Raw genomic sequence first — 72,089 nt, 5'->3', positions numbered from 1 at the left:
TCACCAATGCGTTCATTAAAGACATTGATATAAACTGCTATTAAACTTTAAAGGTGTCATTCTCCAAACTGTCTTTTGGGACACTTGTATTTTGGGCAATGTTAAATATGCTTTCTGTGATCAAAGAGTTTTACAGTCCAATTAGTTTGGAAAAACTTGCACTTTTATCACCCTTTTGGTGATTCTAAATGGACTTACATATTGAAGGTACAAAGAAGCTCTACAGTAAGGAGATCTGTGTAACTCAGGGTTTCTTAAAACTTTGACCATGGGATTTTTTTTTTCTTCACATAATATTGAATTACATTTGTGCCATACTAATGTTTTTGGAAAAACAGTTGGGAACCATGGATTTAATAGGAGGGATTCTGATGTTGCCCAGGCTCTAGTTTTGTTTTCCTCTTGATTCTGGTAATCTTTGTTTGTTTAAATTTAGCACATAGCCTTAACATGTATAATACTGACCGCTGAGGCTTACAATGTGAATGTGAATAAAAGTTCTCTACATGGAAGCTCAAGTCCTGCACGCTCATTTTTCCCCTTATTTAGCATCTTTTCTTCACAAACTCCTTCACAGAAGTGGTAGCAGTGTTTTGTTCATTTTTTTTTTAAAGTAGAAAAGAAACTTGAGAATATTTTGGCCCAACATAATTTTTGTTTTAGTGTCTCTGGCTCTAATTACTGTGTTACTGTGGGCAAAGAAAACTACACAGAAGTAGACAGTTATGTTAAGTTATGTTAAGTTATGTTAAGTTTTTTTAACGTGAGTTGAGCAATAACTAGTATTAAATATATATTATGAGAGTGTTACAATAAGTGATGTCACAATATTAAAACTGTAAATATTTGTATGAAGTCTATTAGCATATAATGTCCTGTAACAAAACTTGAACATTTGGAATTGCAAAGTAAACTTAACATTTATTGAGAACAAAAATAGTTGTGTTTTTATACAATGTGATCACACTTGCTACCAAGGTTTTGCTGGTTGTTTTCATGTGTGGTATTGATTACTGAGTTTAGATGAGGAATGGTTCCCTTCAACTAAATAACTTTGGAGATATATATATATGTCCTGTAACAAAACTTGAACATTTGGAATTGCAAAGTAAACTTAACATTTATTGAGAACAAAAATAGTTGTGTTTTTATACAATGTGATCACACTTGCTACCAAGGTTTTGCTGGTTGTTTTCATGTGTGGTATTGATTACTGAGTTTAGATGAGGAATGGTTCCCTTCAACTAAATAACTTTGGAGATATATATATATATAAAAACTTTTTTGTTCTTTTTTTTGTACCGGGGATCGAACTCGGGTCCTTGCACTTGCGAGGCAGGCTGCAGAGCGACTGAGCTAAATTCCCGGCCCCCATAAACTTTTTTTTTTTAAATTACTCTTTCAACATTATTTTTTTTCAGAAAAAATGATGTCCTCAAATACATCTGCCTGGGCTCACATTGGTTCATTTGGGAGGAGTGTGAACTCTGAAGATGCCTATTGATATTAAGAGAATGTGTGTGATTTGGACAGAGGAGAAGAGAGGTACCGAATTTACTTAGTCGGTAGGGCCAGAGACTCTTGTGTTACTTGTGAACATGGAAACATTTATTGAGCACAGCGAACACAAGAGAGAGGAGAAACTAAAGATAATGAGGTACATAAAAGGACTAAAAGGACTCTCAGGGAAGTGGAGAGAAAAGCCAAAGTAAAATCAGCAAGCTTGAGGGCTGAGGGGGAGACAAGAATGAGGTAAGAGAGATAAGGGGAATAATGATTCACAGACTGGAAGATAAGGGTTTGCAGAAACAGAGAGGTTGTCATTGTGGAGAAGAGGTCTCTGGGTGCAGCTAGTGACTTTCCTCTTGAGATCAGTAGAAGTCTGGCACTAAGGTGTGTCTGTTTATTGTGCACAGAACGATGTAACCTTCCGCCTTTTGCCTTGGCATTTGCCACGTGCTCCACGTGAGTTGTCACAAGAAATTCCTATTGCATATCTTAAGTACTATTATTTTTATCTATGACTCATCTTAAGGCTCGGGAAAAACAATATGGAAACCAAGAAAGAGTCTTTTCAGCACCTGAGCAGAGCCTATCTGGGTGCCCAAGCAGTACTTTTATGCACGGCTGGATGTTCTTACAGAAGCTGCTCTTCAACTTCTCTACCTTCTACCATATCATTGCCTTTGTCAAATTCTGTACACTTATAATCTTTTCAACATCTCTATGTGGATAAATCTGTCTTTTAAAGTGTTTACTGCAACAATTTACCGAATATCCATCAATATGGATATGAAAGCAATAGAGGAAAATTCTCATTTTTCTTTAACATCTGAACTTTGTAGCAAGACAGTGTTGAATTTTTTTAAGAAAAAGCATTAGCCCTTCCCCCACACACAACTCATGCTTTCCCAGCAGTGAGGAAAATGAGTTATGCACACAACTGTTCAAAGTTATCTCATCACATCAGAATCAGATGGGGGTGGGGAAAGAATTATTTTGCTATGAATAACTGTTGCTGCAAATTGAGAGAAAAGTGAAAAAATGTTGAGCTACTTGTAGAGATAATGTAATAACTATGCTTAATCTGTCTAAATCTAGTTGAATATATTGCAATTCTTAAGTATTATTTTTCTCAAATTATATCCCCAAATTATTTCTTAAATCTAGTATGTAAAAATGACTGTCATTTCATCATTATAAATGTTACCACTTAAAATCTCTAATGGCTTTGTCTTTCCTTTATTCCTGATTTCTGAACAAAAAAGAGCATTGTTTTGCCTTTTAAATGCACTTGTAGTTTAATTACTTGCTTCATGATAACCTCACAAATTTGAAGTGTGACTCAGCTTCCTTTGAACAGAACATCCAACTATAGGTCTAATTAAAAAAAACTGAATGGCATTGATTCAAATAGGAAAAATTTACTCCATTTATGGAGAAGGAAGTAAGAGTCCTCTTAGGAAAACAGGTAAACTTCAGAAACAGTTCCTTAGACTTCAATTCAGAGAAGGGTGTTTTTCAAGCCCTTTAATTTAACTCGAATGCCTTGTATGTCAGTGAAATGTGATATTCTTTTTAAAAGCATTAGGTTGAATATAAAGAAACTTTAAAAATCTCTAGAGAGACCTTTCATTAGTGGTTCTTTTTACAACATCTGGCTAGTGATTTTTAATAGGTTCAAATTAGTGTCTTTTTCTTTTCAATTTTCTATGTTAAAACTATTAGGAAGATTACTTGTGGTCTAGAAAACTAAACAAAACTCATAATACAAGTCCTTCTTAATGCGTCCTTTGTAATACATTTGGAATATAAAAGCAGTTTTTCTACCCTGAGGAAATTGGAAAGCCAAACTGCAAGCAACTCTGCTGCCTGGCTGAGATCCTGGGGTATAAACTAGCCTGAGAGTTCTTGCCGGTAGGGGCACTCTATGCACTGGGAATTATGAAAAACTAGCAAAATCTACTTGCTTCGAAAGTTTTAATCTTGAATCAATCAATGAGAGAAATATGGACAGTAATATTGACAGAGAACATAGTTCAGAATTCCTGGGGCGTGCACCCCAGGGTACTCAATAGCCGTGGCAGAGAGAAATGAATACTGGGCAGGAACAGTGGAAACAAACGTATCAAGAAAGGAGAACAGATGACTTATCATAATAATGAATCATGGGAATCTAGAGCAGTGAGTGCTGCTTGGGAAATACAACAAAGCAAGTGTTTATTACATCTTCTAGCCTTCTTTGTGGTTAGGTGTGAGCAGGTGACTTTTAGCCAGTAGAAATTAAGCAGAAATGTCATGTGGCAGCCTCTAGGGAGAGTCCTTGTAAGACAGGATTTATGAAATACTTGCCACTATTTCTAGCCTAATTATCTAGATTATAGATGCTGCCCTTTGTGCCACTGAGGCCAAAGTGACTGGATGCTGAAAAGGAAGTAGCTTGAAATCCTGGTACTGACCAATGCCACACCATCTTTGACCTACCTACCCATGTGTTTATTAGGTAGGAGCGTAACATTCCATTTCATTTGCATCACTGCTCTGTTTCCTAACTCCTACCCTGATTATTTCATTCAGTCAAACCTAATCGTAAGTAACAAATGTGGTTGAAGGACTTTCTAGGAAAAAACTACATATTTTAATGAGTGTACATACACAGATTTTAGATTTAATGAAAGTATATCTAATAAGATTCAAAAATCTATCACTAGAAATGTTCAAGTGAACTTTCATGTCACTTAATGAGACATATTGGAGAAGAACTGTCAGCCTTTTATCAGGATGTTGAACTAGACGATTACTTTGTGTGTTTTCTGTTATGGGAGATAATACAATTGATAGATAAATTGAGATGTCTGCATCATTCACAGTCTACCGTAAGAAGATTATGCACAATTTTTTTTTAATGAAGAAAGCTACCCTTTGCTGTTCCTTGCAAATAACTGACCATGTCTTTACCACATGACTATCTCTCTGGTTATGAAATTTGGATTAGAGTGGCTCCTAACCAGAATTTTCTTCAAAATATTGGAAATCAGACAATATCACAACTATTAATGTTCAATCCAACTCATAATAGAGGTCTTATTCAGTGTAGTAAGGTAAGAAAAAAGATAAATGCGTTAAAGTAAGACATAAGACTGTGATTTTCACATGATTATGTACACAGGACATCAAGAATAATCCCCAGATAAAATAATAATGACATTGAAAAGAATTAGTGCTTTCCAGCACTGACAGCATCTGAAAGTGATTTAGTAGAATTCTCGTATGTGTTTTCTATGTTTTTTTTAATTTAGGATTTTTTTTTCAGCTTTAATTGAGTTTATTGATACATTTTAGGGATACAATACAGTTACATTTATTGTTGGGATCTTGTACTTCTAAATGACAAGTCTTGATTCTCATTTTTTCCCCTTAACTCTGCCCTCCCTTCACCCCCTCCTCTCCTCCCCATCTACAAACACTTTATTTTCATCTTTTCATTCTCTCACATTTTTTTCTTTTCCCTTTTTACTCTTCCCCTACCCATCTCTCTATGAGTTTGGCTGTTAATCTGTATGTATGATAAACAGAAAATTTTGAAAGGAGTAAGAGGCAGACATCTTACATATAGGGAATAAAGACTAGAGCTTCCATATATGCCTTATCAGAAACAATGTAAGCAAAAGACAATAAAAGGACATTTAAAAATAAAAACTGTCAAACTACCATCTACAATCTTCTATATAAAGACTTCTGAAATATGTTTTTCAAAATTTAAAAAGACTTAAAGATTGTTGTGGAAAAGCAAAACTTAGAGCATTCATTGAAATAAATCTGCATTATATAAATGTTAATGTTAGATTTTCAGGAAGAATGAAGATAACACTATGTGGGCCAGGAATTTAGCTCAGTGGTTCTGTCCTTAGAGAGGGATTGGTCTGGGATTTCTCAGTTAACCCCACCCAAAAAATGCTGTTGTAATGTTCCTTCCACAACTCTTTAAGGGTTAAATCTGTATCTGAGATAATCTGGAAGCACAGTGGCTGGCATTCTCAAGACTTTGTAAGTTAAAACTAAAATTCCAATCATAACTGAAGTTGCTCGTGTGTCAGGCTGGTCAAACATCAAGGATCCACTCTACATTAAAAGTAAAAGTAGGGAAAGGCTATGTCATGTTTAAGATAATTATAAGAAATGTGGAATATATTGCTAAAGGTGATTATATTAATGTTAAAATATATAGACTTTGGACAAGAATATTAGCAGAGATGAGGACTATTTCATATTTTATTATTGAAGATACATCAATCCTAAATATATCACACATGAACATAAGAAGATATGGCCTGTTAACTCACAAAACTGAGGAGAGAGGTAGGCAATTTATTGTTATACAGATTTCAGTTGTCATCTCTCCATGTTAATAGAATAAGTGAACGGAAAATCAATAAAGATAGAGATTATATGAAAACAATATCAGCCAATTAGGACCTAAATGACAATTTGTGGAATATTTAACCAACAGTGGCAGAATGCACATTCTTCCCATTGGGTAGTGAGCATTCACTATGGTCATATATCACAGAACAAGTGGCCAAAAAAATAGAAAGTATACAAAGTACTTTGAGATCAAGAAAATATGTTTAAAAATTAATAACCAAAGTTCTGAAAAATTTGGAAATTAAATGTCATACTTCTAAATAATTTATAGGCCAAATAAAAATATTAAAGTAGAAATTAGAAGATATTTTGATCATACTGATAATCAAAATATTATATATAAAATGGGGGATATAGATAAAGTAAGATTTAGGGTCAATTTATACATTATGTCATTATTTTCAAGAAGAAAAAAGGTGTTTTAAATAAAGTAAATTAAGCTTCCATCTTAAAATGGAAAGTGAACAAACTCAATCCAAACTAAATAGAAAGGGGAAAATAATAGAAATAGTCACACATGAATTCAATAGACAAGATAGAAAAAATTAAGGAGATAAAATGATGGTTCTCAGAAATGATCAATGATATTGATTAATCTCTATCAAAATTGATAGAAGAAAAAGCTTGAGGGAAAGACTTTATCAGCATAAAGAAAGAAAGAGGATATCATAATTAGCAATCATATATATATATATATATATATATATATACACATATATATATGATCAAGTTTATCCCAATACATTTGACAAATACAATGCATTTGAGAAATAACAATGATTAACAAAATGGGCAAATCTTGAAGAACACAATCATCAAAATACAAAATAAAAAAAACCCAACTTAATCTAAATATACTAAAGACATTATTTTTGTAGGTAAAAGTCCTTTCTGAAAGGAAATCTCCAAACCCAAACAACTTCATTTATGAATTCTACCAAACATCTCAGGAAAATTTCACATCAATCCTACACTACTGTTTTCAGAAAATTATAGACCAAGAAACACATTCAAACTCATTTTATGAAATCAGCATTGCTTTGGTACTAAAATCAAATATAGTCATTATAGGAAAAGAAAAATATAGATCAATATCTTTCATAAATGTAGATATAAATATACTTCGTAAAATTTTAGAGAATTGATCTCAATGATCTATAAAATGATAAAATATTACCACTATATGGGGTTTACTTAAGGAATTCAAATTTAACTCAGAGTTTGAATTTGATTACACAGTAAAGAAAAAAATTCTGGGTCACTTACTAGATAGAGGCAGGAATTTGACACCATTCAATGCCTACTTACTTAAAAAGCAAATTAGGACTGGAAAATAAATTTCTGAACATGGTGCATTTTACAAGAATGCTAAATTTAAAATCATAGTTAATACTAATAGAGTGAATACTTTCCATATTTGGAACAAAGGAACAATGAACATTCTCACTGTTTTTATTTAGTCATATACTAGAGATCTTAGACAATGCAAAAGAACAAGAAATAAACATTTTCATCTTTTTTTCTTTCCAGATAGTTGTGCATATATAAAGAGCTTTAAAAATTTACAAAAAGGCAGCTAGAAAAAAGAGGCAAATTTATTTAAATATATTTATGTATTTGCATCCATGTATCAGTGTATGCATAAGTGTGTGAATATATTAAATGGCTTGTGGTTATTAGGTAAAAACAACTCAAACAGTTAATAGTAAAATATCAGTTAGTGGTAGAGCACTTGCCTAGCATGCACAAGGCCTAGGGTTCAAACCCCAGCATCATATATACATATGAAAAAATAAATTCAGTAATAATAAGAAAAATAATCCATTTTATTAAAGGATTTAGATATTTCCAATCAGAAGATATACAAATGGTCAATAAACACAGGAATAAATATTTAACATATATTTTCATATGGATGTTAAAATAAATATGAAATTAATATATTACTCTAATGCTTACAATTTAATAGACTGACAATTTTAAATGTTTACATCTACATGGAACCCTATGTTGTTTAAGTTGAAGTGTGGAAATTAACACCTTGGTAACTGTCAGTTTTTTATAAGGTAAGCAGAGAAATTAGTATATAATTTGGTAATCTGACATACATGCAAAATGAAAATATATATCTTCAGTGAAATTTATTTATAAATGTGAATTTATTCCTTTCAGATATTAGTAATTTGTGTCTTTCTTTTTTCTTGGTTAGGCCAGGTACAGGTTTATCAAATTTATTAGTCTTCCCAAGTAAACATCCTCTGGGTTTGTTGATTAATTCTATTATATTCTTGATTACAAGTTCATTGATTCTTGTTCTAATTATCATAATATCTTTTCTTCTACATAGGCCTATTTTTTTTTCCTCTAGTTTCCTAGGATGAAACTTAGTTTCTTGATCTTACATCTTTTTTTGTTTCTAACATATTCCTTTAATGGTATATATAGATTTTTCTTTCATTGTTGATTTTGCTGTATTCCTTCAAATTTTGTTAAATTTTGTTAAGATTTTATTTGATTAAAAAATTTTAATTTCTCTTAGGGCTTCTTGTTTGATCTGTGGATTACATAGAAGCATATAGTTTAATCTCTAATCTGGAAATTTTCTGTCTATCTATTATTGATTTCTGCAGTAACTGTCATTATCTGGCAACATGGTTTGCAGTATTTCTGTACTTTTAAATGTGTTAATGTGAGTTTCATGTGTGAGTGTGGTTTATCTTAGTAAACCTTCCATGTGAGCTTGAGAAGAATGTGCATTTTGTTGCTGTTGCAGGGAATTTTCAAGCTGATTGATGGTGCTGTTCAGGTCAACTATGTCCTTACTGATTTTCTGCCTGTTTGATATATCAATTACTGACAGAAGGCTGTTGAAGCCCCTGAATATAATAGGGGCCTTGTGTATTTCCCTTTTAGTTCTATCAGTTTTGGTCTCATAGTTTGATGTTCTATTGTTAGCTGCATATACATTTACTAAATTAGGTCTTCTTGAAGAACTGACCTATTTATTATTATAATGCCCCTTTTTATTCTCCATAATTTTTCTTGTTCTGAAAGCTACTTTTTCCAAAGCTTTCTTTTAATTACTGTTAAGAAGGCATGTCTTTATCCCCATTTCCTTTGCTATATCTCTGAATCAATATATTAAAATGGGCTTCTTAGAGATGATACATAGATGTTTTTAAAATATTTTCTGAATACCTGTCTTTTAATTCATATAGCATATTCATATTTAAAGTGATTCATGCAATATTTGAATTCATATCAACTGTAAATTAACAGTTTTCTATTTATTGCTAGTAATTTAAGTGAAAATTTAAGGTGATTTTATTATATCTCTTGACTTATCATATCAATTATTGTTCTTCCAAAAAAATCTACTATTTGTATTACAGTTTATAATATACATGTTAAATTAATGTACGTTTAATTTCAACTAATGCTACACTGCTTCCTAGAAGTCATTGATAAAAGATTATTCTCAATTACTCCCTCGTGTGCCTGGTGACATTGTTGTCATTTATATATCCACAAGTTATAACCACCAACACATTGTTACTATTATTGACTTTAAGTTATCTTTTGGATCAATTAAAATAAAAAAGTATATAATATATTTTATTCTATCATTATTACTTTTGCTATGTTTTTTTCTTAATGTAAATCCAAAATTCTAACATTTCTTTTTCTTTTTGTTTCATTTTTATGAAATGTTTACTTTAAAAATTTCTTACAAGGCAGCTCTGATGGTGGCCAACTCTCTGAGGTTTTGTTTCTCTGAGTATATTTTTAATTTTCTCTCACTTTATTTTATTTATTTATTTAGCATTGGGGATCAAACTTGGGACCTTGTGTTTATGAGGCAGCTGGCAGAAACACTAAGCTAAATCGCTAGCCCTTTCTCTCACTTTTAAAGAATAAATTTGCTGGATATAGAATTCCAGATTGATGGCTTCGAGTGTGTGCTTGCCTATTGTGTGCAAGGCCTTGGGTATAATCCCCAACACTGCCAAAAGAAAACAAAACAATTTAAAGGTTTAATAGTTTTTGTCAAGTATTTTTAATAGTATAGTTTTTGTCAAGAATCCATGGTGATTCATAAGCTCAAGCTCACATCTCTACAGATAATGTGTTCACTCCATCTGGTTTCTTCATGATTTTCTCTTGCCTTTATGCTATTTCCAGGTGTGGGCTTTTTTTTTTTTTTTTTTTTTTTGACTGTTGTTATTTACACTGCTTGGTTTTTCTAAGCTTCCTAGATTTATTTGTGCTTTGTGTCTGTCATTATTTTTGGAAAGTTTGTGACCATTATTATATTCAAATATTTCTTTGGTTCTTTCTCATTCTTGTTTTTCTGATAATACAACTAGGAATAAGTTGTAGCATTTTATATTTTCACAGCCTCCCCCCTTTCTTTCTTTCTCTCTTTATTTTTCTTTTCCTGTAGCATTTTGGGAAGATTGTTTTGACCTATCACCAAACTTATGTCAATTCTGATGAAGTCAAAAACAATTTTCATTTCTTTTATGCTATTTTGCTTTCTGTATTTTTTTGATTATTTGTTTCTATATCTCTTTGCATTATCCATCGTCTAGTCTTTAACATACAATTATAGCACTTAATACATTAGTTGTTTTAAATTCCTTGATTAACAATTGAATAATATGCGTGCTATATCTAAGTTGTAGTCCTTGTCTTTTCTCTTTTCCTGGTACTGGGATTGAACTCAAGACTGGGCTCTTGCGAGGCAGGCACAGGGCCACTGAGCTATATATCCAGCCCTTATTTTGTTTGTTTAGACTGAGATTTTTTTTTCTTGCCTTCTGGTATGCCTCGCAATTTTGCAGTTGAAAGCCAGGTTTTGTGTGGGGTAATGGTACCTGAAGTATGTGGATTTACTCTATGTATAAGCATTTATGTTAGTACTTCTAGGAAATGGTCTGTGGTTGAAGTTCACTGTAGGTATTAAATGCTTCAAATTGCTTCACTGACCTTGTTTTAGTCTCTGGCTTACTTTGGACTTTCCTAAGTATTCCTCATCAGACAAAAATCTGTGTCTTACAAATCTTTGAGCTGTAATCCATTATTATTATGCTTGGGCCTTTTTAATGTGTTGGTTAAGATGGAAGATTTATTTTTGATTGAATTCGGTGCTCCCGTGTTTGGTGCTGTGACATTTACACACAGACTTTTCCAGCTACGTGTTGACTTCCTGGCTGCAGCATCCCTAATGTACTTGTTTGAAACCTTGTGGCCCCACAGGTGAGACAGGAAGCTTGCACAGGACAGTACTAGAAGGAGTTTCCCTTACCAAGCAAAAATAAAGGGCTAAAAATATCTTTTATCCTAGAGATTCTCCTTTAATCATGATAGGACTCTGGGTGTACCTCAGAATGACCACTCTTCCTTATTTCTGCAAGGCCCATGAGGGAATCTTTCTCTTATCTTTATCATGAGAACCTAGTGAAATTGAGGACCCCTTAAGACATCAGCCACTAGGTGTTCTCACTATCACGTCCACACTCAGGTTTCCAGTAAATCCTCAATAATCATTTCAGTGTGCCTCCTACTACATGTTTCTGGCAGTGATGTTCTGGGTGAACAGATCTCAGAGGAGTCTCTCTGGATGTACCTGGTGCTTTGAAATTTTGGGTATTGTTTGCCCTGTGACTTCAGTTCTCCGATGATCAAACAAAGTCACACATGATCAGCTTTTCCATATAATGATGAGGGTGGTGAAGTCCAATCTCCTTACATGTCAGAGGTAAAGCCAGAAGTTCATAAATCTAGAGTAACTTTGTTCATAATTGCTAAACTGGGAAACAGTCCAACTGTCTATCCTTCAACATTTGAATGGATTGACCAACTTTCGTATATCCATGTAGTGGGAAACTACTCAGCTTCAAAACAAGCAATGGCATTTTCATAAATTAAAGAAGTTAGGTGTAAAAACATACACCACATATGATTTCATTTGAATGTAATTCTGAGACAGGCAAAAATTATTTATACTGTCAGGAAGCGGATCAGTGATGTCTGTGGCAAAGGATAGCAGTTTGATTGCAGAGGGGTAAAATTTTCTGAGGCAGTGGGAAATCTTTATTGTAGTGTGTTGTGTGGATACAGGTATTTGTCAAACTCCATCAAATTGTATTAAGCACTGCTATATTTATGGTATATAAATGACAGTCAAAGTTGATTGTAAGTTTTTGAAAAATGTAACAAAATGGTGTTCCATTTACTGACAGTAAATAATTTGAAAATGATATTTTTATATACATTACTCGTGTTATCTCCTAAATAACCAGATATCTAGGAATAAATGTTGTTGGAGTGAAATGTTTCTATATTAACATTTTTCATATCCTAGTACCCAAATAAACAAAGGAATACTCTACATTCAAGGACTGGATGATTCACAGTTAATAAATATGACAGTTCTCTCCCAATTGATCTGTAGATCTACTGAAATTCATCCAAAATCTCAGCAATGTTGTAGAAAATGAGATATATATGAAAAAAATTACATTAAAATACAAAGGATAGAAGAGCATAACCTAGTCTTAAGAGTGAGAGCTAGACAGCTTATATGACTTGATATCAAGCTTTGAAGGTTAAAGTAATAGTTTAGTATGATTATGATCAAGGAAAGAGAGCTATACATGTATGGCTATTGGTGTATGACAAACTTCCCACAATTCAATGAGAAAAATGATGACCTTTGAATAAAAGGTGCAGTATCAACTGGATATTTATATGAGGGAAATTCATATGCTAAATAATTCCATACCTCCCATAGACACATTTATTTACCACAAGTCAATAGTTTATAGGAGAAAATGGAAAGAAAATCTTTTAACTTATTTGAGAAAGGCAGACTTTCAAGAGAATACAAATGGAAAAGCAAACAACAGAGAGAGATAATTAGTTTGCCCCCCGCCACACACTCACACACATGTGCACCCTAAAATGCAGTGGAATACAGAACATATTAAAAATTCCAAAGAATTAAAAAAATTAGAAAATGCAATTAAAAATCAATTGCATGAAGTATTTTACATAAAAGTCCTATAAAGCATCTTAAAAGTTCTTCAACGTCATTACTCATCAGAGAAATGCAAATAAGAACCATTTTGAGAGTCTAATACATATTATTCATGAAGTGACTAAAATTGAAAAAAACAAATGAAAAGTCTGGGTAAAATCAAATGTAGGGATAGATGTAGACAAACGGGGACTCGAACAGATGATGGGAATTTAAATTGGTACAACTACTTTGGAAAACTTGAAATTGCCTACTAAAGCCAATTATATTCATATTGTGACTTAGCATTTTCGCTTCTTAAAATAGTTCTAAGATAAATGTGTCCATATGTGTTTGTATGTGTGTGTGTATTGTGTGCATATAGTGCTGAACACGGCCGTGTTGTCACTAAGAGCTGAAAACTAGACTTATAACTAATATGCACTAAACAGTTGAATGAACAAATGAATATCTTTTGATATAATCGGACAACAGAACATGCTACATGGATTTAACTCATAATTATACTATTGTCTCAAAAGAGTCACACACAGTGAAACACATTCCATTAATATGAAGATCAAATGCAGATGTGAGTCCTTGTGATGTGCTTCAAAATCGTCACTTGTTGGGAAGGGACGTAAGGAAGGTTTTGTTCTGGTGATCTACTGCTTACTCAGAGTGGTATGACGGAGTTATGTTCAGTTAAAAATCATGCTGATATACATTTAAGTTTTAAACACTTATGCTACAATTTAAAAGTTTATAAATGAATGGTTTACAAGATAAAGATAGAGACAAAATGTTAAGAGGAATAAAGACTCTGAAGGTGGAGTGTGAGAAGGGAGGTCTGAGAATAGGATTATAAATTTGAGCAGAAATCCAAATAAATCATCCTAAAAATTTTAAATAGCTTTTATTGCTCATATTTATATGTCATTTAAAAATCTTCATACTAAACAAAATGGGTGGAATTGAGAACAATTAGTTATTACAGGACTGATCTTTTCAGAGCTGTCAGTAATGACTTTTTCTTTGTGATCTTGGCCTTCTATGATGCTTCAGAATTTATAAGGCTGTAATTATATTCTGGAGTAGTGTTTTTGAGAAACACCTGATGGGTGCCTACTAAAAGCACATGTGAAATTTCTGTTCACTTAACATATCTAACCAAACTTCATCTGAAGCCCTACATCTCTGCTTTTCTTCTATTGCAAAAAGAACTGGGGAAACTAACAAACGGGGACTCGAACAGATGATGGGAATTTAAATTGGTACAACTACTTTGGAAAACTTGAAATTGCCTACTAAAGCCAATTATATTCATATTGTGACTTAGCATTTTCGCTTCTTAAAATAGTTCTAAGATAAATGTGTCCATATGTGTTTGTATGTGTGTGTGTATTGTGTGCATATAGTGCTGAACACGGCCGTGTTGTCACTAAGAGCTGAAAACTAGACTTATAACTAATATGCACTAAACAGTTGAATGAACAAATGAATATCTTTTGATGTAATCGGACAACAGAACATGCTACATGGATTGAACTCATAATTATACTATTGTCTCAAAAGAGTCAGACACACAGTGAAACACATTCTACTAATATGAAGATCAAATGCAGATGTGAGTCCTTGTGATGTGCTTCAAAATCGTCACTTGTTGGGAAGGGACGTAAGGAAGGTTTTGTTCTGGTGATCTACTGCTTACTCAGAGTGGTATGACGGAGTTATGTTCAGTTAAAAATCATGCTGATATACATTTAAGTTTCAAACACTTATGCTGCAATTTAAAAGTTTATAAATGAATGGTTTACAAGATAAAGATAGAGACAAAATGTTAAGAGGAATAAAGACTCTGAAGGTGGAGTGTGAGAAGGGAGGTCTGAGAATAGGATTATAAATTTGAGCAGAAATCCAAATAAATCATCCTAAAAATTTTAAATAGCTTTTATTGCTCATATTTATATGTCATTTAAAAATCTTCATACTAAACAAAATGGGTGGAATTGAGAACAATTAGTTATTACAGGACTGATCTTTTCAGAGCTGTCAGTAATGACTTTTTCTTTGTGATCTTGGCCTTCTATGATGCTTCAGAATTTATAAGGCTGTAATTATATTCTGGAGTAGTGTTTTTGAGAAACACCTGATGGGTGCCTACTAAAAGCACATGTGAAATTTCTGTTCACTTAACATATCTAACCAAACTTCATCTGAAGCCCTACATCTCTGCTTTTCTTCTATTGCAAAAAGAACTGGGGAAACTACAGGGTGTACCTTTTAAGTTAAAGACATTATCAGTTTTCTATTCTAAAGTTATATAATATAGATAGATAAATACTTTTTTTTTACTATTTACTTATAGCAAGTTTAATTCCAAAGTCCAGCTCAATTTCTTTCTCTGTCACTTTTTTTCCTTTCCTCTAATTTATTTAAAATCAGTGTAAGAACGTAAAGCTCTATGGTTTGTGAAGAGCTCATAATGTTTAGATGTTAATAGATGTTCACTTCTCAAAAAAACTTGTATAGCAGTGATGATCTTCATTTTATGAATTAGCACTTAATTATTGTATTTGTCAGGATATTTAATGATGGCTCTGTTAAAAATAACTAAGACACTTCAGTGCCTTCACACAATAAAATTATCTTTCTCACTTATAATGCAGATCCAAGACTTTTTTCAAAATAGTACATATACCATGTATTTTTCTCAAAGAACTCCTAACCAATTATAACTTGTAAAAAGAAATAGCATGAGCTTATTTCCACCTTTTAAAATATGGCTGCATATATTGAATGGATAATATGTGATTAGATCTTTCTTATTTATTCCTTCCTTTCTCTTGCCTTTTTTTCATAGTTCTTTAAACTATTATTTTCCCCTTAAATTGTATTTACTATCACAAGTTTTTATTACTTTTTTCATAACCAAGTTTTCCATGATTGATCATTGTTAAAGACCTCTTAGCAGTACAGACAAATATAAACAAAATACATTTATTTAAACAACACATAGGAGATAATTAGCTAATGTGTACAGGTGGCAATGACAGACTTTTGGAAGAATATAGCAAATAGCAGTGTGTGGAATTAGTTTTCTTTCAGCTAGGATGATTTGACAGTCTTTGCCAGAACATGCAAAAATTTTATGATGACTAGCTAAGCAATATACTAGCCAATTTTGGATAATTTGTATATCACGCTGCACCTATTTTCCGATTGTACTGATGAAGCCAAATATACTAAATAATAAAGTACTTTGGGAGCTCTTTGCTAAGCTTTGTTTGACTTTCTTCTTATCACATCAGCAAAGAATAAGGAACTTGTGTTTGTTAATTGTGAGACAGTATGAAGATGAGACTCAACCAGGCTGATGCTTTTTTACCTGATGGCAATAGATTCATCTGTCTCTAGAAGTTGAGGAATATGGAAGAGTCGAAGCCATGAGTATATAATTTGGAAAATTCATTTTTCCTCTGTGTGTGAGTGTTTTCATTATTCAAGATCTGAATGTTTGTTACTTTTTCCTCTAAATATGTGTCAATATCCAGTAATAGTTACCCACAACATTAAAAGGATTGTGTGTGAGTGTTTTCATTATTCAAGATCTGAATATTTGTTACTTTTTCCTCTAAATATGTGTCAATATCCAGTAATAGTTACCCACAACATTAAAAGGTAAGTCAGTCTTACTCTGAAGCTCTTGTAATTAGCCGTGCTAAACTATATCCCATTGATTGAATTAGTTTATATGGTGTCTGTATACTTAAAAGAAAACCTCAATTTTGGATTTTGCTGATCAAATCTATCAAAAATTCCATATGGATTATACTCAATGTCAAGAGCGTGAAGGAATTAGGAACTGAGGCTGTCAGGAGGATTTTGCATTTTTATTTATTTATATTTTTATTAGTACATGTTTGCAGTGCATAATGTTTACATTCGTTGTGTAGAATTGATACCTGTACATACTATATAATGTTTATTTTAAATAAATAGAAACCTTATAGAATAATAAATATTTATATCTTTCATGACATTACTTCCTTTTCATTAAATAGAAAAGGGAACTGACATTTGTCAACATAAGTATTTTGCCCAAGGTCACTCACTCAACTTTTAAGACTGTGGCTCCTAATCCCATATTTACTCAAGTATAGTACATTAAACAATAGTATGGGCAAATAGAGAGACAGAGGGAAAGGAAGGGACAAAGCAGAAAGCGGAAGAGATAAAAGGTAACAAAAATAAACAAAGTTTTCTACTTTGCAGACATTAATTGCTGAGCAGCTAAAAAGGCCTGAGATGTAACAGGACCTCACTATTCAGTCTCATTCCTAGCCTCAGAACAAATTGAGAAATTAAATCACTCTCCAGAGCCTTGAAAGATCAAATAATTTAGCCGGATTACATAACTAGCAATCAGCACAGCTGAATTAAAGTGCACGTCTTTTGATTAAGTCTATCACTGTTACATGCTGCCTTGTTAGAACAACATAGCAAAATGTGTAGGTGTGGGTGTATTCATATAGACCCTCTGCTACAGTTTGGGTGTCCCTAATGGTTCATGTGATTGCAGACCGTGTTCTCAAGGTGGAGCTTTGGGTAGCGCTGTGGAAACTTTAACAAGGAAGGCACAGTGGGAAGTCCTTGGGTCTTTGGAAATACTTCTCTGGCAATCTCTCACAATCGTCATCAGAGGGTTGTTACATAAAGAGCAAGTGTGTACCCACCTGGATCTCTCTGCTTGCTGGCTGTGGATATAATCATGTTCCTACCTGTGCTCCGCCTTTGCTAGATGCCAAGATGGTGATGCCGCCATAGAGCTGAACCTTGTTTGGATTTTGAGCTTCCTAAACTGTGAGCTGATGAACCTGTGTTCTTCATTATTTAGCCTGTCTCAGGCATTTCATTATAGTGATTAAAATCTAAGTGATGCACAGTTCTAAATGTCTCTAGGTAGGAAAATGGCAAGGCAATGAATGCTTACATGAGGGGCTTTAAACTGTCAATGTAAATATCAAAAATCCTACATTAAAAATGAATACTGGCTATATTTAGCATATTACCTAACATTTAGCCATACGTATAATTAAAATGTCATTCATTCATTCATTTTTATCCACTAATATAATTCAAGTAAATATTTTATATAGCTAGCATATGCAAATTTGTTAAAAGCAAATCTTTACAGATTCTTGCTACACGTTTACATAGGGAGGAGCTGAAATGACTATAAAATTAATATAAATTAGAGCAATATAATATAAATTTAGAACAATAATAACCACAAAAGAGGTGTAAATAAGAACTTATGCTTAGAAGACCCAAGAAGAGGAGTGATTCTGCTTGAAGTTTTCATTTGCAGATAAATAAAAAGCAGTAAACTCACTTATGTGTGTAGGATTGTAACTTAATAAGACTTATCTTGGTTCTTATTTTTCCTCATTCTCCAGCCGTCCCTTCAGCCCCTCTACCCTTCCCTGTTTACAAAGACATTGTTTCCATGTTTTTACTTTTCACATATATTTTCTTTTCCCTTTTTCCCTATCCCTCCCACTTCCTCTACTGTTTAAGACCTTTTCTTCCTATTACACAATATCAATTATACCTTTTGATCCTTATTTACACTTTCAGTTTTTCACACCAGAGGAACTATTTGGTATTTACACATGTGTGACTTATTAATTTCACTTAAGTGTGAGACCTCAATGCGCATCCACTTAGCTATAAATATCTCTAGTTTCTCATTCTTTGTGGTGAGTAGTACTCCATTTTATAAAAAAGCCACATCTTCTTTATCCAGATGGGCAATTGGGCTGTTTCCAAATGTTAGCTATTACAAACTGTGTTGCTATAAACATGGGTATATCACTGTTGTATGATTCTTTTAATTATTTTGGGAAGATACCAGCAGAGGAATAGCTGGGTCAAATGGAACCTTTAATCCTAGTTGTTTGACGTATCTCCATACTGATTTCCACAGTGGTTGCACCAGTCTGCACTCCTATCAAGAGTGAAGAAGGGTTCCTGTCTCCCCACAACCCTGCCAGCATTTGCTATTGATTGATTTCTTGATAGCAGCCATTCTTTCAGGAATGAGGTGGAATCTCAGCGTTGTTTTCATCTGCATCTCTCAAATGACCAGTGATGTTGAACATTTTTTCATATGTTTTATTTGCTGCTGTTACTTCTTTGTCTGAGAAATGTCTGTTCATTTCAGATACCCATTTTTAAGTTAGCTTTTATATTTGGGGTTCTGATTTTTTAAAGTTCTTAGGCTACTAAGTGGCTAGCTGGTGTGTAACATATACGGAATGGATACTCTGGACAATGAGAAAAAGGATAATTTGACTCTTGGTGGAACAAAGTGGAGTAGTAAGAGGTTTCATCACACTATCAAAATGGCATGCAACTTAAAACTTGTGAGTTGTTTATTTCTGAAATTTATTCCAGAGTCTAACTCAATATGCTGTACTTCCTCATTTGGGTCTGCTCCCTATGGCTTCATAGAAACTTCTAATCCTTTTCTTCACCTTCTGCACTTGGCCTCTCTTAGTTTCCTGCTAGTCAAATAAGCATGAATCTCAGTTACTGATGTAATTGAAGTTACTTTCTAAACATGGCTCTTAACCTTCAAAAAATGTTTACAGTAGTGATAAGATTGGACTGGATTTAGGTCATGTTTGCTTACAAATATTTCATATTTAGTATTCTTAGGATCAGTGGGTATAACTTGCATAAGATATTAACTAAATCTAGAGTAAAAATATCACAATATTTTACTGCCCTGATTTGATTTTTATCATTTGTTTTCTGTTGTATCTCCAAGTTTTGTATTAGAAAATGGTATTAATGTTTCTCTTTTCTATATTTATATCTCTATAATACATATATATATATTTATATACATCCTTTTCTATATATAGTAAAGTGAGATGTGACTGTGTATGTCAATTATCTCTTTTGAAAGTTAAAGGCTATGAGATCTCATTTAAAAGCCAGCCGCAGCTCTAAGATCTCTAAGTCTCTGGCAAGAATTAAGTTTTCTTGAACTTTAAAATATCATTCCCTTTTCAGTGACTTGAATAACTGCCCTTTTTGTTGTTGTTATTCCAAATGTGCCCAACTACTAGAAGGTAGGGGAAAGGAGAATACTGGGTCAAGAGGATTAAGTAAGGCTGCTCAACTCGAAAATTTCATTTGCTGTAAAGAACATGGAAGTTTTCTCATGAAAGCCCTAGTCCACACTTAATTTATATAATAAAAATAAAATTTGAAATAGTATTAAAACTTTCCACCATATGAAACTAGTGAGTAGGCTGTTTGCCCTATACTGAGACCAAGGCCTCAGACTTTCTTTAGAGTATGGGAATTCTAAAAATTTTAAAGTGCCTTTAGATAGCTACAAGAAGAGGTTCAGAGATACAGTGAGGGAGGATTTATGAATAGTGCTACATTTGTCTATTTTGTTACTTCTGAATTCTCCTTCCTGTGTTTGACTTTCTTACTTGATTTTCTATTGCCTGTAGTAGCCTTATAAAAATGTATTTTCCTACTTTATTATACATTTTCTATTTCTGTTTTCAAGTTTTACTGCTCCTTGCTTGTCAGTTTACACTCTTTTCTGCCAATCATGAAACCCATTGTGAGCAAACTTTGTTTTAATGTGACTCTTAAGGTTTTTGCATTCCAGGATAAATCTAAGGGGATAATGGAAAGCCTAAGAATTCCTTAACCATGCCTATTTAATGATAGTGAAAACAGCTCATACCTCAGCAGTAAAAAGGAGGGAAGATTTTAAAAAATTTGAATACTTTCCTACAAGTCATATTTGACATTGTATCATTTGTCACCTTTCCTGGAATTGGAGACCTTTGCTTTATGGACATTTTAAAATAAATATTTAGACATTCCAACATTCATACTGATGAATTGGTCTTATGGCTTTAGTAGTTAAAGAAAGCCACCTAACTCAGCACTTCATTCTTGAGGGGACTTTGATGGAAGCTTTCTATTACAGCTCACTAGAAATAACCAGATTGATCAGAAAATCTGTCGATTGACAAGATTTAGCAAAAAGTCTAGCTGTGGAAGAGCAGCAAATTAATATCTAAAGAACATTGCTCTTGCTCAGTGTGCAGTGTTTATAAAAATATTATCAACAGTGCACATTTTTAATCTAGTGAATATTTGGCAGCACCACTGAAATCCTTTCTAGCAGAGCATTCAGAATGACTTTAAATAAACAGAGCCAGCAGCCAGGAAATGCAAACTTCAGCAGATTTACAGCAGTAAGTGATAGCTACCAAAGGGCTCTTATCCCTGGTTAGAGTTAAATAATTTACTCTTTACTACCATTAAATGTTTCAAAATTATCTCGGTGGGTTTATGAGTGTGTGTTTATTCCAGTATAATTATTCCGTCTTGCCAATCTTGATGTTAAATCCTGAAAATGGATCATGGCTCTCCCTAGGTTATGAGAGTACAGTTTCTCCCCCATTTAACTCCCTTTTTCTAAAGTGCCTAACGAATGAGCAACCAGACCACTCTAAATAGCAAAGTTGCAATGGTGCTTTCAACCTGAAGGATCTACAAGCATATATAAAGCATTGTTTTAATTTTAGGGTCAAATTTAACAAATACAATTAATAATTATTACAATAGCATGAAATGGTCTACATATTAATCAGTAGCTTATTTTTCTATTCTCCCACATACCATACTTTTGTTCATTCATTCTTTTAAAGAAAACTACAAATACAACACACCTTTCACATTTATTCTACTTATTTAGAAATGTCACTCTTTTTTCCATTTTTGTAAATTAAGGAAATTTAGTTATTTTTCTCACACTGAAATAATGCCCAAATCTTGTATTTTAAATCCTTTTCTTCCATTTCATATACTTGGCTTTTATTAATGAAACTCTTTGTTGTGTACTTGGAAATCTAATAGGCAATGGAGGTACCGGTGTAGATCTATTTGGAAGATCCAGTGGGTTAATTTACTTGAATCACAGGCACCACCGCATGTAGTTAGTCCCATATAAACATTCAATGCTATCATTTTTTTGTTACTACTTAACTGAGCTGAAAAGGTATAATGATTAACCAAATGTAATATATCCCTTAAGAGTTAATGCTATTTGAGTTGGAAGTTTTCACTCATAGTACTCAACTATCCTACCTGTCATATGTTTCCTGTCTTGTTAAGAGATGAGCAGAGTAAATGTAATTATACTCATTTTATAGATGAAGAAACCTTGACTTTGAAGAGTTAAGGGGCTAACAAGAGTTCCAGGACTCCTAGATCTAGGACCACAGCTCTACAGCTAAACATCCTGCTGGTATGCTTTCTGTGATAGCAAAATTAGACATATAAAAAGACGTAGTTATACAATTGTAGAAAAAGGGATGGATTTAAAGCTTGACATATGTAGACTGGTTCCTTTTAAAATGATACTATTTCAAAGTGTGGACAATGGCTTAGCACAAGGCTCTGAGTTCAATTTGGAGCACTTCCCCTCCCTTCTACCCACCGATCATAAATGCCTTCGCCTCTACTAGTAGGATTGACCATGGTAGCAGTGATGTTTATTTCCCATACTCCTTTATCCCAGAAATGCTGATCTATGAATCAACACCATGGTTAATATATTGATGGATTACAATGATACAAGGCATTAAAAGTATATAAATTCAAAACAACAATAGACTTATACCAAATGATGTGGTTTCAAGAAAAGAGAGAAATTACTTGTTTACAACTTACACTGATTGCAAAACTTACAATTGAAAACATTGTGTGAAATAGTTAAGATAGTGAATTTACTCAGTTTTACTGTATAAGAACTATATCTGAACATATGAGATATATACTGGTAGGTGTTAGAATCTTTAATGACAGAAAATTTAAAATATGGTTTTAATTTTCATGGTTTAAACAATCGATTTCCTTCTCTGAGAACTGAAACTCTAGCTTTTATATCTTCTAGTAAAATTTATTTTCAGATTTCATATTGTGGCAGAATGTTGTAAAAATTTATTATGGGCTATCAATATGATAAACATCGTGATTTTTATTATTTGTTATGTCCTCTCTAAAATTAGCATCTCATTCTATTAAAAATAAAGCTCTTATTTTGGTATTAAATTAAGTTATCATAATTCTTTTTTCAAGTGCCAAGTCACACGGGTTGCTTGATCTTTCTAATTAATTGTTAATCAATAAACTGTTATTCTATTTGAAATGTTAGAGGAGTTTCTTTGAAGATACTAAGAGGGATGCTTATTTGTATTCCCCAGAAACAGTATATTTTAATAGTCAAGCATGGCCATGTTTTAGTGAGATTTGGATTCACGTTGATGTGAGCACCTTGATATCTTTTATTAAGTCATTTATGAAGGCAGAGGTGTTTCGACCTCTTGAAACAGTAAAAAAGTTATCTCTTCATGATGCCAAGCACCTAGTGAAGGATGGCTTTACCTTTGATAGCAAGTTTCTTCCAATGATTATGTTAATGTTTATCTGCTCTCATTTAGACATAACTTTGAGAAAAAACAGATTCCTGAGGCAAAAATATGCAGTGGGTTATGCTTTAACAACTGTCGTGCCCAAAAGTGAGATTCACGATGTCTGAGTTTTAGCACTGAACTTTACTTCTTCCAATGTGTGCTCCCAGAGGGGACTGGTGATACCCATAGGAATTGCTGGAAAAGCTCATAATTCAATACCTCAGATCTATTCTGTCTGTACCTGATCTTTAACCTGCATTGCTTTGTAACCTTTGCCCGGAACAATTTTCAGACCTTTCAAGACTCCTGATGCTCTTCTTTCTTTTGCACCTTTCGCATCAGATCAAACATGGTTAAATGTTCTTTTTCCCAGATGATATAACGCTGCTATGCAATGTCTGTGCATGTGTAAGATACACTTGACTAGAGAACACTTATGTATGTTAAAATTTAATTTTGCAGTTTTCTTTTTCTATGTGAGTCCAATAGATACTATATTAAAATTTCAACTGTTTCTGTGGACCACTGAAAATTTACAGGACTTTTGCGTGGGGTTAATGATGGTAATAACTCTTTTTTTTCTTTGCCCTTCTGCCTCCACTTTACATTTTAGACTCATTTTTCTACCTATTCTATAGGATATTTTAAAATTATCATTTTTGATACTGATTCCCTCCCAATTTTATTTTTTAACAACTGACTACTTTTCCAAGTCTCTACTGCTCTTCACTTCCTTTGGTACATGCTTTTCCCCTATATGTCAAGTCATATTTTCTCTTTTATTAGTGTGTATAGACAGTGTACTCTCAAATATCAGTTATGTGAAGTGGAAAATATACGATGTTCTCTTGGAAAGCTATTGCCCTATTGCAGAGTTTCCCTACGTGAACATCTTTTTGATATTTTGCCCATTTTACTTTGTTGCCAGTGGCTACTGGTATCTAGTCTATCTTTGACTATTTTATTCTCCCTCATATAGTAAGTCAAGAAGTAGATTTTGAGGATACTCCATGCTTTAGTTAGTTTGTGAGTTTAAATTAAGACATTCCAAATGAAGTATGTATAGATTTGCTAGGCATGCTAAAACAAAATGTCACTGGCTAAGTTTATTTTCTTGTTTTCTCGTGCTGGAGGCCAGGAGTCTCAGATCAAAGTGTCTGGACAGTTGATTTCTTCTGAGTCTCTCTCCTTGGTTCATAGATGGTCTTTGCTCTCTGTGTGTTTGTCCTTGCGTTCTCTTCTTATGACACTCATCACATTGGATTACAGCCCACTCCAATGACTTTGTTAACTGTATTCACCTACCTAAAGACCACTTTGATAGATACAGTCACTTTCTGAAATAACAGGAGTATTAGTATGCGAATTTTGGGTGGGACCAGTTCAGACCATGACGAAGGACAATAACAAAATAAACATTGCAGTGTTACACAACACCCATCCGTTGTATTGATAATTGTCACAAAGAGTAAAATTATATTATTATGATGGTGAGGGGAGTATCTGGATTTATGTATTATAAATAGAATCAGGCAGTGCCTTTTTTTTTTTTTTTTTTTTTTTTTACTGCTGCAACCTGTATCTTGCGAGAGCTATTGGCCCAAAGTTGTATTTGTAATTTTTATTAACACAAAATAAAACACATTAAGATTACATTACCATGTCATGTTTGAAAGAACTCTCTCCTGCCTGCCCACTCACACCATTCAGTTCCCCACGTCTTGGGATGTCATCTGCGTTGGTCACAAGGACGATGATGTGCGGTGTCCTCATGTTTGTGTACATCATCGTTGTCCCAATCTTCTCCTTACGGCTTCCCTTCTTGTTGCTCTCACTCTGAATAACCTAACATGGATAGGTTACTTCTTTCTGACTACTCACAGCCAGCTGGGTAGACTGGTGTGCCTCAGGTCCATGAGGGTGTCCTTCAGTTGTTCTAACATACAAGAGGAAAGTATTTCTTTCTTTTTTTTTTTTTCAATTTTTGTTCATTCCTTCAAACATTGTGTGGAGCTAGAACTACAGTACTGAATTAAATAATTCAGTAGAAGTTTATACATCTGAGCTTGTAAACAAGTAAATTTGTGAGCTATGGCTAAGCTGGCAATGTCTGCAGTTGCCTATAAACCCCACACTCTGGGAGGCTGAGGCAGGAGAATCAAAAATTTGAATGTAGCCTGTACAACTTAGCAACTTAGACAATGTCTCTAAGTAAACATAAAAAAAAAAAAAGGGTTGATGATGTAGTTTGGTTTGAAAGCTCTGAGTTCTACCATTAATACTACAAAAAGAGGGAGCTATTGATTATGACTTTGTATTAAAATAATAGGGTGATGGGCTGGAGATTTAGCTCAGTGTTTCCACAGCCTGCCTTGCAAGCACAAGGACCCAACTTCGATCTCCTGTACCAAAAAAAAAGGATGAAAGATTTCCATTGATAATTTGACAATTATTTCTAATAGAATTTGTGAAATTAATATATGGATTTCAAGAAAAGAAATTCTAGACATTTAAGACCATAAACAGAAAAAAATCTTAAAGGTGAGAGGAACAAGGTTGTTTTTTTCATTCCAGGATATGAGTATTCATCTATTCAACAAATATTTAAATATTGTGTAAGTACCTACCATGTGCTAGACAGTGACTCAAAAGTGAACAAAAATAGACAAGGGGAGGAAGTCAAGTGGAATACAAGGACTTTAATCATACGAATAAATGTTAAGTTGTAACCATGGCGAATGCTGTGAAGTGGGGTACAAGTGACATGATGACCTCTCAGAGGGGAATTTGAACTATCCCCAGCCACCAGAAAGAGCTCTGTGGCCAAACTGATACTTGAATTTCTATCTAAAGAATGAGCAAGAGTTGTCTATGTGAGGAAGAGAAAGCATACTGGCTGATAAGGGAGTGAGATTGGATTTGAGTTGAGAACTTGCTTTTCAGAGTGGAAAATTCCTGCTGGTCATGTCTCCTGAACATTCTGAAAGCTATCTCCTCTTGCACTGTTGTACTCCCTCACCTACTCTTTAAAGCAAGTGGATTTACTTCCTTCTATTCATAAATCTGTAATCACACATAAAACAATAGGGGGTCGTTGGAATTGAGTGAGGGGCCTCAGGAAGCACTGTGTGGTGGGGTGGTGCGGGGACTGCCAGGGAACTGTCCTGAGCAGAGCCAGACAGGAAAGAGATGGTTTCTTCTCAGGAGTCAGGAAGGGGGTAGACTCCTTCACCGTGGAAAGAAGTTATGGACTTCGGACATGGAGGAGAAAGGCTTAACAGTTTAATATAACTCATACATTATCAGATCTTCCTTCCCTCTTTAAAATAAAAGAAAAACGTCATGGCCACCGTTTTTTTGGAGCTTCAAATACACAAGATGCCCCCCCGCAACACTGCACACCCATCCCCTACATCTCTTATTTGTTGCAGTTTCGCTATCTGTTGCATCTCACCAGGGCCCTCTCACTTCCTACAGATAAAACTTCCAGTGACGCTTGGTTACCTTTCATCGCAATCACTGTCTTGTAAAACTAACTCTTTAGGCTCTGCTTTCTCAGTTATCTTTCCCACAGCCACTGCCTTGTTTGGCCTTATTCTTATTCTTCCTAATTGTTTGAGTGTGAATCCATGCCTGACTCATCTACTTTCCATTTCATCTAAAAAAATTACATTTAGTATTTTCCTTGGAAGACATGTTGCAAGTTATCACAGTACTGTTTGGTCAACCAAGAAGCTTACATTCTTAAGAGGCAGAATACTTGGAATGAACTAGTCACGTAGATTAAAAAACAACAAATAAAACTTGGGAGAACAGTCCAGTTTTTGTTCCTGTTATAGTTTTTCTGGATTATTTTGAAAGTGGAACAACAACAAATACACACATACACACATATTTGTTGTTCTTGTGGTTGGTGTGTGTGTGTGTGTGTGTGTGTGTGTGTGTGAAGTTATTGAAGGCAAAGAAGTGAGCTTATTCAGTGACTTACTTGGTAGTCATCCTCTATCCAGTGAGATAAAATGTTTTATAAATGAATAAATGTACAATAAATGGGAAAAGGCAAATGTAAAAAGGTCTTTTTAAAATATCCCAAAAAAGGATTGTTTTAGAATGAAGTCACAGATATGGTATTTTATTGGGTTCTATTTCGATTTTTTTCCTTGAATTTTTCTTAAATTCAATGGTTCTCAAACTTTTATGTACATCGTATTCACCTGGGTGGCTGGTTAAGGCACAGATTGCTGGACTCCACACCCACGATTTGTAATGTAGTATGTCTGTAGCCATTTACTTCTAAGAAATTCCCAAGTGATGCAGCTCCTCTGAAGATGCTGCTTGGAGAACCATGACTTTAAATAAAATGTAGGGGTGGAGGTTCTTTAGATAAGGTCTTTTTGAGAAGAGAACATTTTTCCCTTGCAAGTTGCCTTTCCACTCTTGTGTGATGGCTGCACATTCATTTCTTGATGTGATGCACTGATTCCTACACTTATTTCTGAATTATGGCTTCCAGGGAAGATTAATATTTAAGGTTTTTCTTTAAATTCAAGAATAAACAAACACAGAAAATGAAAAGCTGATCAACTTTAACTACTACTTCTTATATAGGTAAAATACTTGCTACTCTTGGGTCCTTTGCCGATATGCCAGAGAACTGTTTACAATAATTTTATAGATTAAATTAAATAAAAATAGCATGTATATAACGATTTTATGAGGTAACAAATTAAATTAGTGAGGGCTTATTTAATAAATGTGCAGAAGAAACTGCTTAACAATTTACTCTAATTGTTCAATATATCAATATAATTTCCAAAGATAATAATGTAGATCAGATATATACTTTTAAAAGATACGTAAGGTAACTCAAAAGAATCAAGTGTTCACTTTTTAAAATTTTTTTACCTCATAATATATTTATTGATGTTTTAATTATATAATCTGAGATGACAATCCTTTTCTTAACATAAGCTTATGAAAGCAACTACAATTGATAGGTTTGAGGAAATAAAAACCAAAATACCCCCAAATTTACTCTGTTCCTAAAACTACAATAAACATATATGCTAGTAGAAAGGAAATGATTGACATTTTAAGATATTTTAACTATTTATATCACAAAACCCTGGAGTTTTTTTCTTTTGATATACTGCAAGTACATTATTCTATGAAAATATTTGGGAGACATACAAAAGTACAATGTAAAAGGACACATCACAGCGCTGTTAATAACAAACATTTGGTAACAACCATCGAGCACTGGATCAAGGTCAGTGAACGCAGATGTATCAAATAACAATTAAAATGGTATTGTAACGACAGATGTGGTTGTCCACACCTGCAATCTCAATACTTGGGAGATGAGGCCACTGGTTAGGGACCAGCGTGGGCCACATGGTGAGACCCTGTCTCGTAACCACTACTCACCAATGGTATTGAGAAAAATAATGCTCTGGAAAACATTTGTCAAATATAGCACGCATGATAAAAGTGTATACTAAAAACTTCTATGTAAAATCTGAAAAATTATACTTAAGGAGTAAGTCTATTTTTGCTTTTAGAATATGTACTTTCAGAACAAACCCAATTAGAAAATCATAAACCAAACTTTGAATAGTGTGTATTTTTGGACTGAGGGATTATATGATTTATTTTCTCCTTTTGATTTATCCATACTTTCTGAACATTTTACAATACATCTGTTTTATTTTGACATTAAGCCAGGAGCAATACTTTGAATAATTATAGTATTTCTCTCCTTAGAAGTTACATACATAAGATCTCCCTGGGCCCCATCCCGCTCCTCAACTTTGAATTGTTTCATTATACAGACGGGGAAAGTTGAAAATTTATCTCTGGAGTCCTTAGGAATTTTCTCTATGCAGTCCACGACAAATTTGATTCAGCAGTCAATATAAACTTTACTCCACGGCCCCCCTTCCTTTCCTAGGCCTTATGTGAAGACATAAAAACATGATTCTCAGAATAATTTTCTATTTTAGCAGAGTGAAATAGTTTCGGTAGAGATACCTAAACAGGGTTCTTTGTATCCGTCTTGCTTAATAACCCCCTTTCCTTTAATTGAAATGGGAAAAAAAAAAAGTACTAGTTTGGAAAATACTTCTAAAGAACGCTGTCTCCAACTGTGCTTGTACTCACTGTCTGTTATGGTCCATTAGGTAAACATGGTGTTCAGCAGTCAGGCGGTGGCTGATATATTTGGCAACACTGATAATGTGATCTGTGTTTAGGAGGAAGCGGATGTGTCATTCCATGGAAGCACAGGTTTTCTGAAAGTGATTGTTCTTTTTGCAAGAAAAAGTTAGGTCATGGAACTTTAAGTCCTCACTGAGAGTTGGAACATTTTAAATTTGTCAGCTGAACTTTTTGTTGCTTTTACTGGGATTTTCGATATACTGTTCGGCTTGGTTTCAGAGGCAACCTGTATTAGCTGGAAAGAAATGAAAGCCTCGTTACTTCTGACTTCTGAAAGTTTAATTAGTATAATAAGAAAAAAAAAGGGCTGGCGTACTTAGCATAACTTTTTAAACTTCCGTCAACCACAGTTTTCATGTGTGAATTGAATGTTTAAAAACAAATATATAACAGAACATTAAATCTCAGTCCCCCCATATATATGGCTTATACTTAGACACACACACACACACACACACACACACATACACACACGTGTACATCTATATCTGTATCTATATATATGCCTGTGTATTAATTACTTTCCTGTTGTTGGACAAAACATCAGACACCTGACACCTGCAATTTAAAGGAACACAGATTAATATGGCTCACAGTTTTCAGCAACTTCAGCCTGGAATCAGTGGCTCCGAGAAAGAAATGCGTGGAGGATGGGCCTGGGAGAGGAAACTGCTCATCTCATGACAGCTAAGAAGCCGAGAGAGAAGGGAGAAGTCGGAGACAGGAACATACACTGTTGGGTCACACGCCCCAGTAACCCACTTCGCAGCAGGCCCTATATCCTAACAGTACAATCACTTAGAGCCTTATGAGGCAGTCACCTGACAGACACTTTACACTCGGGGGACATTTTTGATGCAAACCATAACAGCCTGAAGATCAAATATATTCCCCATAGAAGAGATAAATACATTTCATTTCAGCAAATAGAACAGTAAGCACTTTCAGCTTAAATTCTGATTTGACAGAATATTTTGTAGTGCTCTAAGTATTCTCAGTGGTAAAATGTATAGCATTTCTCTTAGGAGGTGACTGAATTACCTAATAGTTTTCGTTGGAATAAAGTTTCTCCAGATAGGCCTAGAGCTCCCTCTCTCCTGAGATTCCATGAGAACTAAGTACTACTTCCGCCCGTGTCCTCAGGAATTGTCCAATTCCTTCCTATTGGTGTTTACACACTTTGAGTGGTAGAAGGCAAGAGTTGGCTCCATCACTGACATCAAGTTAGGATATTTTGTTTTCTTAATCTTTCTGTTTAAGTGGTATACATACATGTGTATATAAGTATATATCACACATACACCTTGGCAGCAAATTAACTTTACCCAGTGCTTATATGATACTCAAATCATGGCACCACTGCACATAATGCTATCAATTAATTACATTTTTAATAAATTCTTTAGGTTCATAGATGGCTGCTGACAGTGTACTAGCTTCTGCCTTTTTGTAAAAATGAGTTATAGGTGACCAAGCACAGTTAAACAATCCCTAGGCTTAGTGAAAACTAGCTTATGTCTATAGTTTGGAGTTGTGAGGATTAAAAGAAGGTGGATTCTACAATAAAAGCTCGAATGCTATTCAGTTTTATCATAAACAATAATTTTGTTTAGGAGGAAGAGAGATACTGTTATTTAAATCTGTAGAGAAGAATGTTGAAATCCTTAGGCTAGTACTACCATGACAGGAAGCTGATCTCTTAGAAACATGTACAAGTAAAGTCCCAACATCGGTAATTGTGAATTGTAGACTATGCAGCTGGGTATTTTAATACCATGAAAGAGAAATTATGCTCCTTCCTATGTCTTCCTCCCTCTCACTTCCTTTAACTTCTCCCATTTGTTTTCATCCCCTCCTTTCCAACTTTCCCCTTCCCCTCTCCTCTCCCACTTCTCTGCTCCTGCCCCAGTTTTCTTTGCTACCTCAAGCTTCAGCTCTTCATTTCCCTCTCCGTTCCTCTTTCCTCACAACTTTTTCTGATATTTCCAGCTCTCGTTTTTTTTTTTTTAATTGAGTTTATTGGTACATTCTAGGTATACAGTACAGTTACCTTCATTACTGGGATCCTGTACCTTTACATGACAGGTCTTGGTTCTCATTTTTTCCCTTGTCCCTACCCTCCCTTCACCTCCTCCTCTCCTCCCCATTTACAAACACTTTAATTCCATTTTTTCATTTTCTCACATTTTTTCTTTTCCCTTATTCCCCTTCTCCTACCCTTCCCACTTTCCCTACACCTTTAACCCTTTTGTTACTATTTCACATTGTTAATTATCTCATTAGGATCTTGAGTACTATTATAGTTTTTGATGTTTATGTTTGACCCTCAAGTATCATGTCATTGTTCACCAAGGGGCCAGGGCACTATTTCCTAGGCTCTTTAGTAGTAGTGAGCTTGGACTCTGAAAGAGAGATCTCTTTTCTTCACTTCAGATCAATACTATATCATTGCATTGTCTGTGTACTACTAAATGAATCTGGACTCATTGGAAAATATTTCCTAGAAATATATTATGTACTATTTTTGTTCCTCCCAAATTCATATGCTGAAGTTCTAATCTCCAATAGATGGAATATGGCAACATAGCAGATGGGCTTAGATGAGGTCACAAAAAAGAAGGCTCTTATGAAAATTAATGTCTATCTATGAAGAGGAAGAGACACCCTAGCTTCCCTTCTCTCCATACTCATGAATTTAACTACTAATTGTGACATGGCAACCTGGCTCGAGTGAGAACTAAGTGCAATTCTAGGTGTGTCTGTGGATGATTGACCCCTAGGTCAGCAAACTGAGCAGCGAGGACCTGCCACCAATCAATATGCTTGTAGCCTGGAAGGAATAAAAAGGGCAAGACAGGGCTGGAGATTTAGCTCAGTGGTTCTGCAGCCTGCCTCGCAAGCACAAGGACCGAAATTTTATCCCTGGTACCAAATAAATAAATAAATAAATAAATAAATAAATAAATACATACATACATACATACATACATACATACATACATTTTTAAAAAGGGCAAGAAAAAGGAAGCAGGCCTATTTGGGAGAGTTCCCTTGACCTTCAACTGGTTGTTCTGCATTCTTGGTCCTTCTTGTTCTGTGACTTTCATATTCTTGGGCTGAGAAGTTTCTGGATCCATCTCCAGCGCATAGGTGACCACTGTGGCTTCTTCCACCTCTGATCTTATGAACATCTAATACATCCCTTTGTTTAATTATGCATATATTTTATATTGATCTTGTTCCTTTAGAGAACCATAACTAATTCAAATGCCAAGAAAAGGTTATGTGCATGCAGAGGAAGAGACAGTTGTAGCGGGAGGTATTAGTATTAAAAACTAATTTGCTTCAACCAATCTGCTTGAATAACTACTTTGGCAGTTGGTCATTACCCAGTCAGCTATGAAAAATTTGTTTTCTTTCTACTTTTACTGAGTCAATAAACATTTTTCATACTTGCAATCGGTGCAGTGTGTAGTATACCAGGTTAACAGCAGGACTTTAATTGTCTGATACCCTGTGTGTGTCTGTGGTTTATTTTTATTTTTATGTTTTTGAAGGAAAATATTTACTGATACATTGTAGATATATATTATAATAAAATTAATCATAGGGTGATTATATTTACATTTGTACCTATTTATGCCCTGCCCAGCCAAGTGTCTTTGGGAAAGTCATTTAGCTTTTCTGCGTCTGGTTTCCTCCCCATCAGATTGAAAAAAGAGCATAGGATGGATTCCATAGGGCTCCACTTAAACGCACACTTTGCCCACCATATGACACACAGTAAGTGCTGTGTTGGCAAACACATGTCCCATTAATGTTTAGATGCTATATCCTAAATAACTACTTCACAGAAGAAAGGCTAAATACCAGAGATTAAGAGTCTTAGTTTGAAATGCAAGGAATTTTCTTACAAGATAAGTAGGAAAAAACCCAAAATATAGTTCTTACAAATTCCACTAAATCACAATCTTATCTTTCAATTTCAAGTCCAACCCCTTTAAGTTTCCATGAGATAAATGTCAGCTGACATGTGCAGACTGACTCACCTTATTTCCATTAAAGGGGATTGAAATTAAAAACAAGCATGAAAACAGCTGGAATGTGACACGTGGGTCAGTGGAGTCCAGTAACTCAGCAGAGATCATAATGCTCTTTGAAAAACCAATAACCCTTTGGCACATTTCTCCAGGCCTGCTTGAATGCTGTAGGGCCAAATGATGGCGTATCTTGGCAGTGCCAAAATTCTTTGATTACACAGAAAAGAAAACTTCATTCAAAGTAGTTATGCAACCCAAAAGAACACAATGAATCCACTGTGTGCATCCTCAGGGTGTCTCTGATCACATTATTTCTATATTTTTCTCTTCTGTAAACTTCAACATTGAAGACGGACATAATTTTAGGTAAATTTTCTACTACACCTTTTTGTAAAAACTTGCCATAGAAAGTGTAAGTTATTATGTCCTTATTCATTTTTCAGGTTAAAGAAGTCATTTTAATGTCAATGATCCATATGAATTTACAATGTCTCCCTTTTTACACTTAAACACGCTTAACATTTTTTTTTTAAATCAAGACAAAATTTTAAAATTATAAACATTAGAAAATATACAAACCACTGTTCACCACATAAAATCTCATTAGGGGAATAGTTTTTATTCATTCCATAGTGTTGACATTTCTCCATTTCAGTAATCATTAGTAGTTTTAAAAACTGCCAGAAAATACTTAAAATATTCCTTTTAGATACTATTTCTACCACAGACAGATTTCAATTCCCTCTTTCATTCAGTGTCATTTTTCTATTGTTTTGAAATTATTACTAATTCCTCCAAGTTCATTTGTATTCTGTAAGATTCTTCTTGTATCCAAGCAACTCCATCTAAAAAAAAATAACTTTTTTTGTGGGTGATATATTCAGAACATAAGCTTAGATATACTTAACATTCTATTTCTTTTAGTAATAATTCTCAAGAACCTAACTCCCCAGAAGGAGATTTAAAATTTGGGAACAAATAGCCACATCCTTTGAAAAGTTCTCTCATCTTATTTCACTACAGTTATGTGAACATATTAGATGTTCTTTTCTTAATTAAATTTTTGAGCATGTTGACTCTTTTGTATTTTTTGAAATGATACACACTTTTAGATAATTTGTTAAACAGAAAATAAAAAGAATAAAATAAAAACATTCTCAAATAACCATGGGACACCTATGGAAATAAATTGTCAATCGATGAAGTGAACACGAATATTTCAGAATTAGCCAGATACCAAGAATCTGGTTGCCATTTACTGATCTTCATGTGAATGAAAATTCAAAGGACTTCTCATATTCCTCTTTATTGAGAAAATCATTAGAAACGATTTTACTTCCACTTTTCCTCATGAAGCCTCTCTCTTGGAACGACACATGCAGAGATTTCAATATATATTTACATGTATACATTTCATGTGAAGTATGTAATACTTCCATGGAAACAACTGTATCTGATAGTACGTGGGTTTGAGGGGAGGGGCAGTGATTAGAAGCATGGTTTGGCAGGAGTGAGAAACGCGCGGGCACAATACTGAGGAGGAGGGACAGGCTGTGGCCGCATCAACGGGTACTTTACAGTGGTGACACTGAGGGCCCGATGACTTCATCTCCCCGCTGAAGTCCCCTAATCAGCCAAAAAGGGATAATAATACTCAGGGCCTCAGACATACAATGCTTCAGTGTGGATTTTTCAACTTTACAATACAATGAAAGACATATACATTCAGTAAAGGCTGAACTTGGAGTTTTAATATTTGTTCTTTTCCCAGGCCAGCAACACGCAGTAGGATCCTCTTGTGATACTGGGGAGCAGCCGTGAGCTGGGATCCTAAGCAGTTGTAAGATCAGGAAGGGAAACATCCAATACTACACAGTGGGCTGTGTTGTAAGCTGGAATTTTTGGTAGCGAGACATAGTAAACCCATTCTTTTTTAACTTATGAGATTTTCATCCTCTGATGACTTCCTTACGATGCATTTGAATTTTGGGTCAAGGAAGTTCTATACTAATATTGAATTTTGTTATAAAGATTGAACATGTTAATAGTTATAAGATATGTGAAATACTTGAATAGTGACATGTATTTATGTTCTTTAAAAGTATTTCTCTTAATAGACTGCTTTTAGGGTGGTTTGAGTTCCCAGGGACTTTGATGGACAAGTAAGTACAGCGTTCCCATATGCCCCTGACCCACACATGTACCCATTATCTACATCCCTTCCCAGAGAGAACATCAGCTTCAATCCATGAATCTACATCAGTGAAACATCATTAACACAGAATCCATATGTTAGGCTTATTTTCGTGGCTGTCTAAAATACAGGTTTGGACAAATCTATAATGGCATATGTTTTAATGAAAAACATTCTGACACGTTACAAAAAAAAAAAAAGCAAGCAAGCAAGCAAGCAAGCAAGCTCGTGGAGTGTTAATGAAATTCTTTCCATATGGAAACTGTGGATAATATTCCGTGACTGCTCTCTGGTGGGTCTCTCTCTAGTTTGTGAACCCACTGGAAGTTATGATGAAGAATCACTTGGTGGTTAAACATACATGACCTAATAGGGGAAGAAGATGTGGTTTCTCTAAAAGGAAATCATTTGACTGGACCATCATGGTTCCTTGTAAGGTCATAACAAAGGAGAAAGGAGCAGAGAAAAATATTTAAGCTTTACAAAAAGTGAGAGAAAAAATTTGGGTGTTATGTTATTTTGTAGGAGGCAGTTTAATGACATTTTGTTGAATTGCTTGAAATGAATTCTTAGAAAAGCAAAAGACATTGTTTTGAAGAGAAGTGGAATTATGGGATGGAAGTCATTACCTGGAAGAAGAATTTATGCAAAACATAAACTAGGGTCAGAACAATTTAGGTGAATTCAATAAATCACTGATCTATTTTAATATATTGAATGAAGGGATTTAGTTACACATACCCTACCTAATGTAGATAGGTACTTGCGCAGATATAAACAATATCTTTATCTTTCATGTAGATACCTTTCATGGGCTACTGCACTAATCTACAAAATATGCCTGGACTCATTTAGGTAGAACAAACCATACAAATATAGGCCTGACTGATGCAGTATCCTGAAAATGAAAAAAGGACTTGGATTCCCCTGGATACCAAAATCTTGGCTGTGATGCATAAGAGAAATTCAACTGTACATTTATATAAGCCAGAACCTAAAAGTAGCAGCTAACTGGGAACTATAGAAACCACAAAAGGATTAACTTCAAATAACTGAATGCACAATAGAGAAAAACCCCACCTACTTACTAGGCTGCCCTCTTCTTTGTAAGTCAATTCTTATATCAATTAACATACCGTGTTGTAGTTCCATATTTAAAACAGCAGAGTCCCTTTCAGGTCAGGCAATGTTCATCAGCTCAGTTAGCAAAGCTTTGGTTAGTTCCTACCATACGCCAGATACTCACAAGTCTAAAAGTGAGTGACACACAGACAAGTCACATCCCCTGCTCTCCTAGCTACAGAAACAAAAATACAGATTTCGGGTGTTCTTTACTAAAATTCTGCTATGCCTTATCTAGTTGTCTTGATTAGCAGTACGGTGATCACAACCTAACACTGGACTATCTGTGACTTGAGGAAGGCTGGAGGTTCATTTCTTATGTTGTCCAATAGGTGCAAGCATGTGGTGCCCGGAGCCTGAGGAGGTGTGATCAGAATAGTGAGTGTTTAAAATGTTTAGATTATACTACAGGACAAGTTGCAGTGGATCCTTCTCTCCTGGAACACACTCGCTGCGTTATTCTCGTCACTTTGTGAAGAAGTTCTGGAAGCCCTCTTTTGTGAACGTCTTTAGTTATGCTGTTGTGGCTGCCTCGACATCCTGAACTGATACAAAACATTAACTTTTTGTGGTCATTGTTTTGCTTTGGGAAAGAGCCAGAAGTCTCTCAGTACCAGATTCGGAGAATAAGGTGATGAGAACATACCATAATGTTTTTCCTGGCAGTAAACATTTTGAGTCAATTTAGGATAACAACGCAGCCATAAAAAGACAGGAAAGAGTATTTCCAGAACTACCTTGGAAAGTGACAAGAATAATGGCATTAGTGTGTTCGAAGTGAGTGGGAGTATTTTGAAGAGGCTCAAAAACAATGTGTGCTTTATTGTAATTTTTTTTTTCATTTAAAAAGTCACTATTTTGCGATTACATTGTGTGTATTTGTGTGTGTGTGTGTGTGTGTGTGTGAGATGGGGAGGTATTTTGTGCCATTCTTCCTGAAGTATTTTGTAGTATATGAAACAGAATCAAACAGGAATTATTTTGCATCACTTTTCTTAGTCTTTATATATTCAAATTATCAAAGCTTAACATAAGCTGAGTGTTTTAAATACATTTTCGGTGAGGAGATTTGCTTCCTTATAATATGGCATGTGACGTGAGGCCAATCTGCTTTCCTGATTATCCCAGCAAATGCTGGCGTCTTTCTGGTGAGCATTCATGTCCTGTGTTACCTACTGAGCAGCAGTATAAGGACAGCCGGGAATGTAAACCTTTTAAAGAATGGCTTCCGGAAGGATTGGAGCCTGAGAAGAAGCACCATTAAACCTCCCTTGCTCCCCCTCCCCCTGGAATTCTGAGGTGGTGTTTGTGCCCATTTAACTCTTCCGTGCCGGGTGCTGTGAGTGCGCTCCCAGTATCTGCAGTGAAATATTATGCTCTCTGGATAATTATTCTGATCAGTAATTGCTACTTATTAAAATATGTACGTAGCTTTTGCAGAGGAAATGAGCAGCAGCAGAAAACTTCATTTTAGAGGCATTGCATAGTGATTTCACTTTTTTTCTTTTGTGTGATCACCTAATTCAACATTTCCTTATATTTCAAGCCTTCAGAAAACAAAACAAAACCGAGGCTTGGAAAAGTCAGCTGGCTTACACATACAGCATGGGTGGGAAGAGACATAGCCTGCAAGGAATTTCTGATCCAGAGCCAGTGATATTGCTATTACGTACAATAAGTTTTACCAAGTAGGAAATTAAGGTCTTTTGTACTAGCAACCCAATTATAATAGATTTTTATTGAAGGGTAGTTTGGGGTCTGAATTATGTGCATTAAACTTCTTTCCTTTTTTTTTAGCTTCCTCTGGAATCAATGGAGTTTATTTACCAGTATATCTTGGATTGAAAGTCAGAATTTTTAGATGGTTTAATCCATGAATGTGTAAATATTTGTTTTAGAATATGCTCACATTTTTGTTTTGTTTTGTTTTACTGTCTTTTACCTAACTTCTCTTTAACATCTTAATTACTTTTTTTTTATTATTGAGGCAACAAATTCCTACCTCCTTAGTTCCTGCCCCACAACAACCCAGGGCCCAGAACATAAACAAAGACGCATTTGGAGGCTCCTGCAGAGAGACCTATATCCAAGATCAGCAGTTCCTGCAATTTGCTATTTCCTCCTCCCTCTTCTCCCCAGAAGCCGTCTTATGTAAGCCTCCCTGAGGCAATGCATGTATAGTTCTAGGGAGGTCACTGAACACTAAGGCTGCTGCTGTGCGTATTAGATGGCTATAAAGGAGTAAAGGGATAATAACATTTAGCAAGCTAATTGACAGGATTCCAAATATTAATAAGTGAGTGCAATTGACACAGTTTGACACCAACACTTTGGAATTTATGACATGTAAAAGGGGAGGGAATGAATTTACTGGAACATCTTTTCAACTTTTTAATATAATTGGGATTCCTAAACCATTATACTATCTATGCGTTTCCTGTATTTGCCTTGCTTTGCTCTCAGATGTCCACGATGCATGGGACCTCATTAAGAAATACTGTGTACCTGTACCAGCTCCCCGAAATGAAGGTAATCATTATGTTCTGCAAACATGTACTAATAAAAAAATACTTTAGAAAGGAGCTCAGTTTTGTAGCTTTTCTTTAATATATGAGACTTATAATAATGTGTGCTGCTATTTCCAGGCAGTTTAGTATCATTAAAGCAAACATCATATAAACCTGACTTCCTGTTTTTACATTGTAGAAGTCTATATTAAGCACCACAAACAAAAACATTAGATGAATATTTTTTCCTTTAAAATAAAAAGCTCCCTTAACCAAGACTTCAGAACAGTCCCAAAATGGACTTGTTTGTAGCTTATTCATCTTTTCCACCCCCTGACTGCTTTTTACAAGTTTCATGCCCATTTTTGGTGACAATTTATTATTTGAAGTCGTCTTCCAAGGGCAGAACATTTCTTTGTAGAAAGAGTCTGAAGCAAACTTCATGTGCAAAACAAACATATCACAGGCCAGTACAGACAGTTAGGAGGCAGACTATGTTCTGAAAATGTGCCTCAAAGAATGCTGTTTGGAGCCTGGAATGTATTTTTCATAGAAACATTATAAATGTTACGTTTTCGAGTCAGTGCTGTGAAGCCCAGTGACTTGTGAAACATTCAGACTGCACGCCTGTATTATTCATACTATTTTGTGATAATTTAGTATACTGTTGCGGTAAAGTTGTATTTTATGACATAAATATGCTCTGGCTTAGCTTCAAAATCGTGATAGTGTAACTCAGTTCCTGTTTCACTGAGCTTCTCATTTATTCACACTCAAAGAGGAAGGACTCTGTCATGGCCAAACCAGTTAAGATGTCCCGTGTTTCTAATTAATGAACACGGTTGGGGCAACTGGGGAGCCGTACAGTTTGGAAGTTCGGAGTCCTTCTCCCCCACTTTTCTTATGTACCTGTTCAATGAAGAGTCATACAGAGTCAACATTATCTGTTGGGTTTTTGTTGCGATTTATCAGCCATATGATCCTGCAGCAACAATTGTCCCGATAGGAGAATACCAAGAGTGTATGACTGGTACATTCTTTCTCTGCCTTTACTTGAATTGTAAGGTGCTTTTTTAGCATTCCCTCACTTGTTTTTTCTCCCCCATTTCCTGTCCCTCAGTATTAGGATCTAGGATCCTACAAAATACTAGGCCTCCAGGTTTAGCTGAAGCAGATTATTTAGGTGGTTCTGAGGCATTCTGCAGTAGGGACTCACAGAACTGAAACCTGAGCACATAAACAGTAGCCTGGTCCCTAGTGCTTTTCCTTCACGAGCTAATTTGCTGTTAGCCCATCTCTCCTACATTTCCCGCTGTCACAAATCTTCCCATTGCTGTCACTGATGTGCTGGGAGAGTCACCATTCTTCTTTAGACCTATTTTAGTGACATAAACTTGGTTCAAAGACTGCTTTGGCCCCATATTGTTACATTGACTTTCCTACAGAGATACACCTTCCTTTTCTATGCATGACTATTGTGGCAGAGCAGAATGGCTCAGTGTTACAGCCAAGTGTTACAGCTACAGCAATTTGAAGACCTGAGAATCTAGAAGTTACTGAAGAGACGGAGAAAACCCCTTTAGTAGCCAGCTGGCTCAGAGGAGTTTGCCCACTCCAAATTCTGAGTGTAGAGTTGCAGCGAGAGTCCCATATATACAGTTGGAGAAAGGAAGTTGAGAAGAATCTTTTAGGGTGGAGACATAGCTAGAATCCGGGAAACTTTGGTAGAAACATGAGGTACTAACAGCTACATTGTTTGAGCAGAACATGTTTGATACATTGAGCAGGTAACATCATTCTGCACAAACAGCCACAGAATATTTTGATATATTAGGATGGAACACATACAGCCCAAATGGTTCAATTTCTGGTAGAGAACATCTTTCCATCTTACAGAGAAAAAACAAAACAAAACAAAACAAAACAAAAACAAAAACCACACCAGGGCAAGGCAGTGCTTTATTATTCATTATTGCTTCATCATGATATCTTTACCATTTCAACTCAAGACAGTTTAAATCAAGACAAATAGAGGATAAAACAGCGAATTAAGTAATTTTTGCATGTTTAAAGATGCTATAACATAAACTTGATTAAATGTAATACTGTATGAAATCAGTAAATCTCAGTTCCTGAGTAGGTGAAGGTTGAATTATCCAGGTGCAAAAAAGTAGGATGCTGAGTTCTGCTCTGGGAAACCGTGAGTAATAGATTGATCCTCTTAGAGGAGGCCAGTGTAAACATCAGAATGTGTGGTGAAAAGGTACAAGGAAAAGATATCCTACTGGTTTTTCAGCGGCTTTAGACAAATTCCTGGAGATCTGTTTTGGAGCTATGTGTTTTCTGACCCTTGGCTTGTCTCTGTCTGAAAGCTCTCAGAATGCAGCATGTCATCAAAGAAAATTTATGGCCACTTTTCAAATCATAGAGACAATTTAGGTAAAGAGCAGTAGATTAATCATTTGTAATATATACTTTTTGAACTGTAGCCGTGAAATCATTTTAGTGAATCACAGTTAGCATAAAATGGAATAGAAATAATAGAATGGAAATAGAATATAGCAAAGTAAGTCATATTTGGTAAGAATTAGATGAATTGTATGGATTTTTCTTTCAGTGACATAGACACACTCTGCATCATGTTGTGTCACAATTAATTTTAATTGTTTGTGTCAGTTTGACTGGAAAACAGGATTCCAGACATTTGACTAAACATTATTTCTGAGTGTTGGTGTGTCAATATTTCTGGAAGAGGTCATTGTCTGAATTGGTAGACTGGGTAAAGCAGATGGTCCTACCCAATGTAGATGACATAATCTCATGGGCAGAGGAAGTTTGAATTCATTTTCTCCTAGACTGTTTGCCAGGGGCATCTATCTTCTCTTGTACTCAGTATCCTGGTTCTCAGACTATCAGGATTAGGCTAGAATCTACACTATTGACTGATAATTAGGCTTTCAAACTATACCACCAGTCTTCCTGGTTTATAGCTTTTAAATGAAAAATCATAGGAATTCTCAGCTTCCTTAATCATATGAGTTAATAACAAAAAGAAAAAAATTCTGGAAGAATTTTGAGGTGCGCGGTACAAAAAGCCAGTATCATTTTTTAAAGGATCCAAAGGAATTCATACTCTAATATTTGGTGACAGGTAAAATTTGTAAATGATGAAATTGAATATTTAGCTGAAAAAATCAGACAACTTATAGAAGGTGCAGCTCAGTTTCTTCTGATTGCTTATAGCAAATTGAGAACCAGAGAAATAAATTAAAGAAGAAGTTTCTAAGAACATAAAGATTTAGGAAATTCTTCACTTATCCAATATGTAAAGTAATGAGAAATCCTACTTGGAAGAAGACTTTGAGGGTGTGACTAAGCAAACATTTGAAAATGAGGTTAATATGGGTATTTAATTGGCCACTCTAGCAGGAAAACCATCAGCTTGAATTGAAGGGAAGTAGATGGGCTAGAATGAAGGATGATCAGAGATTTTCAGTTCCATAGGATAGGAAGATGAAGCTACAGTATTTGCTTATAACTTTGTGCTATTCTTTAAAGGGAAAACTGATCCTGAAGGCACCGAGATAACCAGAAGCACCAGATAAATCTTAACAGGGCAGATAGTCTCCAAGAGATGCTGTGGAGTGAGTCGTGTCAGGAGCCAGTTCTAGCAGAAGACTGCTGCTTCTTTGGGGTCCCCTAACACAGCTGACTTGTGTGAGCACTTGTAGGTGTGATCATATTGTATGCCTGGGAGGCAAAGAAGATTATCCAGTGAGATATATTCTGAGCCTTCCTAGTAAATTTGCCTTCCTAGGGTTTGGATTTGCCTGGGACTGGATATTTCTCCCTTTCCTATGTGTCACTTTTGGAATAAGAATATCTATCCTATGCCTATGTTATGATTGCATTTCAGAAGCATATAACTTGTATAGTTTCATACTCGGAGAAGAACTTGTACAGTTTCATAGTCGGAGAAGAATTTTTACCTCAGCATGACTAGTACCTGGTATCTTACCCATATCTGTTTAAGCAATATTTCGATGAGATTGTGTTTTATAGAGTTGATGCTGCAAGAAAAGTTAAAATTCATGGAGATATTGAGATAGAATGAATATATTTTGCATGGGAGAACTGTATTAATCAGGGGAAAAAGAGGAATAGTGTTAAGGACTGCATTGTCAACCCATAAAAATTCATATGTTGAAATGTTAACCAACAAAGAGATGGTATTAGAAGGTGAAGACTTTGAGAGATAATTAGGTATAGATAAAATCATGCAGGTAAATGTTCTAAGAAGGGATTAGTGTCCTTATCGAAAAAGAAAAAAGTTTAGATTTAGCCCTCTCTGTAATATTTGAAAGTATAGTGAAAATCAGTCTACAAACCAGGAAGATATTCACTGCAAATTGCATTTTCTGGCACTTTGACTTTGGAATTCCTAGTCTCTAGAGCTATGGAAAATAAATTTCTGTTGTTTAAGCCACTCAGTCTATGGGATTTTTGTTATAGCAACTTGAACTGACTCTGCACTGCCTGAAGTGTCTCACATTGAGACAAGAGGTTAGAATGTGGCAAAAATGGCTGGGGAAGTAGGTGTATGACCTGTTAATTGCAAAATCCCAAGACACATGGGTACAACAGTTTCCAAAGTCTTGCAGGTGAACTTATCATGAGAACTCAAGCAGTTTTCCCATAGGATGGCCTAGACCTGACAACAGCTTGAGGAATAGGTGATACAAAAATGACAGCACTGAGTTTTTGCCATTGTTTTCTCTCTTTGATGGATGGCTCGCCCTCATGCTGTAGGATGTACTTCTTCCGCTACTTTTACTTGGCCAAATTCACTCCACAGAGACTGTTTCGTTTCCTACATTTAATAAAACCATTTGTACTTGTCTGACCAATATTTGCTCAGGGCAGAAAGAACCTAGAAACCTACTCCAGAAGGAGACTTTGGCATCCCCCAAAACTGGTAATAATACTGAGAAGCTTGCTAAAGAAATTTGAAAGGCCAGACATGGTGGTTCACATATGTAATCTCAGTACTCAGGAAACTGAGGCAAGAGGACCACTGCAAGTTCAAGACCAGCCAGCACTACACAGTGAATTCTAGGCCAGCCTGAACTCCACAGCAAGACTCTCTCAAAAACATTTTTTAAAGGTATTGGTCTATATTAATGCTTTATATAAGGTCTTCAACTTATTTGATTTTAGGCTTGGGTTAGAGAAATAAAGGTGTATTGTTAAAAAGTATTGTCTCTAAAGGTTAGCTTCTTCAGAGATACAATAGCTTGTAGACATAGGTCAAGAAATTAAATATCCAAACTACATAGAGGCATATATGAGACAGAACACTTATTATATTATATCACACTCTGTCAATGAAAACAAGATTCTTTGTTAAAACAACAAATAGGATTTCTAACCAATTAAATCTTTGTAAACATAATGCTCAACTGGAAAGTGTTTAAATAAATAGTATATATATTAATACTTTCTAATTAAACTTCAATCATTTTACAGCATATTCTTGATTTTTTTCCCCACATATTAAAGTCAACATTTCCAATCTGAATCATTTTATTTATCCTTTGTGGCTAGTTGCCATTTTCATATTTATCTTTCTTTTTTCTTTCTTCTTCTTCTTCTTTTTATTTTTTTCTTTGTACCAGGGATCAAACTCAGGTCCGTACACTTTCAAGCCAGGTGGTGGTGGCACCACTGAGCTAAGTCCCTGGCCCATATTTTGCTTTCTTTTCTCTTCCACAGTTACCTATTTTTCTCTTCTGTGTGGCCATTTGTTACAGTAAGAAGTAAGAAAAACATTGAATCACTCAAAAAGTTCTTTTTTGAATCATGAGTAATTTTATTCTGTATAACTTCTTTTTTCTCAATCACCTTTGAAGCTTTAAGTAAGTATAAAAGCTAATTTGAAATTACCATACAATTGGATTCCTTATTAGCCTCTGTAGGCATTTTTGTAGATATATAGTTTAGCCAGGGTCTCAAACTTCTCACAGAAAATACCCTCATTTTTAAATGTCCCAAGATTTTATTTTTTAGAACATATTAAAATATTGTGAAAAGCCCAGTAGGCTGCTCAAGCAGAGATATTAATTGATATTGTCATGGACAATGTACTTAGTAACTTTCATTTATACCCTACTTGCCTTTTTTTTCCTACTTGCCTTTTAAAGGCAAGTAATGCCTTTAATGCATGCAAGTGCATTCCTTTCCAGTAAAATACTGTACACTAGACATGTGCTGATCAAGTACAAGATTCTGTACTGAATATTCAAATGGAAGGCAAAATAAAATTGATACATACAAAACATCAGTGAATTAGACCAAGCTTCTCACTTGAGACTCTTCCTGACATCTCTCGAAACTGTAAATGTTAACAATGACATTTAAATTTAACCCACTCATTCACTAGTTCTTATATCATACAATGTTACCCTGAGTCCATTTATCACGCACAATTTTAGTTTCAATGTGTAATTTTTCCTGGAAAGCATGTACAGTGTTTTTTAAAGAACATTTTATTAATGAGGTATAATATATAATAAAATGCAGAGTTTTAAAATATTGACTTCTAGGGCCAGGAATTTAGCTCAGTAGTGCTGTGCCTGCCTCACAAGTGCAAGGTCCTCACAAACACAAGGTTCTGAGTTTGATCCCCAGTACTAAAAGAAAAAAAAAAAAGAACCCACACAAATAACAACAACAAAACACAACAAATTATGACAATTGTATATATTACTGTAACTGCCACTTAAAACAATATATAAAATATTTTCATCATTCAGAGTTCTGTTGGTTGGGGTCTTCTCCAAACACCTTCTGGCCCACCACTCACTATAACCACTTGCTAATTTTTATCATTTTATGTTATCTTTGCTTATTCTTGAACTGCATCTTAATGGAATCACACAGTACGTATTCATTTACATCTAGTTTCTAGTACTTTTGAAATTTATCATGTAACTGCATCTGTTAATACTTGATTCCTCTTTGCTGTAGGATAGTTTTCTCCTATATGAATGCACTACGGTTTGCCTGTCTTTTTTCTTTTTTTCTTTTAGATGACTGATGGTTTTATTGGAAAACTTAGAGAGGTAAAGGTATGCCGTCATTTGAGATGACAGTTCTTCTACTTCAAGCTAAAAACTTCACTTACCCCATTTAAACTCTAGTTTAGAACATCTACATGTAGAGCTGTAGTCTCAGGCCTGGAGCAGCTGTGAAACGGAAGTTACCGCTCCGCTGCAGTCCTTGGTTTCAGTGTGTTCCCCTTCACCTTCCACTTCCATTTTCATTGAAATTTCCAGTGTATTTTGCCCCAGTTGGGAAAGTGTAAGTCCCCAAACCCGTGAAATGCATTGTCCTTAAATTCTCCTTGATCTACTGCTCCCGAAAAATGCTCAAGTTTTCCCAAACCATTCATTTTTTCATCTCTCCAGTTTCCTGTGTAGACGGTCCCATTAGGAGTGGTGCGAAGGCCTATTCCATTTCTCATAGCTGCCGGAAGACGTTCTTGTACAGTCACCATTATACTTGTCTCCACTTGGAAATATAAAGCTTATCTTATGCACTTCTGAATGTGATACAGAGGGGTAGTGGACACTTTCACAACCTTGCGACTCTCCCTGGCCCGCCAGCTCGGCCTCCTGGAGTGAAGGTGCTAGGCCTGCTCCAAGAGCAACCTGGTTGCTCTGCTTTTCTTTTTTTTATAGTCATGGTACTTTGGCTTGACTTGGTTATTATGATAAGGTTGCTATGGACATTCCCATGGATGCCTTTTATGTGGACATATCTTTTAATTTTGGAAGACTAGAACTGCTGGATCATCAGATAAATATTTTAAAATGATTAAAAGCATACCTGTAGCTTTTAATTCTCAAAGTGATCATCATACTTCAAATCTAAAGAAACATTGGGCAGGAAGGAGTGGAGGTGAAGGGAAAGTTAAAGAATGAAGAATCGTTACGTGTACTGACTCCCCAGAGTGAATGTAGTCGTTATGTGCTGCAAACATATAATTTTTAAACTAATAAAATTTCAATTAAAAAAATAAATAAACAGACATTGTTTTTAGGATTTTCCATTCATGGCTTTGTTTATTTTAGTATATTTTTCACTCTAGTCCTCGGTTATAGCTTCTTTAAAATAAGTGGGAGAGTCTGCTTACATCTATAATATGTTAGTTTATTGGCACACATCCTGAAATTTTTTTAAATGACTCTTATAAACTCTTGGATAATAGATTAATCACAACTAATTTAATCAGCATGTGCATTTCATAGGGACAGACATGGCTTAGTTCAGTGCTATAACCTGAGCTCATGATGCTACATTCACAGAGCTGAGTATTCTATAAATACATGTGTTAGGGTTTAGATCTAAAATCCCCCTCCGAACTTTCATGCATTCAGAGGCAGGGTTTGGGGATGGTGACTGGATCGTGGGAGCACAATCCTCATAAATGGATGCACCCTGATAAGTGGGCCTGGGTAAAGAGCGTGCCGTGGTCATGACTTTGAAGGGTACAACTCCCTCCCAGGATTTTCCCTTTGCTTTCTACTTTCTGGCTCTAGTGATCTGAACAGCTTTCCTTTTCTTCATGGAGGCCCCAGCACCATGATGTTTTGCATTTGAGCTGGCCAACCACAGACTGAAACTATGCACCAAAATAAATCTCTCCTCCTTTAAAGTGGAAGTGTCAAATATTTAGTTCCACTGACAGGAAAGTAACCGAGACAATATATTAAATAAATGAATAATTAAACTATTAGCAATACACACAACAGGCCATTTAATTCTTCTAGCCAGTCTTTATGTTAGTTCTTCATAACATTCCTCTTTTTAAATGTAGAAATTAGGGGTAGAGAGCTTAGTCAGTATGCTCATTACTACATAGAAAATAAACCAGGATTTAAATCCAAGTAGTTATTCCAATGCCAACACTCTTAGTCAGGACATTAAGAATAACTACATGCTTGTACACCTCTTACTTTTTAAGTTTTGTTTCAAGAAGCCCAAATACCTATCTTCTAATTGAAAAAATTTTTTTTTTTTAAAGGAAAATTCTGTGAACTGGTTTAAAATGGTGATGCTTTCAGTTTTTTTCTCACAACCAAATGAATTTTCCCTCACTTTTAATTCTGGTTTATTCCCATAATGGAAGTTGGAAAGTACCACTTCACTTGTATAAAAGAGAATGACGTTTACACAAACGATCCTTGAATATGTTTGTTTTTATTTTGTTTTGTTTCACATCAGGTAAGGCTGAAAGTTTTGGGGTTTCTTATATGAAAGAATGTGAACCCCAATGTGTGGTTACAGATACAAAAAGGCTACGCACGGAGCCCTTCGTGGTGTTCTACCTGATTTAAGATATCATAATAGGATGGGATCACTTCCACAATTCTTAGCATTTCTTCATCTCCAGTTTCGAATAATGCAAACTTTCACCTGCTCAGTTTTATCACGACCACTGTGGTCCCCTCCAGCTAGTAGAGAGGTTGGACATGGGTTGCTTTATTCTAATGAACTGGCTTTGTCAACAGAGCTTGCATTTGCGTTCATATGAAAACAAATCGTCCCCATTATCTCTTCAAAACTTCCTCAGAGCTCAATTATGTATTTATCTTGATAGGAAAATATAAACACACGAATTATAATTAATATTTATCTCTATGTAGCCACACCAGTGCCACACAAGTCTCAAAATAGCTCTTGTTAATAAAATTACTCTTCAATCTTTGTCTTTGAAGGGGACCGTTTTCTGACATATATTGACCTCAAATCTCTCCACTGTATCGAGTAATGCACAACTGTCTTCTGTGAGTACCTTAGCGGCAGTTTTCTTGTCCTCTAATGAGATAGAGACATTCAAGTTTTTGAGGATGGAAAATACTGGCCAGAAATGTGTTCATGAGCCTAAACATAATAATTATAAATAATTTTGCCAGCAATATAGAAAATTCTCCTTTGGACTTTTGTATGGTTTGACATCTTTTTGGCAGAATTCTTTAATTATACATAAAATGACCTACACCATGAAAATGTTAACAGTCCTTATCTTTTCAGCTTAGCTAATAGAGATAGTAGATCTGGGATTCTGTGAGAATTAAATCCAATTGCATTTCCAAAATGAGAAAGCAAAACAGTATCCGCATAATTAATATTTCTCCCCAGTTGCTATTAAAACACATCTTTTATAGGAAAAGGTATCAAAGTGTTAGGAATGAAATTATTTCTTGTAATTTTACAAAATTCAGTCATCCCTTTTGTAGAATAACTCAGAAAATAAAACTAGAGCTGTTCATTGTACTTAATATTGTGCAACCCCTAAATAGGACTGTGATTCCTTGCCTATCATCCCTTATAATTCTAACCATGTCTGTGACCACTCGGACCCATTTTGTGCGCTTCACCATCAAGGCCAAGCTTTTCCCTATAGCCTTCACCACATCCACATAACACATTTCTCTGAACAGCCATGTTTTCAGTAGAAGACTTTATAATCTTGTGATTTTCAAATGCTATACCAAATTTAGATTTTGCTGACACTTCCTTGATTTTCCAGGATTAAAACATTTTTAAAAGAAATTTTGAAGTGAATGATGACAATGTGTTTTTATGCTTATATAACTCATCTCAGAGTTATTTCAGACTCAACATGGAATCCTAGTCCTGTACCAAATAGAAAAAAAACCTGTTTCTCTGGTAATCAGAGCAGTGCTGTTTTTTGGTGCCTTAGTGTTGTTCTGCTATCAGATAGGTAAATCAAACTGCTACATGTTATTTTAAGGTAATTTTGAGGTATAGGCATACAGATGCTTTTTTTCCTTGAAGTTTTGAATATGTGTTTAAGATACATTGAATTTCAGTGCAGTGAAATGGATGTAAATGATGAGAGGCTGTTGTCAGACTTAGCACAGGATAGAGTTATCTCCAAGCACATTTTTCTCAAGTGAATGTCCTCTTAGGACCAGGACTGTGAAGAAGAACTCGTGGGAGCCAGTGGCAGAGGTCTGACCCTTGAGAGCAGAGATGAGAGAGAGAGAGAGAGAGAGAGAGAGAGGATATAATTCATCAGATATTTCATTCACACACAATCTTTAAAGTACTTAATAACAGCAACTCTTATATATTAGCTAGTTAAATTTTTATGTATGGATTTAGGCGTTCTGTATTAGGTTGTTTAAATTTGTGTAATATGCGATGACACTTTCAGTGGGCTTAAATGCAAACACAAGTATTTATAAAATAATTTAATGTAACAAATGTTTTTATAGAATTATTTTTAAAATATTTCCTATAACACATTGTGGTATATCTGAATTATTATTTTCAATTTTTACCTGAGAATCTTGAGATCCCTTTTCTCAGAGGACGAACAATACAGGTGATAACAGGATCCCTAGTCAAACCTAAGGTTCCATTGGGAAGGTCATTTACTAAATCTTTCTTTTTTCCAGTCCATTTTCTTATTTTCCTGTTTCTATGTTCCTTTCGTTGCAGAAATATTTCTCTTCTAACTATAAAATTAATTTAAGATTTTATACCTTGCTCCTTGGGAGTTTAAATATGTACCTTATGTCCTGGGGGTGGTTAAGGTATGAGCCAAACGGTCTTCGTTCATAAAATGGGCATCGCAGAGAACGGGCACAGCATGATATGTTACTTTAGTTTCTTATGTAGAGATTATGAATTGGAGCACTGATCACTGTCTACCTCTTCTCATTTCCTGAGAGCTTTAAAAAATCACTAAGTAATCACTTACCACATAAAAGTTTCATAGGTTTCCAGAAGTCAGATAGTGTGCAATTTAATTGGATGCCACCCTCTATCTGCAACAAATAGTTCACAATATATGATTATAGGGAGCAGTATATTAAATTCCACCCTGTCTTTAGAATATTTACATTTAAAGCAGGGCCTCGTCTTTTCCTGCTATTGTGAATTGGACTTACAAGATCAGGGACAGCCCCATGGAAGGAGCAACACACATGGGAGAGTTGGTGCCTGAGAGTCACAAATTTGGCATCAGGGATTTTCAGTATAATAAAGGAAACACAGAGGAGCATGCTGGTGGAGTGAGAGAAGTTAGTCAGGTCTTGAGTCTAACAGGTTGGCCACTCTTCAGAATTCCTTTGATGGGCTGGGAGTGGCATAAGTATCAGTTCTGAAGGAATAGTGAGAGGGCAGCCTCTGGAGAGTTTGTCTTTTCTTTGAGCACTCAGTGGCCATGTGACATGGGAAAAGCTATTTACTCTTTGGGGCTTCATATTCAGTAATCTTCGTAGAATTGTTTTGAAGACCGAACCATCAAGATAAGACACATGAAGTATTTGGAACAGAACCCTAACAAGGTGAGCACCCAGCAGAGGCTATCTAGGATCATTACTGTCCTTGTTATATTTAATTTTGGCCATACATAACTAGCAAAGGCAGCAAAATAACCAAGAAAAAGGGGTATATGCCTGAAGCAAACAAATCCCAAGCAAGTTTCTGAATGCCAGGAAAATTTGAAGAACAAGACAAATAGATACTAGCTTTTTTTTTTTTTTTAACTAAGCCAACATTAGGGAACAGATGACATGGCAATACATCCAGGGTGAACCTTAGAGGTGACACTGACCAGACTCAGAGTAATACAGAAATCTAAGCAGTTGTACTGTCTGGGGACCTGGGCCTGAGGGGACTTGTGTTGGCCAAGTTGCATGAACAACATCAGTTTGAGCCTTCATCATACCTGCCAACCTCTAGACCTTGCCTGTAGATTGCTCTGAGAATTGGGGCAAGATGAAGTGGAGAGGCCTCGCTGTGGGAGTCTGAGAGGAAATAAGGCAGCATAGAGGGACAACGTTGAAAAAAGAAGTGCAATTGTTTTTCACAAATACTAATCGCTATGAGCACTCATAGGAGGAAAAAATAAATCAGTAAGAGGTGGAGTACTTAACTGTGTGGTTGAATCAGAGCTGAGTCTTAGAGGATGCATAGGGGTTTGTGGGAGGAATGAGCAGAGCAGAAAGGGAAGGAAAAGCTATCAGGGTCCAAAGACTGGGATGAGGATGATGTCTGTTCATTAGTCAGTGAGGATCTTGCTCTGAGTAACACAGAATTAAGGTCCATGAGGAGGAAGGAGTAGATCAGGTATGATTTTACGAATCAGACACAGGAGAGGGGATAGGGTGGGGAAGGAAAAGAAAGTCACTAATGTTTCTAAGCAGAGTCATTTTGGGCTTCCATATCAGAATACCACAGATGAGCTCGTTTATTTAAAAAAAACCAAAAAATGGAAAGTTTTTCCTTCCAAGATGACTTCTTGAATGCTGCATCCCTTGAAAGGAACGAACACTCATCTTCACATGGTAGAAAAGCCAAGGAGAGAGCAAACCTGTTTCTGAAACCCCTTGTTATAGTGGCACAGATCTATTAATAAAGCAGAGCAACTCCTATGCAACCACACCACCGGTAAAACTCTACAAACAATAATAACCAACACACACTCACGCACACACACATGCACACACATGAATGACATAAAATGCATTCAGAAGAAAGTTTGAGAGACAGCAAGAGAGTTAAAAAGCTTTTTTCGAATAACACTTGTGGGCTAACAAGACATGCAATTTACTTTATTATTACGATATTGTGTGGAGATGCGAATGTGACCATTTTCTTGAAAGGGAAACCGGGGCTTAGAAAGGTAAAGCAATCTGTCCAAGATAAGAGTGTAAGCCAGGTTTCAGCCTCAGGTGTTCCTGATTCCAAATCCTTCTTGTGCAATGCTGCTGACCACAGTAGCATAACTGTGGTGGGAAGAAGTCACAGTGATCCAGGCAAGCAGGAAGGCAAGGATGAGAGCCCTGGTGAAGGAAGTAACCTGGAGTCAACAACTTACCTTTCTCAATAAAAGCTAACTTGCCCTCTCTTATTCTTTGGATCATTGTTTATGTCTTTCTTGTTCCTACTTTCACTTTTCTTGTACCATGGATGTTCTTACATAATGTATGGGAGTAAGAAACCCTGCGCTGGATTGTAGGGAGGAATGATATTAGGTCTATTTTTACTTTTTTTTTTCAGACAAGGAGCCTGTCTTATTTGGCAGAATAGAAAATAAAGATTCAAAACTCAATAGACTGAATAAAATATCTTGCTAAGGAACATTTTCCATTTGTTATTGCACCGTTTGGACCTCAGGATAAAGGATACTACTTATCAAATCATTTATAAAATGATGAGGCTGATAGATAATATAATGGTTGAGAGAATCAAGATGAAAACTTAGTTCTATAAGCTCAAATAATGGACCAAAACTAACAGGATAAAATTTAATAGGAATCAAAGTCAAGTCCTACATTTAGATTGTTGATAATAAATCTGTATTATAGGAGAGAGATTCATGTAGAAAATAATTCATGTTAAATCTGTGAATGATACCTTGGTATTTTTAGTTGAATGAAATTAAATGAGATTAAAATGTGATTTTGAAAATTAATTAAAGCTTGAGATATGAAGCTAAAAAAATTGGGGTTGGAGGAAATTATAAAAGGGATTGCATAATTTTTCTGGTAGTATTCATTTAATACTATTCAGCTGAGCACCTACACCAATAACATATATTTTCCTTAATGTTTATAGGCATTTCCAACATTTTTGAGGATACATGTTCTATGCCTGTCTCATGACCAAAATCTGACCTCTGTTCTTTTGGTGTGTTGTAGTTCAACACTTTTCTTCGGTTCCCCCCAAATGGCACAGAGGATCAGGATGTAAGAGGCAAGGAAGACTTTTTTTTTTTCCTGTATAAGATTCTCCAAATGTTGTAGTACACTCTTGACGCAGACATTCTTCCTACTCACTTAAGTCCCTAGGATTCAGTAGCTCTCTTTGCTGACTGAGGTACTCAGCACCTGAGAATACAACTGTGTGTGTCCTGTTCTCCAGGTGAGGTTAGTGCTGCTGAGCTCTATGCATACAACTGTGATCACATGGAGGATCACTACCTCTTCTGGTGCTCAACAGGAGCCACCTTGTAACAAATAGCTCTGCATCCTTCTCCAGTGACATGCTGCCATCTAGAGTTTTGCGGTTGACCAAGGAAACTGTATCAGTTGTCTGTAGCCACCTACCCCCATTATCCCATCTCAGGGACTGTGTATTGTAAAGGCAAACACCACACACACACACACACACACACACACACACACACACGCGTACACAAGGTGACTTCTGACTCTTTCAACATTCAGTAGAGAAATATTGGGGTTCAGTGAACCCTATTGATTCTTCCCTTCTCTTGGCTATTTTGGGCTACTTTGTAGGATGCGACATTTTACTACGGAAGAAAGAACATTTTAATGCTGTAGAACCCCTAGCCTAATGAAGCAGTTATTATAATTTGTAGAACATTGACTGAGAAAAGAGAATATTGGTGCAGAAGTAAATTATGGTGACATTTTTGTGTTAGATTTTGTATGCAAATGCATGTATGGAGAGAAGATGGGAATGCAGAGTAATAACAAACTCCATCGATATAGCCTAGTTCTGTGGATCTCTTTCCAATATTAGAGTAGCTGCTATACTCACAATTACTTTTCTGGTGAAATGGATGGAGGTGGTAGTGTTGTTGGTGGTGATGGTGGTGGTGGTGGTGATGGTGATAGTGTGTGTGTTGCCGGATTTGGGATACATAAAAATACCTTCAGCCACTGTCTCAAGTCTTCTACTGATGTTTGGTCAGGATCACCCTGTCACGCTTTATTTTTCTTTTTCTGGTATGGAGGATTGAACTCAGGACCTTACACTTGCCAGGCAGCTGCCGGCACCACTGAGCTAAATCCCTAGTCCTTCTTTCATGCTTTATTAGCCAAAGGATGTCTATCATCTATCAAAAATTGCAAAGTACCAAACGAAATAAAGTAGACTATATCAGTGGACATATTTGTGTAATAGTTTTTGATATCAAAACTACTTTTGCCAATGTACAGGTGGGGTATGGATTTCTTTCCAGGAGATAATGACAGAAGGGTCATCAAGATGATACAATGAGTTGAAGGCCCATCCTATGGGGAAGGACACTTCTCTTATAGACATGAAGAAGTGAAGACAAAATATAGGCGATATACTGCTTATTTTTATATTCACAAAGTGATGATGCGTTTAGTGGATTTCTGTTTAACTTTCTGAGCAGAACTCATAATTATAATTTTCTGTGAGGCACAATAACAAGTTTTGTCTAGCTGAAGCTCTTGAATTCGGCTGCTTTTGGGAAGCAGTACTGTAGATTTCCAGTCACTGAAACGGCATCACCTTTTGGACATCTAACAGAAATTTAATAGTAGAGAGGCAACTACATGTTTCATGGATTTTTTTTTTTCCAAAGCAAGGGGTCTATGATACCAGATGTGACCTTTGATCTAGACCCATGGAGGATCTTCTTTATAATCCCCTCCCTTCTCTCATGTTTTAGAAAGTTTGCTTTTCTATCAGCTATTTCTGGCCTCTCTCCAAGGCCTAAGTGTCCACCTTTAATGATATGAATAATTTAAAAGAGGAGCTAAATGGACAGTATCATACCACACAGATGTATTTCTCAAAAAAGAGAGGTTCTTAATTTTGAAAAAAAAGCAACATCACTTTCAATAATTATTTTATGGCTCTACCTTCTTCTTGGGTGGGAGAATGCTGAATAAGGTAAAGAAGGCTTTAAAAAGTGGAAATAAACTAAATTTGCTTTTACTTGTTGATTCATGAATATCTGCTTATGCAAGTCAGCTACTATAATGTGTTAATGAGAAAGACCCATCATTTGTAAATATTTTATTATTGTAGTCACCTTGACTTACTATATAGACGGAACCAAAAATTTCCAGGTTAAATAAAGCATAGGGGTCATTCTTAACTTTACCTGTTTGATAATGTAAAAAGATATTCTAATGACGGATGAATTTTTTCATTTGAATTTGAGCAATACTTCATTCTTTACCAAAAAATGATCAGGAGGAATAAAGCTTCTTAAATCTATTAAGATACTACTTTCTGCTTTAAACAATATACTGAGAAATCATCAAGCAACTGTAACAGAGAAGTGTTGCTTTATGCTACTTTACTTTTTAAAATTTCACTTAGGAGAATAAAAAGGAAGTTAACCTTCCCTTTAATATGTTAAAAAAGATGGAGTTACATTTTTTTAAACATAGAAGAGAATATCTAAATTCAGCAGCATATCACAACCTCTCTTGACTTGTAACACCTGAAAAACAGCAACTTGGTGAAGAGAAAGGGTTGAAAAGTTCTGAGACTAAAGGAAGAGCAGACAGGAAAACTAGAAATCACAGAGAAACTGTAATAGTAATGACAATAGAGAAGGAGGCAGGTTGGAATGCTTACCCAAGCTCCTGGGTTAGAGGACTTATGTAGAAAAACAAGGTAAGCCCGGAGAGGGTCAGCAGCACTGGGAAGAAGCAAAAGACCAGGCTGGGCATACTAGCTCCCCCCTCAAAGCCCACAGTTCTTATAAACTGCAAATGCAGTGTGAGGTGTTACGCTGAAAGTGATTCCTTCCAAGTGGCAGGCTACAGCTGGAGAAAAAATCCATTGTAGTGGCAGCTATATTTGAATGATTAGTCAGGAGTCATTTGGGGGAGTGTTTGTTTAAAACTAAGCTTCTCTGGGAAACAGCAGCCACAGAACTACTACACTTCAGGGTTTCTGGAGTTATGCTACCACAGTGACTGTTTCAGAGATGGTCATAAGAGACATTTGCCAAAAGAGTGAGGCCTAGACATAGACTCAATGAAAAGTTTAAGCAATGGTGAGTTCAGGGGAAGGATACTATGGTCCCATCCTTGAAGTGAGAAGCCAGGTTGATTGTGTTTGGTTTTTAGAGAGAGCTGTGTTGGAAAATGCTGACATTACATCCAGTAGACAACACCCCCAACACACCTACTATCTTCATCCAGCACAGAGCCAGGTGGTCTATTTGCTTTCCTCATCTGCCAATGTGACCAGAGGTACAACTTGGACATTTGCCACAACCTGGGGTGTATGGGCGGATGGACCTCTGGAGGGGTGTGTGGGGCACCTCACAAGCACACAGGCAATAAAACTAGGCAAGAAAAAGCAGTGGCTTGGGGGCAAAGAAAGGCTCTTACACTAGGAGAGGCTGGAGTGAATACAGCCCTGGGGCAGACACATAATATTAATTGAACTTTCCCAGCAGGAAAGGAGGACCAGTACTCAGCATAAAAATAAGAGTGTGGAAACAAAATAATATTTTATAGTTACTCTCTGCCCCTCCATCATGCCTGGTGGATTCCCATAGTAGGCACTGGAAAGGAAACATTCATTTAAATGCGTGGAGGAATTTCTTGAACTCATTTCAGTTTTTACATTAGTTTTTAAAATGCTGTTTTCTTTCTTTTGCTTTTTGTTTCAGTCTTTTTTCTTATTTTTCTTTTCTTGTTCTTGTTCATTCTTTCTATTCCATTTACCTAATTCTATAAATCTTTTTACTCTTTCTTTGGATCTTTTATCTCACTTTTCTCCTCCCCTCCTTCTCATCTTTCTTTTCTATATTTTTCAAATTTCACTTCTTTTATTTTTTCCCTCTCCCACCATCTCCATTTTTAATAACAATACCATTAAGCTTTATTAACTTTTAGACACTTAATTGGTCCTCGTATTGTTAATGATGATATAGTTGTTGCATGTAGAAGAAATTTACTATATGCCAACATTTGGCGTGTCTTTTGTCTATTACTATTGCAGGTCTCTTTTGTGTTGTTAAGGGTGGTACAGTGCTAGCTTTTAATGGCTTTTATGGTATGTCAGTAAAACCAGTTTGTTTTTTGCTGATTTGTTTGCTATTGCCAATAGTGGCATAGTTGTTACTATTAATTGGTTTTTACTGTAGGCGAGTATCTGGTTTAGACACATTATTGCAGTTAATTTCCAGATAACTGGGTGCTATGCAATCACCTGTTGCTCTTCTCCCTAAGTTAAATGATGTGGTTGAATTTTAGGACGGAAGAAAGGCCTATAGTTAGCCATATCCAAAGTGTGGCTTGCAGTAAGAAGATGGGACTGAGGGATCATCTCAGCCAATAAGGCCAACTCATTCAAAAGACTCCTTTCTCACAGGCAGGAAATTGAAAAAAATCATTAGCTTGTGAGTAGTTTAGAGACCTGCAATAGAATTAAGAAATAGGACTTGAGCTATAGATAGGACTGTGAGATTGCTTTGATTTTGTGTTCCTGTGGCTTTTTTTCCCCTTGGTTGTTGTTTAGTTTTTGTCTTCTCTCTTCCTTTCTTTCTAATCCTTCAATCTTACCTCTTTTCTACTCCTCCTATACCTGGCATCTCTCTCTTTGTGTGTGTGTGTGTGTGTGTGTGTGTGTGTGTGTGTGTGTTTAACAGATGTCCATAAATGTGCAAAAGAGAATACAGATTAACTAGTGATTTTATTTAAACAGTAGTTTTCATATGCAAGTCCTGGTAATACACAAATGTTCATATAGGATCCAAAGATAAACTCACAATCAACATATTTAGTAGCTCTGACATTCATAGCTTCCCCCAATCTCCAATTATATTGCTCTCCCTGCGTTCCCTCTCTGCTCACCAAAATATTCTTTCAAGTCTCCTTTTCTCAAGCTATAAAAATAATTCCAAGAGAGCCATATTTCCTCTTTGTTTTTTAATGTATTGCTATTTCTGCCCACTCCTTCCCTTCTTATTAATTCACCCTCATCCCTTTTCTTTTCCTTCCCTCCTCTCTCCACATCCCAATCTACCTATTAGTGGCAATATAGAACAGTTTGTATGAGGCACTGATTAAAGGGTAAAATTGTTAAAACAAGTTTTAGTGTGCATGATTGGTTAATGATTGAATGTGTTGACATTGATACAACAGGTAGGGATTATTTCCTTGCATCACAGCAGTTGGGTCAAATCCTATTAAACTGAATAGGTTGAAGACAAAGAGAAATACCTAAATGTAAACAAAGCCAAAATTACATCATTGGAAAGCAGACACTAATTAAAAGTTTCTCCATACTAGCAATAGAATCTTTGTACTCTAATTCACCTTCAAACCTCAGCACGCACGTGCACACACACACACACACACACACACACACACAAAACAAAACAAAATAAAACAATAGAAATATGAGAAAACAAGGCAACAGAATGCCTTGAAAAACATTCCAGTTTCCCCAAGGCTTATCCATGGGACATTGGCGGGGGTGTAAAAACAACAACAACAACAACAACAACAAACCCAATGGCTGTATTGTAGGAAGTGATAAAAAAGAAACAAAAAACAGATCACTAAGGTGCTGTTAAACCTAAAGATGTTGCAACTAAATATGAAGTGATCAGTGAACTTAAAAAATAAAGAAGTAAAATGGTAGCTGAGCTAAACAAAATGATACAAAATAAGAATGACAAGTTTAGCAAGGAATTAGAGACCATTAAAATGTACCAAACAAAAATCCAAGAGTTGAAAAAATTTATTGTAAGTATAGACAGCAGAGGTGACCAATGTGAGGCCAGTTTAAGAACTAGAAGATAGGGCTAATGCTGATGAGTATATATTGAGAGATACCTTACAAACAATAAAAGATAATAGAAAATTGATCCAACAGCTACTATATAATGCAAACAAATTTAATTAATTGCAATTTGTGAAAAATCAGAAGACAGAATGCATGGCATATAAAACCTGATTACAAAAATCATAGCAGAAAACTTTCTGTCAATGGGGAATGAATTTGACATAGAAGTAAGAAAAGTATATAGAATCCCAAATAGCTATGATCAGAAAAAAAAATCTTCATGACATATCATGAAATTCATTGTAAGGATGGAATCTTTATAGCTAAAGAGAAAAGCAACAAGTCACTTATAAATAGAAACCTATTAGATTTGCAACAGACTTCTCAACTAAACCTTAAAAGCCAAGAGAACTTGGAGTAAAATTTTTCAAGATGTAAAAGAAAGCAATTTCTAAACTAGACCACCATATTCAATAAATCTTCAAATATTGCATCTGAAGAAATTTATTACCACAAAGTTGGCATTACAAAAATTCTCATGAATATCCTAGAAAGAGACATGAAACCAACAATGCTAAAAGTTTTATAAAATGAATACACCAGGTAAGGTGAGTAATTAAACAGAAAAGGAGGGGGGAGAATTGACAATAGAAAAATAATGCAATGACAAAAATTAGTATGTTTCAATAATAACTCTTACTGTGAATAGTCTCACTTTCCCAAGACACAGATTGGGAGATAGGATAAAAAAACCCCAAAAAACAACAATATACTGTATACAAGAAACACATTTAATCCAAAAAGACATTAATAGATTAAAAATGATAGGATGGAAAACAATATTCCGTGCAATAAGAACTTGAAAACAAGCAAGAATAACTATCATATTTTCAGAAAGGAACTTCAAGCCAAAACTGATCAGAAGAGGAAAAGAAGGTCATTACATATTGGCAAAGGTAATAATTTAACAGGAAAAGATAACGGTTATAAACATATATGCACTCAACATGGGTATATCTAACTTTATAAAATAAACACTATTGCATATAAAAAAACAGATAAACATCAACACAATTGTATTGGGGACTTCAATATTTCACTATTAAAAATAGAACTAGAAGCAAAGAAATATCAGAATTGAACCATATTTTTGAACAAATGCTCTCAGTAGGTACTACCCAAGAGTAACAAAATACACATTTTCAGTTATACACCAAACTTTCTCCAAAATAGATCATATACTATCCCATAAAGCATGATTAAATACATAGAAAAGAACTGAAATTATGCAATGCTTACTGTCATATCATAATATAATGAAATTAGAAATCAGTAGCAAAATAAACCACAGAAATTATACAAACACATAGAGATTAACCAATCAAGGAAAAAATTAAACAGTTTCTAGAATTAAACAAAAATGCCAGTACAACATGCCATATCCTGTAGGACACAATGAATCCAGTCTCAAGAGTGAAGTGTATATTTGTGAATACCCATATCAGAAAAATAGAATGACTCCAAATAAATAACTTAATAATATAATTCAATGTCATAGAAAAACAAGAACAATCCAAATCCATAATTGGTGTAAGAAAACGTTATAAAGATCAGAGAAAAATGAATACAATTGAGACTAATACAGATACAAAATATTAATGAAGAGTTTATTCTTCAAAAAGATAAATGAACTAAGTATAAATTAGACAAATGTATCAAAAGGAAAGAAAATCCTGAGATTAGTGCAACTGGGAAATAAAAAGACAAAAATCATAATAGATACAACTGAAACCTCAAAATTTGTTAGTAACTACTTCATACCCTGCACTCTAATAAATTGGAGAATTCAGAAGAAATGGATAGATTTCAAGATACCTGTGAATTACCAAACCTGGACCAAAAAAATATAAAAACATTGAATAATACAACAACAGGTAATTAAATTGAAGCAGTAATTTAAAAAATTCTACTAACAAAGAAAAGCCCAAGACCCAGTGAATCCACTACTGCATTCTAGAAAAAGCCTCAGGAAAAATATAACACCATCACTCTTTACACTTTTTTTTCTCCAGTACTAGGGATTGAACTCAGGACTTCGCATTTGCCAGGAAGGTGCTGCTTCACTGAGCTATAGCTGCACTCTTTACACTCTTTAATAAGATTGAAAGGGAGAGTACTTTAAGACTCATTCCTGGAAGATAGCATTACCTTTAATCTAAAACTAGACAATGACTTAGCTGAAAAAGAAACTATAGGTCCATCAGTTCAATGAATATAGGTATAAAATCCTCAACAAGTTATTGGCAATCAGAATGTCACAAATCATCAAAAGAATCCTTCATCCTGACCAAGTACGCACCACTACAGGGATTCAAGGACAATTTACATAACTCAAGAAATGTAATATATCACATAGCCAGAAAAAGAACAAAAATCACACGATCAGCTCAATAATGGCAGAAAAAGAAAATAAGTATAAAAATACTTCATCTCAAACTGATAAAAGCTATTCATGGCAAGCCTATTGCTAGCATTACATTAAATGGGGAAAAACTGAAATCTTTTCCTCTAAAATTAGGAACAGTGAGGGTCTGGGATTTAGCTCAGTGGTTCCATCACCTGCCTTGCAAGCACAAGGTCCCAAGTTCAATTCCCGGTACCAAAAAAACAAATAAATAAATAAATAAAATTAGGAACAATGAAAGGGTATCCACTATCATCACCCTATTCAATATAGTACTCAAAATTTAGCCAGACCAATCAAGCAAGGTAAAGAACCAAAAGGGATATAGGTAGAAAAGAAGAAGGCAAACTATACTTACTTGCAGATGACATGTTCTTTCATGTACAAGGCACCGTGATATTTTACATAAAGACCCCCAAAATTTCACCACATACTCTTAGAAATAAAAAAAAAAGTCAACAAGAGCAAAGGATACAAAATCAACATACCAAAACCAGTAGCCTTCCTCTACACCAACGATGAACCCAGAAAGAAAAATTAAGAAAGAAATACTATTCACATTAGCTTCAAGAAATACTGAGTACTTAGAAATTAACCTAACAAAGGAAGTGAAATACCTCTATAATGAAAATTACAGTACTCTGAAAAAAGGAGAACAAAGAGGTTGTCAGAAAATAGAACAACATATCCTTTTCCTGGGAATGCAGAACCAATATTTTCAAAATATACATCATATATATAATTGCCAGAGATTCCTGCAGTAAGTCTCTAGTCCCACCTGCCCAGTCTGTGAGGCAGGCCTGAGAAAGAAATACACTAAAAGACAGAACTAAGAGAAAAAGCGGGGTGCCGGGATGACCAAACCTGTTGCAATTGACAAAGGTGCTGGCCAGTCCCAAGCACTGTTACTGGCAGTCAAACGGGTTAAAGGTGACCAATAGTTTCTATGGAAATTAATGTAAGCAAGGCTCATAAAGGACAAGACAAAGCATTCTCAAATTATGAACAGAACAGACAGAATATATGGTTGAAATTAGAACATTGTCCTTCTAGCCTAAAGTTTATAAACAAGCCAATTGTGAGTCAATTCTTTATATCCTGCCTTGGGCATACTCAATATTATGGTCCTCTGCATTATATATAATATATAATATATATAATGCACATATATTATATTATATATTGCATATAATTATATATTATATATGATATATAATGTATATATGTATATGTATATATAATGTATATATATGTATATGTATATGTATATATATGTGTATACATATAGTGCATGTTTGTGTGTGCATGTGCCTGTGTGCGTGTGTATGTATGCCTCTGTTAAAATATGAATAGAACTCCTCACAGAAGTAAGAGAAAGCAGTCTTAAAATCAACATGGAAATGGAAGAGAATCAGAATGGCAAAAGCAATCTTGGCAAGAAGAGTAAAAAAGTGATATCACATATATCAAAGCTATATTGATAAAAACAGTATAGTCCTAGCATAAAAGCCAACGTGGATTTCTGGAACAGAATAGAGGATGGAGAAGCAACCCCAGACACGTTCAGCCACCTCATCTTTGACAAAGGAGGCGAAAACATGCTGTAGGAAAGATAACCTCTCTAACAAATGGTAATAGAAAAACTGCCTATATACATGTAGAAAGTTGAATCCAGACCTATATCTCTCACTTTGCACTAAAATAAAATTAAAATAGATCAAATCTATAAATAGTAAAACAAAATACTTAATTTCTTGGAAGATAAAATAGATACAACTTCTGAAGACATTGGTCCATGTAAAGACTTTTTGAACAAAATCAAAATTTCATAAGAAATAACATCAAGAATCAATGAATGGGATTACAACAAATGGGATTATAAAGCTTCTGTATAGCAAAGAAAACAATCAACAGAGTGAAAAGATAAACTACAGAATGATAAATAATTTTTTCCAGCTACATCTTGAACATAGGATTAATATCTAGAAAATATGAGGGACTCCAAAAACTTAGACATCCTCCCAACATAAAAGACCCAATCAATAAGTGGGCAGCTAAAATGAATAGAAATTTCCCAGAAGTACAAATAAATATTGAAAAATGTTCAACATATCTGGCTATTAAAGAAATGCAAACTAAAACAATGCTGAGATTTTTATCTTCCTCCAGAAATAATTGCTATCATCAAGAAAACAAATAATAATAAGTGATGACAAAATTGCATGGAAAAAGAAACCCTTCTACATTGCTGGCAGGAAGGTAAACTGGCACAACCACTGTGGAAATCTCAATGGAGATTCTTCACAAAACTACAAGTAAAAATTCCATTTCGCCCACCTCTTTCCCAGAAGAGTTAAAGACACCATATTATAGTGATATATGCATACCCATGATTATAGCAGCACAACTCATAATAGTTAAATCATGAAAATAGTCTATATTTTCATCAGTAGATCAATAGATAAAGAAATATTGCATTTATACACAATGGGGTATGAGTCTGCTGTACAGAAGGGTAAATTTGAGTCATTTGTAGGAAAGTGGACTCACCTTGAGACCATAATGTTAAGTGAGATAAATTAGACATATAAGCTTAACTACTGAATGATCTCTTATATAAGAAACTCAAAGTATAAATAAAGAACAGAAAAAAGCTAGATAAAAAAGACAGAATAGATCTTTTGCAAATGGGAAGGATATCTAGAGATGTAGGGGGGAAGAGAAGAAGGAGAAAGAGAACATAAGAAGAATTAAGATATGTTGTGTACATACGCAATAAGTTCCTGACTTATGAATGAATTCTGTTTGGGGAACACATTCATAAGTTTAAGAAATATACAATGTAAAGCATTAAAAAACAAGCACACATAAAAACAGAAGGTACCCTGTACTATATTATTGTACACTACCACACTGTACAGTAAGCACAGAGGAGTACAACTGTGACAATGTCTGGAAGACATGTGAGCTACTTCTATGATTCATTTGCATATACAAATGTTCCTAATGTGAGGTTTGTTTTCATCTGTGAAAGTTCACAACTTGTCTGTTCATAAGTAGGAGACTTACTGTACCAATTCAGGATGAATTTAATCATTATGTGTTGCAAACATGTATCACTAATGAAAAAATTAAAAAGAGATATCCCACTCATTGTGATTTGTAAATAGTACTTTTCTATCCTGACATGGCAAATCCAGTTATTGAAAATCCCTAGAAAGTAGAAAGGCATCTGACACTTTATCGATATCCAATAGATTGTGTTGAATATTAAGTAAATAAACCCAACATTATTACAGTTGAATTTCAAAATCCTTGGGAAGTTTTCACCATTCTTGAAAATTTTAGGTTAATATTCTTTTACATAAGAAGCTGAAAATAGACACAGTAGATTTTTAAGATGAAAGTATAATATTCAAGCCATCACAGTAATTAGATTCATTAATTGTAATTAGGGAGTTGGGAGACAATCTTCATGGATTAATCTGCTATAGTTCAGGGAATTGTAACTATCTATGTCTCCAGAGTTCAGTTTTATATAGATAAATATTAATGTAGTATTGCACAATTTGTACTAATAAAGTGAGAATTATAGTCTTTTGGTTTTTAAATAGTCTTCATTTTTACTTTATACAAATAACCTGGAAGGTTATTATACACAACAGTCAATATTCTGTACACTATATATAATATATATAAAACATATTCAATGATTATCTAAAATAAAAAGCTTATCTGTCACATCTATGTTCTGTAATTATTTATAATAAGTAAAATGTTTTTATTCTGAAAATAGAAATCCATTAACAGATAAATTCTGATTTATGTTCAAACCCAGCTCAGACTTGTGTAGTACTGTATGTACTTAAGCTGAGTAGTTAAGGTAGTACAACTTTTAAAATGTGCAGTTGACACACAGCCCTGGCTCATCCCTGAAAATGTGTAAAACTCAAAGATAGTAACATTCAGGACTCTGAATGGAATTTTAATCAGAAGGCCACATGTGTATATGATATTTTTTCAGAAATAATTTATACAATTAAGTGAATTTAGGATGGAGTTGACAGCAGCCAAAAATATTTTTCCAGTCGAGTCATTTAATGACAGAAAACATTTCAAATAAAGAGGTATGGATATAAAAAGTAGTACTTTACACACACACACACACACACGTGCACACACACACACCAATATATTAATTGAGGTTGGAGACCTTCCAATATTCTTACTTCCTTATAGTTTTATTTATTAGTTAGGTACTCCAGAATCATTCTGAGAAACCTGTGTACTATTCGATTCTGATTAAGTGATTATGATCTCTGCATTGAACACAAGAAAACTACTCTTATCTTTGGGTTGTACATTTTGAATTACAAACAAATGTATTCCTTTCACCAGCAATGTATATCCGTTGCTGCTATTCTAAGCCTAGCGCTTACATTTAGAACAGTTTGGACCACAATTTAATGTAAAAATATCTATGTCATTGCTACAGAAATGATACATATAGTTTTTCAGGATACACTCAAGGAAGTAGGTGAGAAAAAGCAAGAAAGAGAAGCAAAAGTGAGCAGCCATATAATTGTTTCCTCTTGTGTGTTAACTTAGGAGTGGAGGGGAAAGGTTGAAAAAAAGTGTGCAACTACATCAACAGTATGGGCTGGAAACTCTGCCACATACCCATTGAGAAAAAAAAATGTCTTAGAAATATTTTTCAAATGATCTAGGGTTGGCTGAATCCAAAGCATGTTTTTACCATGAATTTTCTCTTTAAAAAGTTTTTAAAATCTTAGATTTTTAGGAAAGAAAATGTAATCCATATGTTACTGATTCATTCACACTTATCCTATTTGGCGTGAGTAGGTTGCTATCCAAAAACTTTCAGTTTTTTGCAATGAGGAAGTCACATTTTACAGCACCAAAAAGGACCTTGAAACTGTTAAGTTTCACATTTCATTTTAAAATCAGAACTCAAGGAATTTGAGTGGGTTCTAAACTTGGCAATACGCCCTCTCCCTAGTTAACATGTTGATGGAGTTATATATATTCCTATACATATGGGTTAAAAATAGAGCTGTTAATTCTATTTTGATATTGATGGTAGATATATTGATTTTGACTTCCTGGTTTGTTTGCCATGAGGAAACAATTGGCCACTTGTTTTATTATTCAAAAAAATTTTATGTATTGACCCAGATCCTTAAATATATAATAAGTGTTATCAAATATGTAACAATGCTGGCGTATGGAAAATGCATAATTTTCCCAAGGGGTTATTTGCTAATATGGAACACAGGCATCTAAAATATGATGAAAGTAAAGACTGGGGAACAATGGGTCATGACGGTTAATTTTATAGGGAACACATTCATACAATGTAATGTAAAACACATGCTACAGCAGTTATAGTAAAAGGCTCAGAGAATTAGAAAGGAATTCTGTTTCATAAGAAAAGAAAACAGTGCCCTCTTTCTCTTGAATTTCTCTTCTCAGAGAAAGATCCCACTCACTAATGCTTTAAACAATTGCAAGGCCAACCGAAAAACCTCACACCATCTCGCAAATCCTCTCTTTCAGGTATGGCCCACTGTGGTCGACTGTTCAGAGATGTGATACAGAATTAAAGGCAAACAGTCCAATATGTTTTTGCTATCTTTCTAATGCAATATTTATTAGCTGGTTTTCAAAACTAAAATATTGTGTTGCTTACCCTCACAAATAGAAGGCTACAGTCTATTAAAGGGACTGTTAAGAGAGGAAAAGAGATTGATCTATCCAGTCTTGTTTGTGGGCAGAGATTTTAGGCTTAACGCCAATCAAATTGTTAAGAGCACTATTTTAAAGAGCTTCATGAGTGGCAGGACAATAAACTTCTTAGCAAATAAAATTAGAATTTTATCAAAGGTCTTCATTGATGCCTGTCAAAAAGACAGTGAATCAGAGGAAGGGGGGGAGAAAGAAAGAAAGAAAGAAAGAAAGAAAGAAAGAAAGAAAGAAAGAAAGAAAGAAAGAAAAAGAAAGAAAGAAAGAAAGAAAGAAAAGAAAGAAAGAAAAAAAAATCAAACTCTTTGGGTTGGGTTAATTTTATGTCAACTTGAATAGGACATCCAGATACTTGGTTAAACTTTATTTGTAAGTGTGACTGTGGAGTATTTCTGGATGAGACTTGAGTCAGTAGATTTAAGTAAAACAGATTTTCCCTCCCCAGCATGGATGAGCTTCATACAATCCAGTGGAACCCTAAATAGAACCAAAGCCTGGGTAAGGGAGGGTTCATTCACAAAGAGAATCCTTGTGTGGGGATGGTTTACCAGTTGAGGTCAGTTGATTTATCCTCTGCAAATTTCTTCATATTTTTTTTATTTGTTGTAATCCCTACAGTCCAAAGTCTGCTCCTCAATTCTCTAGGCTCATAAACATGATTACTGAGTACATAGAGTGAGTACATTAACCTTTTTTGAACAAACTAGCATTAATTAATTAAACAAGGGAAGTTCTGTGAGGAGATATTTTTGGGGCAGAGAGGCGAGGGGAATTGAACCTATAGCCTCAGCATAGCAAGTGGGCCTTCTACCACTGAGCTCTACTTCCAAAATGCAGATTCTTTTAAAAATAGCTCTCTAAACCTACCTCCTCACATAGGGTCTGAAATAAAAAACTGTTAGCACATTGCAGAAAACTAGAAAGATAATTTATTAATGCATAATAAAATTATAAATATCAAAAGCTACAAATTTGAGCTTGTTAAAGGAAGAGTAAACAAATATATAAAATCAAATAGAACCCAAAAGGAGCCTTTCTGAGCGTACCATTCAGGGCAAAGAAGATTGAGTCCCTCACATATTTCCTGTCTTAGGACTGATGCATTTATCTCCTTAGTAGAGGTGGCTGGAATTTCTCTCAGGACACAGACACTCCCATCTTCCCATAGTGAGGAATGGCTTTGCATGTGCATCTTGCCTTGGTTTTACAGTTTAACTTTCTCTGGGCACCTTGCTTTCTATATCTCTGTGCCACATTGCTGTTTTCCCTTAGTCTGCTTAAGCAATTTCATTTGCTTCTGCAAGCAAATGGTGGGTGACAGCCACTCACTCACATCTTACTTATATAGCCTCCCTTTTTCTCCCACTCAGGAAAAGATACCACAATGGAGCTGAGGAAGAGTGATATTTCTGGATAACCTTGGCTTTTCTCTAACTTAAAAACAAAAGTAAATCATTTTCAAACTTTGCACTATTTATAGCAACAAATTACTTGCAACAGAGCTTGCATCAGACTGTGACATCCCATTGAATCTTGACCTCTGTGTCTAATGGAGAAAATAAGTGGTTGTTTTGATCCCTTTCATTTCTCATATTTAAGAGGACACTAACATGCATTGCACATAGACAATTTGAAATTTGACATATATCATGGAAAGCAAATGTTACATAAAGAAGTCTTGTTTGTTTAAACTTTTAAAGACAGGAAAAACTTCATAAAATATTTACCAGTGGGACATATTTTCTATGCCTAGAATAGGGTTGAGGAGAGATAAACACATTATTATTTAAAAAACCATTAATCTATCTTCAGGAAAAGCAAAAGTAGAACCAAACAAGAAAAAAAAAAAAAAAAGAAAAAAGTAGTAAACAAACTCTACATTCCCAGGTTCTTTGGGCTTTGAGAAGACTAAATATAATCATTGAGTAAAGAACTAATTCTAGCATGACTTTAAGCTCTGATGATTTAATTTTGAGCAGTACTTTTTATTTTTTAATCCTCTCCATGTATTTGTGGGTCAAAAGAGATGTCATTAAAGATTCCAATTTCCTGTCTTACCTTTTCTTCTCTCCTTTCTTCAAACTTTATGGGGAATTAACTTTAAAAAGTGGACTGGTGAGGACTGGAGCTGCCTAAAGCCAATGGCATAGCCCCACCCCCTTCCAGACCTCCCAGCCACAAGAATACTGGTGAAGACCAGGGCACCTCCAGCACCACCCAGCACCCACCCCTCATGACTCTGGCTTCCTGGCTGTGTCTGTACCTGGATCTACACTCCAGAGGCACAGGGAGTCTTAAAGGCCATTGTCCTGAGCTCCAGAAGATAAAGCAGAAGTGAAGAACAATAAGATGGCCTTACTCCTTCTGAGTCCCCATAAGTCCCCATTCCGAAGGATAAAGTTACTATATTGAACAGTTTATTCATTATAAACATATTTTGGGCTTGTACTCCATTTTGGTTTATTTCAAACAGTTAAAGGTGATAGATTAATAACTACCACAATCTGTTACTTTCTAAGTAAGCTGTGCTTGACTTCTTGTTGCTGATTGTTGTATCATTTAGGGTAGTGTTGTGATTGATCTAATCAGTTATCCTTCCTGGTTTCTTTCAGAGTCATTAGAGACTCAAAATATAAAGGCCAGCTATATCTGGAAGACACCTCTGAGAAGCAATCATTCCATAACAGTTCTAAATACAAGCAACAAAGATACTTATAAGCAATATCAAAGTATCGACTCAGGAATTAAACCAACGACTGTACGAACAATAATAATAGAAATGAAAAGACATTTAAGGAAGACACAAACCCAGTCTTCCAGCTTACCAAAGGCAAATTCTGGGGGAAATAAGGTGAAAGAGTCTGATAATCTACCACCAGGACATTCTGAACTCATAGCACAGGAAGTAACAAAACAGATGAATGAGGTTCTAGAAAAAAATCAAAACAAATAATTTTCCAGATAATTACAGAGATGGTGAGCAGAATAAAAGATATGAGTCTCTAGAAGAGAAACAGATAAAAAATTGACGAGTTCAGGATCTTGATGGAAGCCATGAATGGTCAGCATAGGAAAGAAATGGAATGCATGAAACAGATTCAAACTGATAGCCAGGAGATTAAAAACTCTATTGAAAGTATACACAGCAGACCAAATCAAGCTGAAGGCAGAATATCAGATATAGAAGACAGGATGGCAGTTCGTGACCATGAAAATAGAAATCTCTTAATGATAGTAAGGGACAATGAGAAATCAATCCAACATCTCCTAGCTGATGAAAAGAATAAAAATATGAGATTGATAGGAGCGCATGAAAAAGTAGGAGAAAGTACAAATGACATAAAAAAACTGTTCACAGAATTAATGCTAGGAAATTTCCCAGTGCAAAATAATTTGACATACAGATAAGTGAAGCATGAAGGACTCCAACTAGCCATGATGAAAAAAATCTACACCTAGGCGTATAATAGTAAAGATCCCAGAAACCCAAAAGAAGAACAAAATACTACAAGTAGTTAGACAAAAATCACATCACATGCAAAGGAAAGCCCATCAGAATCACAGCAGACTGTTCAATACAAACCTTCAAGTCAAGGAGACACTGGAGTGAAGTATTTCAAGAATTACAAGAAAACAATCTCCAACCTGAACTGATATATCCTGCAAAACTATCTTTCAAAAGTGATGGGGAAATAAGATACTTCCACAACAAAGAACACCTAAGAAACTTCATGAAC

At 35.1% G+C, this 72,089-nt stretch overlaps 1 pseudogene; it reads right to left on the bottom strand.

Annotated features, from left to right (window-relative positions):
- Positions 1-46,754: 46,754 nt before the first annotated feature.
- LOC104863915 lies at positions 46,755-46,995 on the bottom strand (annotated as a pseudogene).
- Between the last annotated feature and the right edge of the window lie 25,094 nt (positions 46,996-72,089).

Source organism: Fukomys damarensis, unplaced genomic scaffold (genome assembly GCF_012274545.1).
Source record: "Fukomys damarensis isolate Sample0158 unplaced genomic scaffold, DMR_v1.0_HiC HiC_scaffold_14, whole genome shotgun sequence".
Classification (NCBI taxonomy): Eukaryota; Metazoa; Chordata; class Mammalia; order Rodentia; family Bathyergidae; genus Fukomys; species Fukomys damarensis.
This window is presented reverse-complemented; position numbering and strand designations above follow the sequence as displayed.